This window comes from Chenopodium album, chromosome 18, assembly GCF_948465745.1.
Source record: "Chenopodium album chromosome 18, dcCheAlbu1.1, whole genome shotgun sequence".
NCBI lineage: Eukaryota > Viridiplantae > Streptophyta > Magnoliopsida > Caryophyllales > Amaranthaceae > Chenopodium > Chenopodium album.
In genome coordinates this window covers 10,000,709-10,072,797 of record NC_137851.1, presented here as the reverse complement: position 1 = coordinate 10,072,797, position 72,089 = coordinate 10,000,709, and the positions used below count along the sequence as shown (strand labels likewise).

General features: G+C 34.2%; 3 protein-coding genes and 1 pseudogene across 3 annotated transcripts; all 4 read left to right on the top strand.

Moving 5' to 3' along the window:
• Window positions 1-23,135: 23,135 nt before the first annotated feature.
• LOC145591449 (glycine dehydrogenase (decarboxylating), mitochondrial-like) lies at window positions 23,136-30,172 on the top strand. The gene is made up of 15 exons (XM_081647905.1): window positions 23,136-24,545; window positions 25,032-25,277; window positions 25,367-25,444; window positions 25,552-25,652; window positions 25,740-25,935; window positions 26,050-26,175; window positions 26,560-26,745; window positions 26,850-26,963; window positions 27,615-27,767; window positions 28,461-28,649; window positions 28,826-28,903; window positions 28,986-29,111; window positions 29,205-29,303; window positions 29,626-29,743; window positions 29,841-30,172. Exons 1-15 carry the CDS (start codon window positions 23,310-23,312, stop codon window positions 29,930-29,932), a joined length of 3,138 nt encoding a protein of 1,045 aa, XP_081504031.1. The 5' UTR covers window positions 23,136-23,309; the 3' UTR covers window positions 29,933-30,172.
• Window positions 30,173-36,108: 5,936 nt separating this feature from the next.
• LOC145591448 (putative serine/threonine-protein kinase SIS8) lies at window positions 36,109-49,575 on the top strand. The gene is made up of 14 exons (XM_081647904.1): window positions 36,109-36,786; window positions 37,190-37,630; window positions 38,689-38,792; window positions 38,995-39,791; window positions 39,879-40,130; window positions 43,544-43,584; window positions 45,304-45,372; window positions 45,481-45,581; window positions 46,348-46,426; window positions 46,537-46,635; window positions 46,892-46,960; window positions 48,637-48,686; window positions 48,773-48,949; window positions 49,081-49,575. The coding sequence occupies exons 1-14, from the start codon at window positions 36,322-36,324 to the stop codon at window positions 49,160-49,162; spliced, it is 2,826 nt and encodes a 941-aa protein (XP_081504030.1). The 5' UTR covers window positions 36,109-36,321; the 3' UTR covers window positions 49,163-49,575.
• A 2,646-nt stretch (window positions 49,576-52,221) lies between these two features.
• Window positions 52,222-57,006, top strand: LOC145591447 (uncharacterized protein ycf36-like). Its single transcript, XM_081647903.1, has 4 exons — window positions 52,222-52,755; window positions 52,912-52,940; window positions 55,240-55,296; window positions 56,610-57,006. Exons 1-4 carry the CDS (start codon window positions 52,257-52,259, stop codon window positions 56,832-56,834), a joined length of 810 nt encoding a protein of 269 aa, XP_081504029.1. The 5' UTR covers window positions 52,222-52,256; the 3' UTR covers window positions 56,835-57,006.
• A 15,038-nt stretch (window positions 57,007-72,044) lies between these two features.
• LOC145591774 (splicing factor Cactin pseudogene) overlaps window positions 72,045-72,089 on the top strand; it is a 1,772-nt pseudogene continuing 1,727 nt past the window's right edge.

Sequence of the window (72,089 nt, the reverse complement as noted above, 5' to 3'; positions counted from 1 at the left end):
GTCGCTGAGCCGGGGCACCCGCCCAGGGCCCACGGACAGAGATGGCCTCATTTTCTGCTTTAAGTTCAAGAGTTAGCTATATTAATTTTATATAAGCAATAATTAAAATGAGTATCTCGCTAGCTTGGTGGTTAGGATAGGTTGATATAGTTAAATGTTCTCTATGGTCAGAGGTTCTCCAATGTTCTTTATTTTTTTTTTTCCTTTCCTGTTTTAAAAATTACCATTTCATAGTATATATGCAAATAATAATTTTAAAATGCTTCATTTAATTTATAAATTCTTTTTTTACTACCATATAGTTGTAGTAGTATATAGTCATAGAAGTATTATTGTTACATTGAGTTTAACTTCCTATACTACCTCCGTTAAATATTATGTGTAACTTTGAAATATTTTATATCTCAATAATATTGCCCCAAAATTGCACATAACATTTAACGGAGGTAGTAAGTTTTTTTCAACAATAATTAAAACTAGATTATTTGGTCAAAACTTTTTAAAAAAAATGATTATATGTTCATATTAAAGTGTGTATTATATATATATGAACCAAGGTGAATAATAGGCATTTTCGTAATTTTGCGAATTTTTAAACTTTTTTCCAATTTTTTAACTTTTAAGGCAATTTCATTTACTTTATGACTGATTTCATTTACTTTTACTAACTTTTCATTTACTTTTTAGAAATAAATCTGGAAATCACTTTGTAAAGTTGAAATATTACGAAAATGTCATTAATGATACGGGAAGCATGTTGACCGTCCGATTAACATGATCTAAGGGCCTAGATTAGTTCCTAGTTCTTATTATAGTCTTGGTTCTCATTATAACCTGGTCCTATATATATGTTGACCGTCCGATTAACATGATCTAAGGGCCTAGATCAGTTCCTAGTTCTTATTATAGCCTTGGTTCTCATTATAACCTGGTCCTATATATATATATATATAGGGTCAAATGAGAAGGGTCTTATAATGAGAAGGATGAGAAGTGATCTAGTGCGTACAAATAAAATGATCTAATGGCTCATATTGTATGTTTCATTAATGACATATCTGTAAATAACATAAAATTTTCTTTTCTCCAATTCCCTTCTCTTTCCCTCTCCTTCTTCCATATTCATCAATCTTCCCTTTTTATTTCTCTGCACAGAAGATCTAAAAAATAAATTCCCCCAATTTTTCTCTCAATCTCTCATACCTGATCCTCTCTTTTCCCCATCATTTCTCCCTCTCTCCTCCATGATCATCTCATTTCAACACCTTTGTTCTCATATTTCAAAAAAAAAAAAATGCATCTATGGCTTCAATTTGTGAGTCGTGGACAGTAAGTTAGAATATAAGACAATGAAGCAAAGAGTAAAATTTAATTGTGCAAAATTTTTAAGCTATATGTGCATTATCTTGTAAAAAATGTGCATATTTTAAATGTTATGTGCATAATTGTTGAAAAATGCAGATCGAGCTTTTTACATAAGGATACATATTTAATTACGTACTAGATTTGTAGCTCATAACCACAATCACTTCTTCATCTCTGGAATTAGAAATTAGAACTTCAACAAAATAAGTTTTAATGGAGGAGAGATAAAGAGTTTTGCGGTGAAGAGGGAAAATAAAAGTAAAAATGAATGTGGATTATTTTTTAATTAAATGTGCATATTTTTTGCACTGAATGTGCATGTTACAAAATTCCTTCTCATCCTTCTCATTTTAAGATCCTTCTCATTGAATATCAATAAAATATATATAGGATCCCAACCTCATATTATATATATATATATATATATATATATATATATATATATATATATATATATATATATATATAAATATATATTAACTATTACTAAAATAGAAGTTGATGACATCATCATTGCCCACGTGTCGCTTTCTCAATAAAAAATTTCCCGCCTAAATGCAATAATGATGTCATTTTTTTTTGTAGAGCTATCATATTTAACATTTTTGAAATTTAAATATTAGAAGCTTCCATATTACAACTAAAACCTATCAATCTATCGTAGGAAATTGAAACAATTTTAAATAACACACTAATAAATGACCTCTTACATTGAACTATGAATTAGACAACATTGAACAGACACTATATCATAATTTTGATGAAAATAAAATATTTTAAAATTACAAAATATACGTAATTCTTATTTATATTCATGTATAATAACGATTTATTTTTAAAATGTACAAATTATAAAATATGTTTTATAAAAACCATGCATCGCACGGGTTCTAACCCTCAAAGTTCAGATAATAATCCAAAGTTGGGATTATTAAAAGAAAATCAGATATAGTTGATATTATTAAAACCAAATTTTCCAATAGAATATACTCCCTCCGTTTTTTCTAAATGCATCACTTTGATTTTTGCACTATTCACATACCATGGTTGACTTAATTTTTTCACCTTTATAAAATAAATAATTGTTATTAATATATCATTAGATTCGTCATAATGTTTAGTTTCATAATATAATTTTGTTATAATTTTTAATAAGTTTAAATATATTAATAGTCAAAATTGCGTATCGACAAATGTATTGGTCAAACTGATGAAATAAAAAAAATAGAGGGAGTAGGTGTTATGAATACACCAGATAACTACTTTGTATTAGATTAATTTGGCTCACTGGTTGAAGCATGCGTTGATTATAGCTCTTTCCTCCTTTTACTTTGATATGAGCAAGTTTAGCACAAGTCTTGGATGTGCGCATGACATCATTTTTAGTGGTCCCCATTAAAAATGATGTCATCAAATTCTTGTTAAGACTCACTATGACTTGCACAAAGTTATCGCTTTAGCCCTAAGACTCAAATATATGACATATTATATGTAAAAAAAGTGTAAAAAAAAAAAAAAAAGTGCGATGGGTCCCAATCTCAACTCTTAAGTTGAGTTTTGGAATTTTAAGACTCAACTCATAAGTCTTAAGATTCAAGATGATGATGTCACCCCCTCTTTAAGTCCTTCAGTCTCTAGTGTACTTTTTTCCTTATTTTATTTTTGTTTTTATTTTTAACTGGAGTGTATCCGTGCTAAGGTACGGTATATACATAGCATGTATATTTAGAAAGAAAAAAAAGGAGATATGAAAGTTGTAAGAAAAAAAAACCTAAAATGCATGACATTTGAGAATTAGGCTTTTGAAGAGTTGTGGTTAAGCGACGCTGCAATTATATAAAAGATTTTTAAAAAATTGGTTATTATTGTTTAATTTTTGTAAAAATAAATAAATTAAAATACACAATGGCTAGAATTGCAAGGATGGAACTTTAGCGGGCTGTGAATCCTGTGATTAAAGGTTGAAAAATGATTGTTAAATTATACTCCACATAAAAGATTTTAAATAAATGGTTATTTGATAAATTAATTAATAAACTGCCTTCATGCATCAATGTACTTTTTGCTTGCAGACATAAATTATTACTCTTTGTAAAAGTATTATACTTTGTATTTTATTTCAGAATCTAATATATATATATATATCCAATGAGAAGGATCTTATAATGAGAAGGGTGAGAAGGAATCTTGACCGTACAAATAAATCCAACGATTCACATTTCACATGTGCAAATGCACATTTAGTACAATTATTATGCACATTTAATTTCAAAATTATGCACGTTTAACTCAAAAAATATGCACATTTATTTTTCACTTTCATTTCCTTGTTGTTTATCGCAGACGAACTCTCTTTAACTCTCTTCTTAATTAAAACATATTTAGAGTTCTAACTTTTGATTTAGAGATGATTGAGAAAGCAATTACGACCATGAAAGACGTACTTGCAACCCCAATAATAAGGATTCACTGACCTTAGTTTAGATCATGAATTGATTCGTCCGAAGTATATTATTGAACAATATGCACATTTAACCTAAAAGATATGCCCCTTTAGTACAAAATACTTGCACATTTAACTCAATAAATATGCACATACCATCAATATATAAATGCACAATCTTTACAAGAATAATGCATGTTTAGTTTTAAAATTATGCAATTGAGATATGTTTGGTTCGTTGACAGGAACATGCTAATTTGAGTCAGTCAATCAAACACATGCTTATAGATTCGACTGAGTTTACCAACTTGTATTTATTTTTTTTGTTCAAAAATACTTGCATTAATCAAATAATAATTTACTCAGAAGTTCAAAGATTTGAGGGAAGGGATTGAATGTTAGATGGGAGTAAGAAAGAAGAGAGAGAGAGAGAGAAAAGGTAGGGAAAAAGATGACCAGGTAGGAGAGAGATTGGATTTTTCTTAAACAAAAATGGGGAAGATTGATGAACATGGAAGAAAGAGAGGGAGAAGTACACGGGAAAGAAAGAAAATTGGGGAAAAGAATTTTTATTATTATTTACAGTTTTGCCATTAATGAGACATGTGATTAGAGCCATTAGATCATTTAATTTGAATGGATGAGATTCCATCTCATTCTTCTCATTATAAGAACTTTCTCATTTGACTCTAAATATATATATATATATATATATATATATATATATATATATATATATATATATATATATATATATATATATATATCCCCAGGTTTTTAGAGCACCACGTAGAATTTAACTTTCTTAGCACGCCATGTAGGATTATAAAGTTTAGTTGTAGCCAATTAAATAAGAGATTATTAATTTTTTTTACAATTAAATAATTTAAATGCCACGTAAGCAAAATTGACGAATGAGATTTTAAAGTTTAAATTAATTAAATACAAAATATTATCTTTTGAGATTAGGAATTTTATCTAATATTTTAAAACTAATATAATAACGATTTTAATCACATAAATATAAAAAAAATATTTTTTTAAAAAATACTAACAAACCGTACACGGGCTTCATCTAATTTACTAATATGGAATAAGTTGTACTCCGTAATACTTTAATTTGTTTTTTTTTTCTTATAAAATAATTTGATTAGTTAGAAGTTGTGCATTTTTGCAATTTCTTTTTCTAGTGTTATACAAACCTTTTCAATATCTTCTATGATAAGTTGTTTAATGGTCAACTATTTGACCGCATGATTTAAAAATTGTTTCATATATTAGTCATTTTGTAGATTACATAACAAGAAATTTGGGTTTTACAAATAAGACTTTAGTTCTTTGTTAGATAATTTGCTAAAAAAATCAACCAAACTTTTGTACAATTATTCTCTTGGTACATATTGCAATAAGTCTAACCAAGTTAAGCTTGGTCGATCTAGTGGTAAGGATTTTCACCTTTTAACTATTCTTAAAGTGTCTGACCCGCAAATATCGGATCAAAAAAATCGCAAGGGTTGAGGTACGGACAGGGGTCTTGGTAAGGCGGGTGTAAGTTAATTTTATTGTAAGATGGTCAATATAAAAAAATAACTTTAACTATTTTTATGGTAACTTTAACCCCTTAAAGGTTAACTTTTAATTTGTCGTTGATTTGAATTTTATGTTAATGTGTAATTTTCTATAAATTTATGATTATATACTTCAAAGGCTAATATGATTAATTTGATATCTTATAAGTTTTTTGTAAGATAAAATTTATTTTTTAAAAAATAATAACTGTTTTATATGTTCTTACAAATCCCTACCTTATAAAAAGTAGAAAATTACTCTTATGAATAGTGTAATGCCAATTATACCCTTTAAATTGTGTATTTACATATATACCCTCATTAATATGTATAATTTTTTTAGTGAATAGTGTTTGGACAATTATACCCTCTAAAATATTTAATTATGTACTTATTTGCTCTCATGCATTAATGTTAGTTGTATTAGACATTTATACCCATAAACATAGTTGTTTACATATTTTAATTCTGCCAACAACTAAATTAGTGATTTTAAAACAAGCCGAAAGAGGTTCTAGATATGACTAGCTATGCGCGCGCATCGCGCGCGTTAGCTGCCCTAGTATAAATAAGGGTTTATAAGTTTAATGTAGGGATACACAACTCACAAGTCACAACTAAGCACAAGTGCATACTCCGTATTAAGGGATGCACTAAAGGTAGGATGAAATTAAATATGAACCACCTTGATAATTCTTGTTCGTTTAACTACGAACAAAGGCCCGTAGAAAATATTATGGATATGGAGCCCAAATATAAGATATCATTTGGGTTTTTTTGGTGACCTTCAATTAGTTTAGGGCCCAAACAAGCACTCAAACCAAAATGGGATGGCTAACTTGGCTTGAGAGCTTTGTATATAAGTGAAGCAATTTGAAAATGTATGGTCAAAACTCAAAACTCACAATATGTAATTTTGCGAAGAAGGTTTGTTTGGGCCCATGGCATTAAACAATTTGAAAATGTAGTCCTTGTCTCCCAAAATATAGTTCATGTTTATGATATTTTACGGGAATTAAGGAGGGAGTGCGTGTAATGCATAAAAATCAAAACAAGTACAAAAAGTAATTGGGGGCACAAATCTAAATATATATAAATAAAGTAAGCATTTTTGAAGAGCATTCGGAGCGCCACATAAGAAAAGGTATTATTTTGACCAATAAAAAATTTGATTAATAATTTATTTTAGATATAAAAAATTCACTCGCCACCTAATCAAAAGTTACGAATTTTGTCACATAGATAAAAACAACTAATAGTGAATAATTAGAATTTAACTTATTTATAAAACTAATAATTATCTTTTTTTTACATATATGATGGAAATCTTTGATCGCAATTATTTTTAATCTTTCCCTAGCAAATATTATAAAAATTAGATATTAATAATGTACTCATCGAGACGAATAAAACTAATCTCATATGACTATGGTTGTCCTTATATACAGAGAGCTTTAGAATATTCTCCCTAATTTAATTTTTAATAGTTAAAATATTTTAAATGGGACTAACATTTTGAAACAGAACAAGTAAATGAAAAAAAAAAAAAAACGCATGTGCAAAGGACTTATTTTAACCAATAAAAAAAATTGTCATTTATTTTTGAATTAAAATTTAAATTGTCACCTAAGCAAAATTAATGAATAAGATTTGGGATTTTATATTCAAGCGCCACGTAAAATAAATGAAACAACGAAAAATAATTTTAGTGCTAAAATTTTTTTTTTAAAAAAAAAATTATCTTATATCTAATGACTTCATAACTATACAAAATCTTGAATTAAATAAAATGATTTACTAGAAAGTTTTCAAAAAAAAAATGATTTACTAGAACCGTGCATCGCACAGGCTTACAACTAGTGATGTATTGAGATAGGAACATATATTGTGATATGATATTATATGAGATATAATTGTGAAAAGGTATATGTGAGATATTGTGAATAGATTTAGGAAGTTAAGATATTTAGGAAGGGTTAGATATTCCTATTGTCTATATATATTGTAATATGGCCGAATATTTTTCATAGGAAAATACAATGAGAAAATATAGAGAGAACTATTAAACACGAGAGTTCGTCTGAGAGGAGAGAATGAAAAAACCCTTAATCACGAGAATTCGTGTGAGAGGAGAGGATGAAAAACACGAGGGATCGTGTGAGAGAATAAGAAAAACCTTAAACATGGGAGATCGTGTGAGAGGAGAAGAAAAAAAATATGACGTGTTCAAAAAGAAAAACGTTCTCGTTGTATTATTGATGAGTTCGAAAATAATGACGTTCTCATCAAGTGAGATAATAAAATAATCTTAAACACGAGAATTCGTGTAAGATGAGTGATTAATTGCACTCGTTATTCATTATTTGTGTCCAATATAGTGAGATTGTGAGAGTTCACAATTTTTTATAATACGTTATTTTCATAATTAACGTATAATAATAGCGTGAGAATTATTGTGAGAGTTCACAATATAATTTTTTATGAGAAATCGATTTGGTGACTATATTGATCATGGTGAAATTTGATGAAGAGGAAGAACGTGGTTTGGTCCAGTATTGTCCAAGATGCAGATTTTGTGGCTTGATGCTGACAACAAGATGCAGGTTTTATTTTATTGTCCAAGTCGGACGTTCGAGATCTACACCTCCGACTTGAGGGAGGGTATTGAGATAGGAACATATATTGTGATATGATATTGTATGAGATATAATTGTGAAAAGATATATGTGAGATATTGTGAATAGATTTAGGAAGTTAAGATATTTAGGAATATTAGGGTTAGACATTCCTATTGTCTATATATATTGTAATGTGGCCGAATATTTTGGATAGGAAAATACAATGAGAAAATATAGAGAGAACTATTTTCCCCAATATTTAACATGATGAGAAGAAAGTTGAGGGTATTTTTGGAAGTTTAGTGAGAAAAAGTATAGAGGGTATTTTTAGGGATGTCAATGGGGCGGGGCGGGGCGGATGTTGGCCTTCCCATCCCCATCCCCATCCCCACCTAATATTTTTATCCCCATTCCCATCCCCGCGGCGGGTCCAATTTTCATCCCCATCCCCGCCCCACCGGGTACAACTCCAAAACCATCCCCGCCCCACCCCCCACTTGGATATCCATCCCCACCTTATCCCCAACAAAGACCCGCCTAATCCCCACCAAAGATCCACCTAATCTCCGTATCTCAAATAAACAATCTTACATAATTAATACGAATTATAAAATAAAACATTTTACACACATTTTTGTGTTATAATATAAGTGTCATAAGTATTATAATTTATATTGTATTTCATGTAATTATTTTATAAATAGTATAAAAGTATGTAATTTTGCTTTAAAAGATATATAGATGTCGGTATGAGGTGGGGATGGAACGGGTATGGGGATGGGGCGGGTACAACTTAAAATCCACCCCGCCCCATCACCCATGGCGGGTATGGTTTTTATCCCCATCCCCGCCCCACCACCCGCCAAACCGAGACCCATCCCCGCCCCACTGACATCCCTAGGTATTTTAGTTACGTACTAACACTACTAGAAAACAGCTCATTTTCGACGGATTACGTCCGACGGACACCTAAACCCGTCGGAAACACTAAATTTTCCGACGGATTTTCATTCCGTCGGATATTTCCGACAAACTCATTAAATCCGTCGGAAAATAGGTACTTTACGACAGATTTAAAATTCCTCGGAAATTTCCAACGGAAAAATCCGTCGGAAAGTAATTAAATTTCCGACGGAATTGTAATCATCCGTCGGAACATTAATGCTTTCCTACGGATTTTTCCATCGGAACCATTAAAATATTATTATTTTTTTTATAACACCCTTAATCCTAAAGGGCATAAGGGGCGCCGCTTCTTCTTTCCTCCTTCCCCTCTCTTTCGTCCTTCTGGTTTTCTCTTTCCTCCTTCTCCTCTCCTTCGTCTTTCTCTTTCCTCTTTCTCCTCCTTCGTCTTTCTCTTTCCTCTTACTCCTCCTTCGTCTTTCCTCTTTCTCCTCTTTCGTCTTTCTCTTTCCCTCCTTCTCCTTCGTCTTTTCTATCTCTTCTTCTCTTTCCCTTTGTTTTTTCGTTATTTTTCGCGCAATATTGGTGATTTCATGGTCAAATTGGTGGTTTTCGTCACAACATTCGCATAATTCCGTCAAAAACGATGGTTTCTATGGTGAAATCGAAGGTTTTGAGGTCAAATTCGACCCTGAAAACTCTAGATCTAGAGTTTTCAAGGTCGAATTTGGCCTTGTAAACCTAATTTTGAGGTTTTATGCGGTTGAATCAAGGTATGTATCTCCTTTTTTTTTAATTTTGTTTGTTGTTTTTTTCTGATTTTTTTGGATATTAATGGTGGTGGTGGGTTGTTGTGATGGTGGTGGTGGTGGATAGGGGTTAGTAGATGGGGTTCGGTTAGAGTGGTGGTGATTTTAATCTGTTTTTTTTTTTTTGGTTAATTTTTGGGTTAAGTTTTGTATTGGCAGCGGTGGTGGATTAAGGTGGGTGGTGGGGGTGGTTTGCTTAGGTGGGGTGGTAGATCTAGGCTCGTTTAGGTGTGGGCTAGTGGTGTGGGCTGGTGGTGTGGGCTGGTGGCGTGAGTTAAGGGGGCTGGTGGTTGGGGCTGGTGGTGGGGGATGGTAGCTGGTGGTCTTGGCTGGTTGTGGGGGGTGGACAGGAGGTGGGAGGCTTTTTTTTTGTTATTTTCCGACTGAATTTCCCTCACAAATTTTGGAGATTTACGACGGAAAGCGCCGGTGCCGGAAAATCTTTTCCGACGAATATATTCCGTCGGAACAGTGTTTCCAACGGAATTTTCCGTCGGAAGAGTCTTTTTTCCTAAAACCATTTTCCGACAACCACTTCTGACGGAATTCCATCGGAAACACCCTTTTCCGACGGATTTCAGGGTGTTTCCAACGGAAAATTTCCGTCGGAAATGATCTGTTTTCTAATAGTGTAAATTACATTCCTACTTTCCTCTATTATGTGAGGAATAAATGCTAGAAATAGGAATGTAATTTAGGGACGGGGGGAGTATTTCATAATGTTTGATAAGGAAAAAAATAAATTATGAAAAACATTTCGAAACACTCGAAAAAGAAAACAAAAAACTATAGTACTTTGCAACGGAGGAAATACAAAATTTTTGGGTATTTCAGTATTTGTGCTCTAAGTTACCCAAGCATGCATTAATTTTATATAATTTAATCACAACTCAAATACCATTAATCTCATTAATATGTATTCCGTCTTATAAATCACACTCCATACTCGGTAAGAAATGAATAAAATGAAGTACTTAGGGATAAACTAAAATTAATAATTATTATGAGTATCAAATTATCAATAATATGACAAACAAGTACAAAGAAATAAAGTACTTTAGTGAGGATTTTTTTTATCAAATTTTAAAGTTTTAACATTTTAACCCAAAGAAATAAAACGGGGCAAACAAAAGGATGGAGGGAGTATGATCAAGTACAGTTGCCACACTCAATCGCTATTACGAGTATAGTACATTTGCCTCAAATCCAGTGTCTAGTTCCTTAATTTTACCAGTCTTTGGTGTAATATTGGTGAGGAATTCATCTTATAGGTTCAGTCCTCCTAGGTAATACGGTACTTAGGTATAGGGAATGTCCTCTCAGGGCTCTCACTACTAAGAGTCTAATTGCGCATACTGAACCAAGAAAACCGTGATGGTTGAGGTATATTCAGGATCCTTCTTATGATAAGAAAACAAAACGTATGTAGTTAATAGAATTTGTTATATACACCCGGGTGTACCGTACACCTCGGTCATTTGCTCATTTAATCAACAAATGAGCAAATAAAACTTAAACTCATTTATTAATTGAATGAACAAATGACCCCGAGTGTATGATATACCCGAGTGTACATAACAGGCTCTCTCTAGTTCATTTATACCGTATGGAGTTATTTGCAAGGGATTAATTAGAGCCTTTAGAGGGGAAATTACCCTTTAGAAGATGGTCCAAATCTAAAGGGTATCTTAATTACGAGTTCCTCCACTAATTAATGGGCAACTACCCTTATCAAACTTGGCTAAATCAAGTTAATTAATTCTCACTTTCTTAATATCATACTCTATCCTCAGCTCCCCTAATTTATCTTGGGAATGGTATTAGAAGGACGACCATCCAAGAAGATGCTGGGATTTAAACCTTCAATTCGATGCCGGGATTTAAACCTTCAATTCCTTTCAAAAATCGATAATTATCCATTGCGATCAATTTGTTTTTGTTTTTGTTTTTTTCATTTCTTTATCTGTAATCTATTATATATATATATATATATATATATATATATATATATATATATATATATATATATATATATATATATATATATATATATTTAAAGAGAGTATTCCATTGTATTAAATTTTGAATTATTTGCCGCGATCCAAAATGTAAATTTATATACCTTGTATTAAATTTTTAATTACCCGGAAATATTTCTTCATTTTTTTTCCCTTACAATTTCACTCTTCGGAATTATTGATACACCATAGAACTAATTAAATTCATAAATAACCTTATCGTCATACACAAAATTGTTAATTATAGTTCCCCGTATATTAGGAACATACAAAAAGAGTGGAGATAAAACTTTTTTTTTTTTTAATTATACGAGTAAACATTTATTATTCAACAAACCTTTCTTTTTCAATGGTGGAGTTATTTTCGATGCTCATGAAAATCTCATTGTAAACTGAAACATCAAAGCAACTAACGTTGGCTCGAACATATCTTTGTACGTAATGCATGCATGGTCACATTTACTATTGTCCATTCACAACTAACATAAAAATCTACCATAATTATATGAAAGAATCACATTCATTCTTCTTACACTTAGATATTAATTTTGAAGGTATGCAGGACTAAACTACAAAATCCAGCAAAACAAATTGTAGGACATACGCCCAAAATTTTGGGATTTCATGTCTTCCACAAAAATAAGAAGAAAAAAAGTGAATTTTCATCTTCAATAATGAGATTAAATATTCCCTACATGAAATAATCTTAACCATTCTCCAAAAATCTATTCTTTAAATTAAAACAAAGTGAAGAACACTTGTACGTTGGAAATAACAAACTACTACAGACATTCAATCGACTTTGTAAGCAACCCTCACTGACCTTAAATTTCTCGATGTGAAGAGAATAGTTGTGTGAATAAAAGGGAAATTTGGCTAACATTCTCGTACTCAACCTAATATCAATTGATTTTTGGTAAGGAGTGATATAGTTGGTTGGATTTTGTCATGTACGAATGTTTTTATTTTATTTTATTTTTCAAAAAAAGTAGGAGATTGTAAATTAATGGTGATAGAAAGAAAAAAAAAATAGAATAAAAATCTATTAGTCTCTCATTTCCTTTCTATTTCATATCCTTGCTAACTCTAATTATAAGCACATGTTTATAATTATTACATCAATTACTATTAATTATTATTATTATTATTATTATTATTATTATTATTATTATTATTATTATTATTATTACAACACATCCCACACTCTTTGATGAATTTATTGATGAATTATTTATTATTGATGAATTTGCTCTCTTAAAATAAGTTAAATAATAATAATAATAATAATAATAATAATAATAATAATGTTGTGTGAAGGCAACCACTTCAACAATTCACTTGTGATGGTAGTCAGACTAGCGCGAAAGTTTGGTTACAAAAAAGCAATCTTTGAATCCGATAATCTGTCAATCGTTTCTCGTCTTACCAAAGCAACAATTCACTTGACGGAGCTTGATGCAATTCTAGAGGACATTCTTTCTCTTTCGCTTTATTTTGATTATGTTTCTTAGTCTCATGTCAAAAGGGATGGCAACATGGTTGCCCATCACCTTACCAAGTTTATTCCGTTTGGAGTCGAAAATGTTTGGGTTAATCACAGTCCTTGTGAGATTGCCCCGTATGTTTTGATGGACACTTTAGCTTTAATATAATTTGACTCCGACGGTTTTCTCAAAAAAAAAAAAAAAAAAAAAAAAAAAAAAAAAAGGCAACCACCTCAACATATTTAAAAAAAAAAAAGTGTGAAGGCAAGTATGCTACTTTATAAACATATCCAACAATCTAATTACACTGAAATCATACAGAGTATTGATTTATAATTACCTACAAAGCAAGTTAAAAGTTACTCAAAATTGGTTATATATTACCTTAAAAAATTGATATTTTGATAATGTACACAAGTACACATAAGTCATCAAATACTATGTACATGATGTGTGTGACTTCTACACCGTAATATAAACATATTTAAACTGATACCGTAATATAAACAGATTTGTAAACCGTTAAAAGAAATCTTGATTTTTATTTCTTTAACACTTTAGGAAATCTAAAGTATATTCATTGGTGGTCATTTTTGTGAGGCACAAAATTGTGATAAGCCAAATGTGTAACAAAATCTGCCAACACATAATTCCACAGACAAAGAAACTTTTTTAAAATATCAATTGTCTTTTAAATCATGTATCCCTCCCTCTATTCATAAAAAATCTTTTTATTAGATTTTGACACGCATATTATAGATTTTACTATAATAATTTAATAAGGTAACAGTGTGTGAGAATAAAAGGGTCTGCCGGTCTGCTTTACTTTGATTAAGAAATAATATTTTTAATTTGAAATAACTAGATTTTTTTTCAACATCCTGAGAACCGATATAAGAAAATTATTTATGAATGAAAAGAGTATTTGTGATATTTAAAATAAAATTTTAAAAAATATTAGTATTTTATAAGGTGATCCTCTCCTTAGCAAATAGAGTGAAATTTCATGGGTGTTGTTATTTGTCGCTCCCATTTTACCGGGTAACGCTCCCTTTTTTTCTTGAAATTTCAATTTTACCCCTAATATACAAATACGGTTTTTTCCTTCCCGACCAACATTTCTCACTTCTTTACTTCTCTCTCTAACTCTCTTACTCTCAAACTCTCTAAAACAATTTTTTTTTTTTTTTTTTTTAAAAATTCAAAAATTGTTCTTCATTTTTTAAAAAAACAACAATCATCATAAACACAAAAGAAAATGGGTGATTCGAGGCGGATTAGGCTGAGATTCGGAGGGAGGACCTTCAGCGGCGCTGGTGGCAGCGGCGGAGGCGGCGGCGGCCGCGGCGATGGTGGAGACGAGGTATTTTGTTTTTTTTTTTAATTTCGGATGACATCCGCCCAAAATTTCCGGATGTTCCATGGAGGATCCGGAAATTCCAGGCGGATCCTCCATGGAACTTCCGGAAATTTTGGGCGGAAGTTCCATTATTTTTTTTTTTTTGGCCCATTAATAAAATTGTTAATTTTATTTTTATTTTTTCGGATTTTGTTTTTTTTTGTTATTTTGAAGTGTTATGGTGATTATTGTTGATATTATTATTGTTGTTGTTGTTATTATTGTGCTTATTATATTTTGTAATGTAATTATTTTAAAAAATATGATAATTTTTATTATTTTGTTGATATTAGGTTTTTATTATTAATGTTAAGGTTATTGTTGTTGTTGTTAATTTGTTTTTTTTTTTTTTTGGATTTTGTTATTTTTGTTGTTATTTTGAAGTGTTATGGTTAGTATTATTATTATTATTATTATTATTATTATTATTATTGTTATTATTATTGTTGATATTATTATTATTATTATTATTGTTATTATTGTTATTATTATTATTATATCTCAAAAACAAAAGTCATACAACCTACAATAAATTAGTGGGAAGCCGAGATACAATCTGGGCCCCCACTCCTCTAGCTATAGCAAAACCTACCCTGGTGAAGATATGAGCTGCAGCACGAGCCCCAATGTCTTGCGTCGTCGAGAACCTCTGAATCCGCTTCAGTAACGCAACAGCCTCCTTCTCTAATTCCCCAAGCGAAGAAAAGGAGAAGGGTATGAAACCATATCCAATAGCCTGACATCGAGCTTCATACTTAACCCGCTTCCGATGAGCAGCATCAGCCACAACCCGCCCAGGAATAAAGTCAGATAGCCCTGACTGTGTCAAAGGAGAAGACCCTGTCAAATCAACACAGACATCGCGACCACGATCCCATGAATAAAGTAACACATCCGCAGGTCTGAGGGCCTCGTCGTTCCCTCCAGCCAACCCAATGTCAACCTCTTTTCTCGCTGAAATCCCAGAACGATAACAAACATCAACAAGGGTATCCCGAACAACATTATGCCGATGTTTAATACCCACAATACCAGCACAAGACACCGCGTGATCACCGAAAATATCTCCAGCAAAAACCCTCGAACAAGCAGAGCACGACGTGGAGATAGAGAACAATGGAACACCCAACCGATAGGACAACACACATCGATAAGTCTTGGCGTTCATCGTCTGACCCAACCCCGAAATAGGAACCGCCCGAAGCCAAGCAGAGGTGTGATCACCCTGCTGAGATTTCCACAATGCTGATTGTCGAGGAGTTAAAGAATAAGCAGATTCTGCAGAAGCGGTAATCTTTGTGAAATACATATCTGCCAATTTCTTCATGAGTTTAGGGGCAGCGACCTCACTCGGATTACTCAAAATGTCAGACTCCACTGTTCCATTAAACAGACACAACGCATCCTCAAAGGCTCGTCCAAGACCAACAATGCCAGAATGCCGAAGAAGTTGTGTCTGCAACCCAGCAGACTGCAACCGAGAAGCAAGAAAAGCATAGTGACGAACATCACCTGCAGAATAAACACCAAGCCCTCCAAACGCAAATGGTAAGGTGGCAAGCCGCCACTGCCAATCACCAAACCCAGGCCCCGAAGCGGTAACAATACGCTCCAAGGAAGATCGAAGAGCTCCATCAAAAGTGCGCTGAGCTACCTCAAAAGTACTAGGAGGACAAGTACGTAATGCAAAGTAGAGTTTTGAAACTCCAGTACATGCCCTAAGTAACAACAATTCACACTGAGGATCATCTAGCATAGCGACTTTATCCATAAGGGCAATGGTCTTGGTCACCCTCTGCATCACAAGCTCACCACTGAAACCAGAATCGGAACTAGCGGGACCTCCAAGCAACCTAACACCACGCAAAGGTCGAGCAATATTAGGCGGAAAGACACCCACCAGCCAGCTTCGAGGGTCTTCCGTAGGCCAGAAAACTTCAGTTTTTTCCACGTTAAGACATAACCCAGAACGAGTTCCTTCCTCCATAATCAACTGCAGAACTTGCCCCACCACCAAAGTGTCTCCAATAATCGTGCCGTCATCTAAATACCAAGCCTGAAGACATACATCAAAAGTCTCTCTAATTTTACACACTAGAGGTTGTAAAACCAAAGAAAAAAGCAAAGGACCAAGGGGATCACCCTGCTGCACCCCTTGAGATGACCATAAGGTTTGGTCCCCATAGTACAACTTATTATTATTATTATTATTATTATTATTATTATTATTATTATTATTATTAGTGTTATTATTTTTAAAAATATGATTAGTATTATTATTAAACTAATTTGATATTAGGGTTTTTATGGTTATTGTTGTTGTTTATTTTTTTTTTGTTGTTGTTGTTGTTGTTATAATAATATTATTATTAGTGTTATTAGTAGTACTATTATTAATATTTTTAATTATGATTAGTATTATAGTTGTTGATATTAGTGTTATTATTATTGTTATTATGGTTATTGTTGTTGTTGTTAATTTGTATTTGTTGTTGTTGTTGTTGTTAGTTATTGTTGTTGTTAAGGTTATATTTGTTGTTGTTAATTTGTATTTGTTGTTGTTGTTGTTGTTGTTATTGTTGTTATTATTATTGTTGTTATTGTTATTATGGTTATTGTTATTGTTATTACTAAAATCGGATTATTTTTTAATTTTATGTAGATCGAGGGTTTTGGTGCTCGACATGCAATATCACGACGTCTGAATGCGTCTGTTAGGAGACAGACATCTCGATCTTCACCGGTTCAGCCCGAGAAGCAGCAATACGGGTCTACTAGTGGTTGGTGGAGAGACCAACAGTCTGGTAGTAGTCGGCCCTTGTACTCTGCAAGTGGAGCACCCATATCTGACGAGGAAGACGAATGTTCGGTTAGTCATGCTGGTGACCGGGATGAAGAACAGGACCCTCAGGATTTCCATATGGTATATAGGGGTCAGTTTGGGAGATTTGTTGGTAGTGGGTCGAGTCAGCCTACTTACAGCTCTGCAGAGGCATGGTTAGTGCAGGAACCGATTTCCATATGTTCTAACTTGTTTACTTGGCGAGGCCGTCAATCTGTGGAGGACATTGCGGCGATTGATGCTAGTTGGTTGTCTCACTTGCCCGGCCTGATGTTTAAGAGACTTGATTGGCCGTTAATTTCTGCTTTTGTTGAGAGGTGGCAGCCAGATACGAACACCTTTCACATGCCATTTGGGGAGATTACGATCTTGCTGCACGACGTGTACAACATACTTGGGTTACGGGTTGCAGGCAATATGGTGTCCACTACTCCTAGCACGGACGTGTTACGGGACGAGTGCTCGGTCACCATGGATATGACTCCAGATGATCTGTCTGAGGTTTGCGGCACAAAGACCATTTGGCAGGGTAGTGGGGTGTTGACTGATAAGATTTTTGAGTCGACATTGGCGGTCGACCGGGATTTTAGTGAGCAGCTTGATGTATACTTGTGGTTAGTGCTTGGAGGTACACTGTTTGTAGACAAGAGTGGTAACCGTACGCATCCTTCCTTCCTCCACGAGCTATGTCACACGGATGTCCCTATTAACGAGTATGCTTGGGGAACAGCTGCACTGGCCTACTTGTATCGGCAACTGGGCACGGCATCACGGAAAGGTGCTGATTCGATTGCTGGTTGTCTCACGCTTCTGCAAGCGTGGATTTACGAGTACTTTCCGTGCTTTCGGCCACAGCAGGGTACCTTGACCCGGGACCTTCAAATGCCTCGTGCGTCTGCTTGGGATGTAGGAGCGGGATGTCCTAGCAAGAACCTGGAGCGCCTGTTAGCTTTTCGTACTAGGATTGATGCGCTTACTGACCGTGAGGTGAACTGGCTACCGTACGGAGCTGATCCTGCATTACGAGTGCCCCCCACTTTATTCATTGGCTGCATCCAGTACCGTAACATCATTGAGCCGTACATGCCTGATAGAGTGGTGCGCCAGCTTGGTTTCGTGCAAGGCATTCCCCGCGAGATTATCAGGCCAGAGAAGGCCAAGAGGCCGACTAACTTGAAGATGTATCGGGTAGACTTCCCGACTGAGATGACAGCTGTGATGTGGAACAGGTTTGTCCCTGGTGTATCTCAGAGTGTTGTTTTAGGTGCCCTACCCAGGCTTAGTGTTGCAGCTCCTTCGGTTGCGCCCGGTTACATGCAGTGGCTGTACAGGTTTTCTCACCCGCGGGTATCTCCAGGTCCAGGAGTTACAAGCAACCTGCCTGAGCGGACTAACACTGATTACGTAAGTATTAATGCTTATTATTATATTAACAATGACTTTTATTAATTTTTGTGTTATAATATGTTATTGTTTTATTTGCAGTGGATGGGTCGGTCCATGGAGATTCACCAAAGAGCACTAGCTGAGTATCCTGAAATGTCGAGTGAGACTCGAACAATGACTGAGCAACTTGTATTTGATTGGAAGTCAAAAATGGGACTTTAGATTATTTTGATTAGATGTTCTGTTAGTGATGGTTTTAATTATGTTATGAACTTATTTGTATTTTATTTTTTAAAATGTAATGTATAAACTGGACACTTATTTTATTTTATATTTGATGTTTTGTTGCATATCATGTTAGATTAAAAGCAAATACATATAAAATTAATTTCATAAATCTAATTTTCTTACAAATGTTCAAAGTTAGTGAATGTACATTACAAACTACCTAACTAATGCATCCCACATGTCCCTTCTCAATTGATATGCTTGATCCCATCCATTGACACTATCCTCGTGGTGTTCCGTCCACCAACCGGCGATCGGCGGGAGTGGTGAATCAGGTACAAGGTCAAGACGGATAAAATGTGATCCACCAACTGTAGCAATCACAAACTCTCGAGTCGGTGACCGAACCCCGTTGCATGCCCTAAGCGGTAAGACTGTGATGCATGGGTAGTAGCAAGTTGGTACTAGGCCTACTCCGAGACAAATCACCCTTGCGTTGAACCACGTAGCAATAGGAAATAAATCTTGAATTGTAACCATCCAATGCCGCTCCCCGACAGCCCCACCATCCCATCGAATACGCTGATAAGAAATAGGAAATAGCAATAGGAAATACCTATGACATGTGGGTATGTGCGGAGTATGTTGACCATGATCGGGTGCACCATAAATGCATGTTGCAAAATGTTGTGATCATCGTTCGTGAACCAGTAAATGTATTTACTCTCTCTCGCCAGATGAAGAAATTGCTGAACAACTCCTCTTCCTTCGGACATCTCCATCCTGAAGTCATTTCGGCAATTGTAAACGTGTCGGATGTTTGGATGATCATCAGGAAATTGCTCGGCAATAGTGGACATGATGTTACGGGGAGCAACCTTGGACTTTGTCATGTCCCGCACAACCTGTTTTGCACCCGGACTCAATCCGCTCACTTTACGGTGACCCTCTGGGTACACAATCATTGGGTGGTTATGTGTCCCGGTGTGATCATTTTTTCGCAATGATCTTCCAACTTTCGGTGCTGACATCATAATATATCTTGATGTAGAATGGACAACCATTAGCTTTGGTTTTGGTGTCCTTCCGTATCGCGTTCTCCAAATCTCTCGGCTTGCTCCTTCGTGACCGATCACATCGCAAATACCGATACGGCCGACCATATCTGGTTTTGTTATAAGACGATTTCACCAATATAAATCCCAATTTTATGGAAACACCATCAGCCCATGTAACAGCATCGTCAAATGTAGGAAAAAAACGTATCGGTGACAAAATTCCCACTATAATTCACACCGTCACCGCCTTCCTCAGATTCCATATCCTATACAAATTAAACAAAACATGCTTTATGTCAAATTAATAATAATAAAAACAATAATAATAATAATAATTATAATTAAAATAATAAAAATAATAAAAATAATAAAAACAATACTAATAATAATAATAATAATACTAATAACAATACTAATAATAATAACAATAAATACAAAACAATAACAATATTAATGATAATAAAAAATTATAACAACAACTACAAAACAATTTATAAGACCATAACATTAATTAATAAATAAATAATAATAATAATAATATTAATATTAATATTAAAATTATATTTCTACTAATTAATAATAACAATATCAACAACAACAACAACAATAAAAATAACAGCAACAACAACAATAATAATATCAACTACAACAACAACAATAATATCAACATATTACTAATAATAATAATAATAATAATAATAATAATAATAATAATAATAATAATAATAATAATAATAATAATAATAATAATAATAATATAAATAATAATAATAATAATGAAACAAAAAATAAACATATTACTAATAATCATATTAATACAACAAAATTACATTAATTATCAAATACTAAATCACAACAATAATCACAAGACCATGAAAAAAAATACATAAAAAAAAAACTTAATAAACGTACTTAACATTTAAAAAAAAAAAAATTAATAGGGACATCCGCCTAAAATTTCCGGATGTCCCTAGGTACATCCGCCTGAAATTTCCGGATGTACCATGGAACATCCGGATTTTTTAGGCGGATCCCATCTTCCGCTTGAAATTTCCGGATGTTCCATGGTACATCCGGAAATTTTAGGCGGATGTACCTAGGACATCCGGAAATTTTAGGCGGATGTCCTAATTACCGAAAATAAAAAAAAAAACTTACAGAATGATCCGACGCATTCTCCGGCGTACGTATGTTCCACTCGCCGTCCATGACCCAAGACCCGTCGGAAAATTTAACGATTTTTGAAAATAGAAAATTTAGGTGGTCGTGGGGACCGATTTGGTTGCAAGGTCGTGGGGACCGATTTTGGGAAGCTCGGGACAACAATGTCGTGAAGTAAGGGGACCGTTTCATGTATTGTGTCCAAATGGGGAACAAAGTCCTTTTTATAACCCAAATTGCATAAAGGGTATAGTGGTCCATTCAAGTCAAAAAGGGAGCGTTACCTGGTAATTTGGTAGCGAAAAATAGCAGTTGAGAATATGATCCATTGAAATTCAGTCTTTTGTTGCACAATCCTCTCCAATCACTCAATCCCATTGTGATAGTGGGTTTTGCCTCCTTTTTTTGTCCAGTCACAGTTTCCCAAAGTTTCTGAGTATTCTGACAAAATCTCATTAATTAAATAAGAATTATTTTGTGACTAAAAAAATTGAAAAATTCTGTGCTATGCACGTTGACGTTGGCAATCAGTGTCCTTTTCTGGCTTAGGTGAATCTAACTTACTTTCTCTCTCTTCTAGTCCCATCATCACCAACCATCTCCCTCTTGAACACTTCGACCTTTTATTTTCAACAAATTTTTTTTTTTTTTTTTTGAGACAACAAAATTAATTATTATTCTTCTACAACGTCTTTTTCCCGGATCTTTAAAATTAATTAGTTTTAATTTCTTGCTTCAAAAATTAGTTTTAATTTATGTTTGTTTAACGCATTATTTAAAATAATACTATTGTTAATTACTCCTTCCGTTTTTAAATAGTTGCTTCATTTCTTTTGGGCATGGATGCCGAATCTAATCTTTGATCAATTATATCTTTAATTATCAATAAGTATAGATTCTAACAATTAAAAATTATTAATCTATTCATTGAGACGATTTCAATAAGTTTCCATAAGACTATATTTTTTCTTATTTATAAATCACAAATATTAGTCAAAATAGGACAAATGAATAGTGCAGAAATAGAAACTGAGCAAGTATTTAAAAACGGAGGAAGTATCTATTTAAATTAACAAAAACTCTATGACATTTTTAATCGAGTGAATTTTGTGATTCATGCAAAAATTAAGAGAAGATTACATCCTCATTAGAGATAACTAGATAAGTATTAGTATATACGAATTACTTTTTTTGAAGAAAGTATATGCGAAGTATTTAATTTGTCATGAGTTCATGACAATTAAGAAAGTCGATATAATGTGATAAGGTTTACACAAATCATGTGAATTGCCCCAAAACTTAAGTAGAAAAGGAACTAAGAAATGTCAATAAACTATAAAAGCACTTTGAATATTTGAGATTTATTTTATCCGAAATTTGTGAAATTTTATAAAAAGAGATAGGATCCTGCTAACAAACGCCCCCGGGGCGTTGAATAACATTTAAAATATCACCTAAAGTGGTATTAATTTGGGAAAGCATGACAAAATCACGCGTCGATCGGTGTAATTAATGTTAATTTTTAATTTAATTTTTCTACTTTTAGTTAGCTTATCCAACGCCCTGGGAGCGTTCGTTAGCTTTTGTGAAAGAAATATTTCACCGTACAATATTTTAGGAGCGGGATAATTGTAATCAAAATAATACATTGATTTGAGTTGTTGAGCTAATTTCTTTTCTAATAAAAAAAAACATTAATTATTCCATTTTTGTAATTTCTCAATTTCATTTATCTTTTTGGGACTTTTGGCCCACATTAATTTCCAAATAGGTGGCATCACACAATAATAATAAATGAAATATTTTTTGTATTTACAAATATAAATAAACAAAGCATCCAATATAGTATCCACCAACCCACTAGTATCCTTCTAGCCCACTCTCTCCTCCTACTCTAATGGAATCCATATATTTCTGAACTTTCTGCTACACAAAAAAAAATCACTGCCCATTTCTCATTTGGGCAAAACAAATTCACCCATCTTTCTAATTCTCTCTGTTTTTGCAAAAAGATCAAATCTTAATCAATGGAGCGCGCAAGAAAGGTTGCTGGCAGAGCACTTTTGCGGCGGTTGCACCACCATCACCGCCCCAACAACCACCACAACAAGGTGGTTGATTCAATCTCCTCTGCAAGGTATGTTTCAACAATGGCTCCACCACCTCCTCCTTCATCTTCTTCTAGATTCTTCTCGAAGAACAATGAATTAGGAAATGTGGGGTTTGGAAGATTGCCTCAAACTCGATCTATTTCTGTAGAAGCATTGAAACCCAGTGATAGTTTTGCTAGGAGACATAATTCAATAACCCCAGATGAAGAAATTAAAATGGCTAAATTTTGTGGGTTTGATAATACTGATGCTTTAATTGATGCAACTGTGCCTAAATCAATAAGGATCCAATCAATGAAGTATTCAAAATTTGATGAGGGTTTAACTGAGTCTCAAATGATTGATCATATGAAGGAATTGGCATCAAAGAATAAGATTTTTAAGTCATTTATTGGGATGGGGTATTATGATACATTTGTACCACCTGTGATTTTGAGGAATATAATGGAAAATCCTGCTTGGTATACTCAGTATACACCTTATCAAGCTGAGATTTCTCAGGGTCGGTTAGAGTCATTGTTGAACTATCAAACTATGGTTACTGATCTTACTGGTTTGCCTATGTCGAATGCCTCATTGCTTGATGAGGGTACGGCTGCAGCTGAGGCGATGGCTATGTGTAACAATATATTGAAAGGGAAGAGGAAAACATTTATCACTGCTAATAACTGTCATCCACAGACTATTGATATCTGTAAGACTCGAGCTGATGGTTTTGAGCTTAAGGTCGTGACAGCGGATCTTAAGGATATTGATTACTCGTCTGGGGATGTTTGTGGTGTGCTTGTGCAGTATCCTGGTACTGAGGGGGAGGTTTTGGACTATGGAGAGTTTATTAAGAAGGCGCATGCTAGTGGGGTTAAGGTGGTTATGGCTACTGATCTTTTGGCTTTGACAATGTTGAAGCCACCAGGTGAATTGGGGGCTGATATTGTTGTTGGGTCAGCTCAGAGATTTGGAGTGCCTATGGGTTATGGAGGTCCTCATGCTGCTTTCTTGGCCACCTCTCAAGAGTACAAGAGGTTGATGCCAGGAAGAATTATCGGTGTTAGTGTTGATTCGTCTGGCAAGTCTGCTCTTCGTATGGCAATGCAGACAAGGGAGCAACACATTAGGAGAGACAAGGCTACTAGCAACATCTGTACTGCTCAGGTATAGAGCTTCTCTTACATAGTTTGTAGAGTTGGATAAATTATGTTGTCTGTCCTGAATTGTGAAGCAGTTTGTTTATTTATTTATTTTTAAATATTTGTGTGTTTGTGTGTGTGTGTGTGTTTTGACAGGTTATTTATCTGTGCTCAATTCAACTTAAATATCACAGTTGGGCTGCTTGTGTTGAGCTATTATATTTTTCTTGTGTTATATTCTCTCTTGCTTGCCTGACTGTACTGTGTTGATAGTTTGAGGATGAAAATAAGGGCCTGCTCCCCTTTTATTCCTGCTTTGAGGAGGATGTTCTAGGGGAATCAAGAAGTTTTGTTTTGCAACTCTTGAGATGTGCTATGTTTCTTTCTTATTTTTTCTGGCTGTTTTTGTTTTAGTGATCTTCACAATCATAAGACATGTTTATGTAATTATATATCTGTTGATTTTATTGGTTCTGCTGTGGTTAAATGAGCTTTATTTCCTATTATGAAGGCTTTGCTGGCCAACATGGCTGCTATGTATTGTGTCTATCATGGACCTGAAGGTCTTAAAACCATTGCCCAAAGGGTGCATGGTCTTGCTGGCACATTAGCAGCTGGGTTGAAAAAACTTGGGACAGTAGAAGTTCAGGGACTGCCTTTCTTTGACACAGTAAAGATCAAGTGTGCTGATGCCAAAGCACTTGCTGATGAAGCTTGTAAGCATGAGATGAATTTGCGTGTTGTGGACAACAACACGGTGAGTTTGATTTCTTATAAAAACTACGCCACAGTATTGTATATGAATCATGTTCCTTCTTATATTGAATGTTGCCTTTTGACTCTCAGGTCACTGTTGCTTTTGATGAAACAACAACTTTGGAAGACGTTGATAAACTGTTCAAAGTTTTTGCTGGTGGCAAGGCTGTGAGTTTCTCTAATTTACACTGATAGATTGATGAAATTCACAATAACACACAATACTTGAAAGTGTGATGAATTTATTTTTCATCATAATCTTGATTATCTGTCAGGTACCTTTTACTGCTGCATCTATTGCTCCAGAAGTGGAGAATGCCATCCCTGCTAACCTTGTGAGGGAGAGCCCATATTTGACTCACCCAATCTTTAACTCGTATGGAATCTCTTCACTAAGTTCACTATGAAATAGTTATGTGTTTGATGTTGTATTCTGATTTCTGAATGCAATTATTTGTATTAGATACCACACGGAGCATGAGCTACTGAGATACCTTTATAAATTACAGTCAAAGGATCTGTCACTATGCCACAGTATGATTCCACTGGGATCTTGTACAATGAAGTTGAATGCCACAACTGAAATGATGCCAGTTACATGGCCTGAATTCGCAAGTATGCATCCTTTTGCCCCAACAGAACAGGCTCAAGGATATCAGGTACAAGAAATAACATCTGTTGCTAGTATTCATTATTTAGACTTTATTAACTTATTATTCTGGAAATGCGCCTTACACTTTCTATTGGGTCTATCTGCTCTTTATTATATATAGGAAATGTTCCAAAATTTGGGTGATTTACTGTGCACCATTACTGGATTCGACTCTTTCTCTCTGCAACCTAATGCTGGTGCGTCTGGAGAGTATGCAGGGTTGATGGTTATCCGAGCTTACCATATGGTATGATAATTATAGACTAGCTCATTTGGTATGTATTTCACATGTAATATTGAGATGACTTACTCGAATGGATAGAATAGGGGATATGACCATGCAAGGCTGTTGGTTTTAGGAGGACTGCAATGTAAACATATGTCACCTTTACTCTTTGAGGGTTTTTGCAAGTGTGTAGAGCTTTCCATTTCCACTATTCCACTACAGTATATGTATATCTTAGGCATAACTTTTTTAGTTAGCTGGAACATATTGTTTTGCTGTCATGTAGTCTGGGAACTTAAATTTAACTTACTTTTTCTGTTTTTCCAAATTATCATCCATAACTTGCTATTACAACACCCACTTAAGTATTTTGATTGATATGTAAAATTTTGTTTTTCATTTTAGTCCAGGGGAGATCATCATCGTAATGTGTGCATCATACCTGTCTCTGCTCATGGAACAAATCCTGCAAGTGCAGCTATGTGTGGTATGAAAATTGTCTCTATTGGAACTGATGCTAAGGGAAATATTAACATTGAAGAAGTGAGAAAGGCTGCTGAAAAACACAAGGACAATTTGTCTGCCCTTATGGTATGATCCACTGTGACCTACATCACTAATGGTCATATTATAGTAACATTTTGAATATATATATGATATGCCTTTCGGTGGTTGAATTTTCTTCTGTCATGCAGGTTACATATCCTTCAACTCATGGTGTCTACGAAGAAGGAATTGATGAGATCTGCAAGATAATTCACGACAATGGAGGTCAAGTATACATGGATGGTGCCAACATGAATGCACAGGTAAATTGATTAATTGATTGCCTTTGACTTCTTAGGTCTAGTTGCTAATTTGATTGTTACTGATAATATAATTTGCTGACCTCAATCATGGATTTGATGCCTTTTGGGATTAAAATTAAAGCTTGTCTTCTGTATCTTACACTTTGATAATTTTATGTGTTTTTCTGCCAGCATTGTCAGAGACTTAAACAGCTATAACATGGGTGTGTTTCGTAGAAAGTAAATAACAGGGTTTCCGTTAAAAAAGTTTAAATGAGTAAAAACCAGTAAGTTATCACAAAATTATATGCGAATCAGTAAGAATGAGATGTAAAAAAAAAACAAGGCCTTAGTGTAAAATGGAACACTTGTGCCAAAAAAATTAAGCTATCATTAGTTTTTCCTTTTCTCTACTACCTCACTTTGTCATTTGCTTATACCAAATGTAACTGATAGGAAGAGAGAATGATTTTAATTATGCAGGTATATGGTAATCAGTTAGTTATGGCTGTTCATTCACAGGCATTGATTGTTTTTGTGATACGTTGTAGTTTTAATAAGTTTGCTTTCTTTGACGTTTTTTTTAGCATGTTCTGCTTTCTATCTGGAATTATGTTTGCAACTATATCAGTATAAGACTCGATAATTGATGACATGTATCACTTTTCCCAGGTTGGTCTCACAAGCCCAGGATTCATTGGAGCAGATGTTTGTCATCTCAACCTACACAAAACATTTTGCATTCCTCATGGTGGAGGTGGTCCTGGTATGGGCCCCATTGGTGTAAAGAAACACTTGGCACCATTTTTGCCATCGCACCCTGTGGTATGAACTCTCATTTGAACTTAATGCATGATTATTGTGCTTATATTAACCTCCCCTTTTGCATAAGTATATAATACAGTTGTATAAACGGTAAATGTTACCATGAGAAATTATTTTTACCTACTGATTCTATAGTGTGATGGCCATGTTTGACTCGAACTGATGTTATCATTTTTCTTAGATGTAAATTTTATTTCAGAAAAAGGCAAAACATCAGTGCATGCAGTAAGCCATTAGCTAATTCTCCCATAGAATCAAATAATCAAAGGATCAGCTATTTAACTCTGATAGCACCTCAAGAGTCAAGACCCATTGTCCAATGCCCACCATCCCATCTTACTTTGCATCATTTTTAGCCCATAAATCAGAAAATTTATTTGATTTGATTACATTGAGCGAATCTTACATCTTAAAAATCGAAGCCAAGTTTCTTAGCTTTAGACGCGTAATTCCCAAAGGAACTTGTGCTATATGGCAGGCAATATATGCTGAACAGAAATTTTTAACGTTAATACATCACCTAAAATCTCCTCTTCATTTGAGTCCTTTATCTCCACCATATAGCTGATGTAATAGATGCTGTCCATTATAAAGTTGTAAATTTGAGATATGTTCATGTTATAATGGTCCCAAATTTTTGTATTCAAACTATGCAGCAAAACTTCTGAAGTTCTGATATTTGTTTTGTTGAAGGTTGGCACTGGTGGAATTCCTGCCCCAGAGAAATTAGAGCCGCTAGGTACCATCTCTGCTGCACCCTGGGGATCTGCTCTAATTTTACCAATTTCATACACATATATTGCTATGATGGGATCAAATGGCATAACTGAAGCATCTAAGCAAGCTATCCTGAATGCGAACTACATGGCAAAGCGTTTGGAGGTATGTGTTCTTGACGTCCTTTGTTTTTCATAAATTCTAAGCTAACAATGCAATGACCATTAAATCTGACATTCATGTAAATTTGTTTGAACCCTTTTGTTAAAGATAGCATGAAAGCTGTATAACAATATTAGAATATGTAATTATGATATTGCTAACTTTATTGGTCTCTACAGAACCATTATCCAGTCCTTTTCCGTGGTGTCAATGGAACATGCGCTCACGAATTTATCATTGATTTGAGAGGCTTCAAGGTAATTCTTCTGATGTAATTACTCTAGTTATCACTTTGGTTAAACTCCATGCTTCTATGGTTAAATGTTACTTCCATTGCAGAACACTGCTGGTATAGAGGCTGAGGATGTTGCCAAGCGTCTAATTGACTATGGATTCCATGGTCCTACAATGTCGTGGCCAGTTCCTGGCACACTCATGATTGAACCCACTGAAAGTGAAAGCAAGGTATTTGCCTTAATTGATTTAATCCTGCTAGTCACTCTTTTCTCTGATATTCTCACGTATGTGATTAATGTTTTTGTATTATTGCTTCAACAGGCAGAATTAGACAGGTTCTGTGATGCACTAATTTCCATTAGAGAAGAAATTGCTGAGATTGAGAATGGAAAAGCCGATGTCCACAACAATGTCCTCAAGGTAAAACATTAATCTTTCTTCTGATCAAAATATGTTTGTCCTTTTGATGTTCACTTATATCAGTTTCTTGTAAAACCATTTCTAGCATTTTAGCCTATACTGCAGATTTACAGCTTTGACTAGCATAGTAGATTTATAAGTTTCAGGGAATATAAGTTCCAGTAAGGCTATCTAGGTTCAATTCACTGTAATAATTAATTTTAACAAGTTCAGATGAATTCCAACCAGTTTAGAAAGTTCCAAATCAGATCGATAAGAGTCTTTCAGGTGGAAGAGTGAAGCTTGCCTATGTGAGATAATGAATTGGCTACTATTTATGCAGGGAGCACCACACCCACCCTCCATGCTCATGGCAGACTCGTGGACCAAGCCATACACTCGGGATTATGCTGCATACCCTGCTGAATGGCTGCGCGCTGCCAAGTTTTGGCCAACTACTGGTATGCTTCCAATATCCCATCTCTGGTATCTAAAAATGTACCTAACCATTTCTATCTCTCATTATTAAACTGGAACTTTTCTTGTGGTTGGTTTCAGCGCGTGTGGACAATGTGTATGGTGATCGGAACTTGGTCTGCACTCTTCTCCCAGCAAATCACTATGAAGAAGAGAAGGCTGCTACTGCTTAAACCCTTCAACCTTCTGGCTTAGTTGCCGAAGATTTCATTCTTACATAGTGTTGTTGTATATACAATACATTCTCCCATTCGAAATGTGAGGTGGTTAGCCTTCTTATAGGCGCTCTCATATACTCATTTCATCTGCAGGGATACATTCCCTCCCTCCCTCCCTCCCTCTCTCTCCCCCTCTCTTCTTAAAGAAAATGAAGAAAAAAGGAACGTCTTTCTTATATTCTTCTTTATAGTTCAGTAACTTCTTACATTTTCTCTTTTTCGCTTTCTCCCAAGGTCCATGTATACATATAGAATTATGAAAATGGTGAGGACATGATAAATTGAAAATGGAGGAAGTTTTACTACTCAATTTCTCAAAAAATGTTCATAATTTAGAAGTTTAGAGCTTATATTATGATGCCATATTTCAGATCTTTACTTCAAAGCTCAAACTGTGGGAGTAATGGTCACCTTAATAGGTTGTAGTAATTCTTAATAAGACCATAACCCTGCAGTTTTGTGCCCGGTTTTCGCTGTGTGGGATATGAGCCTATGTCATCCTTTAACCTGTCCTCTGCTCAGCTAGACAGTGATCTTGCCTACTGCAACTACGGAATTCTTTTTGTATCTAAAATTAGAAGTTGTTCTCTTCAACTTTTACACTTGTTACATAGTACATATCCTTACCATAATAATTAAATCAATCGGTGCTCAAAAAAAAAAAAAAAAAAAAAAAAACAAAACGATAGATTGATACTAAAATCAAAATTTTTAATGCTTGTTTACTTAATGTTAAATATTTTTTAATTGCATGTCAATACAAATCATGAAAATTACATATTTCACAAGTATAAATCAAGACAAATACAACAAAAACTAAATTGATAGTTTCTATTTTTTTACATAAGTGTAAAGCTACGGTCAAAATTAAGCCTTATGTGTATCATACTAGTTTAGAAAAATTCAAACTAGATTACACTAAATAAAATCATACCAGTTTTCAAAAAAAAAAAAAAAAAAAAAAAAAAAAAATACCAATACATCTTATTTTAGGCGTAAAGAAATGTTCAAAATACTCCGTAGTTACTGAATGACATATAATACCTTCATTTCTATATACTGTAATAAGATGTATTTCTATATGAGTTTGTTGGACAAAGTATATCATTTTCCATATTGGTTAATTAAACTTTAAGCTTTGAATTACGTAGTGGTTTTGCACCTATTAATAAATTTCAAAAACAGACTGCATTGAAGTAGTAAAGAGATGAAAATTCCATTACTGGAGGATAGTTGTGAGCTTGTGATATGTTTTAATGTAGTTCGATTAAAGTGACTCCAACAGGGAGGGGACTGGAACATAATGTCCCCATTCAAAACTGATCTTCGAATTCGGATTATCCCAAAGGGTGAACCGGGTGGACCAAAAAAAAAAAAAAAAAAAAAAATTCCTCCAATAAATGTGGCCTTGTAATAAGGAAATAACATCAGGCCCAGCCTTGTAAGCATGCAAATATGCAATAGCCCAAGTAGCAGTTTTGATTTTAACATTGTAGTGTCCACACTGTACAAGTCTACAGTATATAACTATATAAAATATAGAAATAGTCAAATAGATAGATAGATAGATGAAGAATTTTTAAGATTTCAGAAAGAAAAAAGAAAAAAAAAACATTTTCCAAATATATCACTTTATAGTGGTTTAATGATTAATGTTTGGGTATAATAAGCATTCACTTAAATTATTAGGTTTTCAGAAAACAAAAAATTAAACATTTTCCTAAAATATATTACTTTATAATGATTTAGTGATTAATGTTTGGGTATAATAAGCATTCACTTAATTAAGTGATGGAGAGTAAAACGTAACACAATAATTAAAATCGACTTTTATGCAACAATGAGTATTTGTTAGTTTGTTATGTGTAGGTATTGTTTGGTTCGTCTCAATGAGTATCAATATAGAAAAATCAAATTAATACTCGTTATAATTACTTATACAGTAATACATAATTAGCTATATTTATGGTTATAATTTTGTATTGACAAATGTGCAGAATGAAAACGGAAACACTTTTTAGAAACAAAGGGAGCATAAGTGTTTAGTTAGTAGTTTAGTACCAACCAGGTCTATAAATAAATTTATAATTACATTAAATATTATATTAATAAAATCATTTTAGTTATCTTAATATTACAATGCCAGCATCAAAAAATATATATACTCGCCTACTTGGTAAATATTTTAATGTGTCTCCTAAGGTAACAATTAACCCGTGATTTTTCATCCTTTCTCAATCCCCATCCTATTATGTTTTTTTCTCACATCGGTATCGACATTCTCACACCACGCTGGTAGTTATAATAATACAGTGAAAACTAGTGGTAGGGACAATCAATCTCAGTGTAGGTGAGGTGGGTTGTGGCTGGGGTTATTTTTGAGATTATGGTGTGGTGTACTGGTGTGGGTGGCTAGGCCAGGTTGGGTAAAAATGATATTATTTACTTATATTTCAGACCTCAACTTAAATTAAATTAAATTACCCTTACACCTTATAATATTAACCTTATCTAGGCACGGCCTTAAGGGTCTGTTCTCTTCAGCTTATTTTCACTTCACTTCAGCTCTAATAAGTTCAGTTCATTTCTTAATTTCCTTCTCTCATAAAATATTCAGTTCAGTTCGATTCAACTCAGTTCCAATAAGTTCAGTTCAATTCAGTAAATCAGAACAGGTCCTAAATTAACTTAAGATTTATTATTATATATTCTTATAGTTTATACAATCTACAAATCTAAGGTGACAAGCATGCAAAGTAACAAAAACCCTGAAATATCCCTCAAATAGAGGGAGGCCTAACCGCCTATGGCAAACAATTAACATGCAAAACCACCTTGCACCACATGAAGTAGACTAGCTACCCCAAAATCAGGCTGCAATTGGCAGTGATGGCAGCAAATAAAAATCAGCATATTCAACAATGTACTCAACTGAACACGCAGAATAATACGCTGAAACACGGTTTGTTACTTACTATTCTTAGATTTAACAATTGGGATGTTTCCAAAAATAGACATATATACATAATCGTATGTAATTGGTTGATAACGTTACTTCTTGTTGCCATAAAAGAAAGCTAAGTTAACCACATGCATGCTACAGTTTAAATTTGACAACTTGGCTAGTACGTTTTTGATAGCAACTTTACCTTGAGCTTCACATTACAGCCAAGAATTATATAGGAAAGTCAATATTTGCCAACTCAACCACAACTTGTATCATCAACTTCTAGTGTTAAGTTGTATTGTATATATTCATACGGTTTGTCAAAAAATAGTTGTATTCATACGGGTATTTCGTATGCTTTATTTTAATCCACACCCTTCGTATTTGAAATGTAATACAAAAAGTAATTTTACATATTATATAATTAATAAATTACACTAATTTGAGAAGAATTACTAAAAAAATCGAGAATAAGTAATTTTTTGGTTGTTGGGTAAAAAAAAATGAGTCTAATTTCTTCGGAAATAATATTTCAATCTTTTTTAATTCTTTGTTTTATTCTCATAAGATAATTATATAATTATTGAAAATTGATTAATAATAACCCGGTTTTACTGTAAACAATTTGTGCATTGTACGAACCAAAAAAACTAGTTTTTAACATGAATAATAAAACCAAACAAATTAAAAATGCAATGCATTTATATCATATTGTAAAATATCTACTATATTTCATGATGCATTTAGTTAGATCATTATATTTTAAAATTATATTATACTAATTTATTTTTTGATGCATAATAAAACCAAACAAATTAAAAATAAAATACTAATTATATTATACTAATAATTATATATTATGTTATATTCGAATTATTCAATAACCAGATTTACTAATACTATTTTTTATAACTAGTACAGTAGTATTTTGATGGAAGTTGAAAGTTTAAAACTTCACCAATTATTGTAATAAAAATATATGCATATAGATCTATCATATCTTGAATAAAACTATTTTTTAGGTATGAAGATAACTTTTTCTTTTTGGAGGGCACGAAGAAACCCTTCTAAATTAAGAATAAATTAACATCAAGTGTGACCAAATCCTTTGGGAGGGAAAATAATCGACATCGTCAATAAACAATTGATGAAGACTGCCCCGCCACCATGGTACATAATTCGGTCACCAAATTTGAAAAATATAATATAATACTTGTACATAATAATACTATACAAATATTCCAACGTATTTATAATAATAATAATAATAATAATAATAATAATAATATATTATTATTATTATTATTATTAATAAAAAAGATAATTAATAAATTAAACAATGAGTATTAAATACGATCACAAGCTTCTCATTTCCATGTATTTCCCACTTGGGTGGCTGAGCTTTAGAATAGGCCAATTGTGGAAAATAATCTCTTTTTTTTATCTTTTTTTTTTTTTTTTTTTTTTTTTTTTTTTTTTTTTTTTTTGCAAGATGATGGTATTGCTATATTAACATATTCTATACTTTTATTTGTCTGCCTCTTTATTATGAATCTATGTTCCCTCCCTTAGAAATTAATTATTACGAAGTACTTGTGTGTATTTTCTTGTTTATTTAAACACTTTGCTAACTTTTAAAATAGGGATGACAGGTGAGTATAATTTGTGAATGTCGTATGGTATCCGTTTAAGTTGAAGTAGGTAATAAAGTATGAGTTTATTGGGTAATAGATATAAAGGTTAAATTCATAGTCACTATGGGTGATGCCAATATGTGGTACAATTACAAGTTGTCAATAGATTTTTTTTTTTACATGGTCTCTTCTCATATCTTTAATCTCATTTCTTGCAAAAAAAGAAACGTTATTATTATTATTATTAAATCCTTGCTTCACCCTATTTTCAAGAAGGAGAAAAAAGTTTGTAATGTAAGATTCTTCAAAAAAAAAAAAAAAAACGGTATAACATGCAGATTATACTAAAACATGATTTTCATGCACCATATAAAATTAAAGCTAAAGAACAAAAGTCTTCCACAAAACCTTTCTCTATACATTTTTTGTTATTGAATTAACTATCACATGGATCTTGCTAACGATGGAATCCTAATCACAATGAGCTAGAAGCATAAAATGCACAAATAGAGTCATTATGGATCGATTAATTTAAAAACAACTATTACCCTTTTATAAATATGCGATGATGTCACTCAAACATTGCATTTGGTTAATGTTTATCAAATCTTAGAACAATCCTATTAAGAGCTAGTAAATTCGTGCTGCAAAAATTTTACAAAACAGACATCACGTACACATTAAGAGATTCAACCCCACATTTCAGCAAATCCTTCTACCCATAGAAGAAGAGAAGTATAGACAAGTATGTTACTAATGTGAAGAGAAAGTTAATGTCATCATCTTTGATCTTGTTACACTACTATTATTAAGTCCTGCTTTACCCTGATTTTAGGAAACAATAATTGTAATTTACAATTTTTGAAAAAAAAAATACTTATAAATGCAGATTTTGTTGAAACACAAATTCCACACATTATAAAGCTAAGGAACAAAAGTTTTCCACAAAACCTTTTCTGTAGAATTTTGTGTTTTTGAAACAACTATCCATGAATCTTGTCATTAATGAAACCAATCACAATGAGCTAGAGGTGTAAAATGCGCAAAAGAAGTTATTATGGATTACTAATGACAATAGCTAATTTAAAATAATTAGTTACCTTTTTATGATATCTGATGATGTCACTCTGTCATCAAATACGGTTAATAATTATCTCTATTTCAAGGAAATGCATGAAACGGTCCTATTAAGAGTCAACAAACTCACTTTACAAAAATTACACGGAACATACATCATGTTTCACACATTCACAAAACCCTTAATCGTAATCGCTGGATCCCTGCAGCGTCAACTCAGAATAATAATCGGCGGATCGTAAAGTGAACCGACCTTCTCATTTTTTATTTTTTATTTAGTGTTTAGAGAGCCACAAGGACAGGGATGAGAATCGATCGACCCTCTTATTTGACTTAGACTAGAAAACCCATGTTCTTTTTATGGTTAGTTTTTGAAACTTCGGAGAAATGAAAGGTTAAAGTGAGTGGTAGTGGTATTGGAGGGAAGCAAGATAAGAAGAAAGAAAGTGAAGGGTTAAAAACCAAGTAAATTCGAACACTTTAGCTAAAAACTTGAACAACCAAAACCAAAAAAAGAAAAAAAAAAAAGAAAAAAAAAGTGAGAATCTCAGAAAACAAAAAAACCAGAAGAAGAAGAAGAAGAGGAGAGAGAAAATTGAACCCCCAAAAGTTGAACAGCAAAAACCTTTCCCTCTTTCTCTCTCTTCAATCGCCATTAATGTAAAGCTCGAGCAACAACAACAACCATGTCGAAGATGAAGCATCTACTACGGAAGCTACACATCGGTAACGACCATCACAATCGCCATCACTCGGCGGCTCGTCGGATACCTAATAATCGGACTCAGGAATCGGAGACTTCAACGGCGACTGCGACGACTCCGCCGTCGTCTTCGTCAACGTCGTCATCGCCGCCGTCGGTATCTTCGAGTGATCGGACAGTAAGGGAATCGACGGCTACGACGCCGGCGACGGAGAATGTTGGTGGAAATGTCAATAGAAGAAATCCTGCTGATTTTAATTTGATTGAGGAGGATTTTCAGCTTCAATTAGCAATGGCGATCAGCGCTTCGGGATCCGAAACTCGAAAAAACCGAAACGATGATGAATCCGACCAGCAGATCATGGCTGCTAAGCAATTGAGTCTCGCGTGTTCGCCATCGGTGCCGGATAATGAACGATTGAGTGAATTTGTGTCGCTTAAGTATTGGGTTAGTCTTGCTTTTCCTAATTTTAGGTCATCAATTTTGAATTTTTTTGATATACAGTGCTTTATGAATGAATTGAGCTGAATTGATGGTATTTTACTGGTAATTTAGGTATTAATGGCATGTATATTTGGTTTTAATTTGTATTTCAAAGAAGTAAGTATATGGTTTCTCCATTTCAAGTGTGAAATTTAAGCAAAGTAAAGGTTTGTTGCTGGTTTTTGGGTTTTACTTGGGGTTATGTTAATTGCTGTGATGTTTGTGGCATTCGTGTATTGAAAATCTCGATTAGGTTCATTTCAACTATAGATAGCAAGTGGTAAATGGTAATGGGACAAGCTAATGCTATTTATGAAATATACTCTGTGCAGTTAGTGAATGTATTCGAATTTGTTGCTCTTTGCAGAACTACAATGTTGTTCAATACGATGAAAAGGTAGTAGATGGGTTTTATGATGTTTATGCTGTCACTTCGCATTCAGTTGCACAAGGGGAAATGCCGTTGCTTGTGGATCTCCAAGCTGTTTCAATTTCGAGTAATGTTGAATATGAAGTTGTCTTGGTGAACCGGTCTATTGATGCTCAGTTGCAGCAGCTTGAGAATAAAGTGTATGCTATATCAGTAGAATGTAAGGTTCTGGGACATGGGATGTCTTTGAATGATTTGATTCAGAGATTGGCTAATCTTGTTGTTGATAGAATGGGTGGTCCTGTTGCTAATGCCGAAGAAATCACAAAGAGGTGGCGAGTGAGAAGTAATCAGTTGAAAGCTTCTCTCAACACCATTGTTCTTCCTCTTGGTTGTCTTGATGTTGGGCTATCACGACATCGCGCTTTGCTATTTAAGGTTTGTGGGCTTGTACCTTTGTTCTAGAGTCTCAATTTTCTTATAATTTTATGACATTTTGTTGCAAAATCTCTCTTTTATCTTTATTATAAAATCATAACAAAGAGTCTTGATGTTTGAAATATACACAACTTTGATGATGGGATTACTAATGTCACAAAGAGTCTTGTGGCAAGCTGTGGACTGGTTTTTGCCTAGATGTGAATAACTAATTGGTTATCTTGTGAAAATTTTAATTGTTTTACATGCCATGTAATTTTAGTTAACTTAATTCGGTTGGCTGATGTTGATGCTGATAGTAACTACATAAGCTGTTAAAGTTTTATGTATCTTATGGATTCTACATTCAGACTAATTTCTCAGTGTAAAGCCTTAATTTGAAATGTTGACTTGATACTTGTGTATCTAATCAGATGAGATATTAAGAAATCTACTATGTAGCTACCACTTCTTCGTTCCTCTATGGATAAATATTCTGTGATTTTACATTTTTACATAATTATACGTGAAATGCTATATTGAAATGAACCTTTTTACTAAATTTGTGACAGAAAGTTAGAGATGAATATTTGGATAAGTTTAACTCTTGCAAAGTTGGAAAATATGTTATGGAGGGAAAAATCCTAGCCGGTGGATATTCTTGCCTTTCAACATTTTTGGCTATCCTTGTTTGCAAGGCATGGTTAGCATGATTACTAAGAAATATTTTTAAACTTAATTTTTGATGCCTAGGATGACTTTTAGGTTAAAAAAAAATTGTGTACTTACTTCCTTTATTGTTTTGCATAGTATATGTGAGATGTGGTTTTATTTTTTTATTTTTTTCTTTTAGTGGTTTAAGAGGGCTGACTACTGTTATTGGGCTCCCTTCCTGTTTTGGTTTGTTTTCTGCTATCTTGCATTGTATAATTTGCAGTATCACATAATCACCTGTTTTGCTAGCCTGCTAGGGACTCATTTGCTAACATTGATCACACTTATTCATTTGTATGTTCTGTAATATGCTTTGTTCCTGTATATACTTACACCAGAAAGAAATTCAACAATTTTTGTACCAGGTCCTGGCTGATAAGTTAAATCTTCCATGTATGCTTGTGAAAGGGAGTTTGTATACTGGCACTGATGAGGGAGCAGTGAACTTAATTAAATATGATGATGGAAGGTAAGGTTTATTGCTTTTGTTTTTGGAAGTCTGTAAAATTGTGGGGTGAATTTTCAATCAATTTGCCTTTTCAAATGCTTTTTGTGTGTCCTTCACTCCTTGAACCCTGAGTGCTATCTTCCTTTATATGCAATCTTGCTTGGTTGGGAACAAGTGCTTTCCTTTTATCTTGATGTTCAATTTTTATTGTGTTATATTGCAGTGAGTACATAATTGATTTGATGGGTGCTCCGGGGGCACTAATTCCTTCTGAGGTACCTAGTAGCCTTCTTTTGGACACTGCTCTGGAAGCAAGGGGCTTGTCTGATAGCACTGCTGCTGTCAACAACTTAAGTTTGGTTTTGGACAAAGTGGTTCGGTTGGATGGAGATTTACGTAATATTGTCGAGGTTCCTGAAGTGTTTGGCTCCAATTTGAAAGAAGCAGCTTCCTTAATCCCACAAGCAAAACAAGTAAATGAGATTGCTGTTAGATCAGATTTGAGTGAGAAATCTGATTACACTTTTGAGCAGTCTTTTAGGCCGGAATACAATTTGTACGATTGCTCACCAAGTTCTGTTGAAGAAGCATCGCTGGCACAAGAAAAGAAAGTCAAGGATGTTTCAAAATATGTAATTAGTGCGGCAAAAGATCCTGAATTTGCACAGAAACTGCATGCAGTTTTGTTAGAGAGTGGTGCTTCGCCTCCAGCGGATTTGTTTATGGATATGAGTCCTAGTATTTTACGTGACAAAAGATTGCTTGAACTAATTCAACCGGTACGACGAGAATTACTCTGTTACAACCCAGAGGGTCAACCTAGTTACGAGATGCCAATCGTATGCAACTCTGGGGTGCAGACCTTTAATGACTGTGAGAAGCGTGAACAGAATGTTGATGATGCAACACAGCAGCATTATCAACAGGATGCAGATGCTCCTTTTTCTCCTAAGCCTAATGCTGAGAATACCGTTCTTGCTGCAACCGAATCCAACAAAATGACCACTAGTGGCGCTACAGGTGTTGCTTTGTTTTCTAAGTTATTAGTGAGTAGACAGAGGATTTTAGTATAAGGGTGTATTACTTATTAATGTTCTTTTACTGCAGGTGACTCTTCCAGTGGGTTAGCTGGTCATGATGAACTGCCTTCTCGGAATTCCAGAGGAAAGATTTTGAACCAAACTGGATCAAATGAAGAGCCCAGTTCTCAGTTGGAGACTGCCAAGAGACTTCCTTCTGATAACCAGAATGAGGGCCTTAGCCCCGTCTCTAGTGAAGGAGTCTGCCCTATGCTTGGTGAATTTGCAGAATGGGAGATACGATGGGAGGATCTGCAGATTGGAGAACGAATTGGAATAGGTCAGCTTCTCTACATCCTCATTCAGCTAAAATCTGATGTAATTTAGGGTTAAATACTTAATTTTAAAATAACAAACTAGTGTGTGGCCTAGGCGATGCCCCGGGTTGCCAATTTGTACTTGTTTAATTTGCTAATCAAATTCGACTGTTTAGATAGTAAGACTTGTTGGTTTTGAGTTTAAGTCTTGCTATAAACATTTTTTTAGTTGTCGAACTCAATCATTACATAATGGAAACAAATAGTATAATAAGACACAAATTAACTTATCTAAGTTAATTATAATTTTGTTTGATAAAAAAACACAATTAATAAATGGCTAAGATGGTAAGACTCTTAATTTAAGACTTGTTGGTCTTGAGTTCAAGTCTTGTTATAAGCATTTTTTTAGATGCAAACCTAATATATGTGAAAGTGACATGTCATGTTTATAATCACATGTGGCGCATATTGTTGACATGTCGAACTTGAAAAAGGTGACACGTGAAACATATTCTGTTTTAGGAATGCTTTTTAATGTATAAGTATAGATGTGTGTTATGGCCTCTCCCATCTTTTTGTTGTTTATTTATGATGGATTGATTTTGACTTGACTCGGTTGTTTATTTATCGAAAAACTAAGATCATAGGATATTATTTTATTGAAAGGGTAGGTGTGATCAGAAATAGTGAAGCTTTTTTGAGAGAGAGAGAGAGAGAGAGAGAGAGAGAGAGATGAAAACGAAAATATAGAAACTTTAATGAGACGATGAATTTATCATAAACCTTAAGCATTTGCTTAGGCCTTCATATCCTATTATGTGATATTCAAGTTAATGTATAGAATGCAAGACTCCAAGTGTAATTTCATAGATAAGCATATAACTTGAAAGTTTTCTAAGATATACCGAGCTGACTAATGTACTTAATTCACATCCTTATGTCTCCTATATGATGTGATGCGGGAGCTAAATGCTGATCCAACTATAAATATTTCATTGATATCCTTGGTTAATGGAGCTGACTTGTATTTCAAGTTTAAAAACCTTGTGTATTAATATTTGGGTAGATTGGATGATTATTGGCTTGGCAGATATGATTCATGATACAACATACAAGTTTGAGTTTTTTCTCATTGTATGTCATTTGTGGTTGGGTTTTAATGCATGTTGATGTACACCATTATTTTGGGGTTAGATCTCTCTTTGCTCCTAACTAAGATGTGCTAGGAGAGTAGCAAATGAAGTAGAATAGTTATAGTTTAATTAATATTAGGAATAAGTAAGTTTAGAATTTAAGTTCGATTAAGGGTAGCAAGAATGCTTATGTTGAGATGGAAGTGTGGGAACATCTTGAGTGATAAAATTAGGAATTTATGTATTTGAAGTAAAGATGGAGTGACAGATATTGAGGTTTTGGGAGAATCGACTACATTGGTTTGGGCATGTGAGACGTCAACTAGATGATGCCTAGTTAAGGAAGTTGAATAGTTGGGATAATGGAGATTTCAAAAGGAGTCTAAGAGGCCTGAGATGACTTTGATAAAAGGCTTTAAGAATGACATGAAGAAGGCAGGTTTGTGGGTGCATTTAGCAATTAGCATTAGATAAGAACAAATTGAGAAAAGGGATCTATGTGGATCATCACAAGAAATTAATTCTTGGTTAATGCAGCTGGCCCCATACATTTGAGAATTTAGCTATGCAATTTTTTTTTTTTTTTTTGTTATTTTTTTGTTTAGAGATGCCTAAATAGTGTTCCACTTAACATTAAAAGTGTTATTTTCTAGTATTATTTTAAAGAATATTCAAGAACCTCTGGTGACGCTTTCATCTTTTTCATCACACATCTTTGGCAACAATATCTTAAATGTGTGTAATAAAAAAATTATAAAAGTTAATAATTTGACAGTATTCATTGAGACAAATTTAACAAGATATACTTCGCTTTCTAGATGAAACACTCCTAAATTAACACTATTCACACACTCTACAATCTTTTTGTTTTTAATGATTCTTTCGTAAGAAAACACGTAATCATTTGGGGTTTTGATAGATTTATCTTAGTATATATTTTCAATATTATTTTTTAAAAATATTATATGCATTGGTAAGCTTGAAAGATGAAGAATTTTATCTAATAAAACGGAGGAAGTATATGTATATGTATAGGAAGATAGAAAGTTAGAATTCTTTTGGTAATCCCACGGTTTTGATTAAAATCCTTTGTTGTTGGCCTTGCTGCCTTGATAATTAGCAACAAATTAAGTGTTGCAATTATTTTCCAATTTCTTAAATATATAATTTTTTTGATTCATATTGTGATGACATATTAGGATTAGGGATTGAATTTCTAGACTTTTGGGGTGTCGGGGCTCCTTTTATTTTTTATTTTTTTTTTTTGGGGGAGGGGGGGGGGGACTTAAAAATAAAGAAATGGCAATAAGATCATTAGCAGGTGGTTTATGAGATTAGGTGATGCAGGAGCTAAAAGATGAATCCGACATAATCATTAGCTATTGGATTATTTAATAGGTTAATTAGTATTTTAGTGGCATGATAGATATGATCATTGGAACAACTTGCATTCTAAAGTCTTTCCATGTCATCTGCTGTGGGTTTTACTACATGTTGATGCAACATTTTTTTTTGGTTGGACATGGTTTGTTCCTAACGAAAAAATGGCTTTGGCATTATATCTTATCAGGGAGTAGCATATTCATTTACTCCCTCTATGCTCTATCCTCAATTTTAATTGTCACGCTAACTTTTATGGCTTGAACCGAATATATTTTATTACTCTCTTCCCACTACCAAAAGTAAGGGTCCTACACCCATCACATTTACTTTTCTTCTAAAATTTTATAGGTAAGTCAACAAAACAACTTCACCTAAAACTTTATGCAAACCTTTCTGAGACGATTAATTTGGGACGGAAGAAGTATTTATTTATAGTTTGCTTGATCTTAGACATCTTTCAGAGTTACAGTGGACAATGTTCCATGAAACATTATGAGGGTGTAATTTCATTTATTATTTTCATTTTGAATTTCAATAAAACTAGTTTATTTGGCTGTTTCCGGCTACATTAATCCATATGATGTGTGATATTTCTTGAAAGATGGAGATATATGGGAATACGAGTTTAGCTTCTATGCTTATATTGAGTAAGTGAATACTTGAAAAGAATTTGAACAGATTGCTAATCTGAATATATGTGTTTATCATATTAAAATCAAAGATCAGAATCTTTCTTAAGAGACTGTCCTATTTTCATCGTAAACCACTTATTCCTTCCATCCATTTGAAGTTCTGTATAGAGTCATCAAGATCCATAGCATAATGATTAATAATTAATTATTTTGACTTGTATGCATTTATATATTTTTTTGATCGGTGAAAATAATATGAGTTTTCTGGTCTTATCGTCATCACAGGTTCCTATGGTGAAGTTTACCGTGCAGATTGGAATGGCACTGTAAGTACTTTTTTCGACGCAATACATATTTTGCTGTGACTTCTGTAGTTTTCCATGGATTTGCATGCTTGTAATTTATGTATTGTTGAATTTTCTGCCCCTTTTATCTTTAAATTCTTGTTTGTGCTGTTAAGGCTCATACATTAGGGGTTTGTTGGAGGAGTTTGACAGCAACTTTTAACAATTAGATTAGATTTTGGTCACGTGTTGAATATGTATTGCTTGAAAAAAAAAAAAAAACCAAATTTCCATTTAATAGCATTGAAATTTTATTTTATTTATGAGTGTCGGAACTTTATAGTAGGAATTATCACTTTTGAATGGAAACCAATTAATCACCTAGGAATCACATAAACACTCAGTGGCTAACATTTTGTTTTCCTTGAAACGTTTTGAATATCAATGAAATGATGCAGAGGTGCCCTCAGGAATACCTGTGTTGGTTGCCCAAAATTTTGTGTTCTAAGAGATCATAACTTTAGTTTGAACTTTGAAGTGTTCCTAAATAGTGTGATTCACATGCTGTTCCCGATAAGATAACAGAATTAAAATTTTATTTATGGTGGACATACGTGTTTGAAACTCCACAAGGCTCGGAAGCAGACCCATAATTTATTGTCCCTCATTTTGTCTCTCTTCCTCAGTTTATATCAGCTCCTCAAACTAGCCAGAAATCTGGTTGTTACTGGCAGTTTCCATGGATCTTGACCAGCCAACCTCTTTAGAACTTCTTTGCATATATTTCGTTGTGTACGCCATTCGGCACCCAATCTTCTTGGTTTTAAAGTTTTCATCTGTACTCTATCCTCTCCCCAACATGCGGCTGCCTTTATCAGTTGACATCCTTTTCTTGCTCCTCTAGTCCTCTGATTTCTGTACATCTCCCTCTTCATTGTACTTGCCATGTCTCTCTTTGTATTGTGATTTCTCTGTTGGGTTTCATTTAATGGGCTTGTGTTTCTGTGGTAACCAAATTAAAGCTCATTAATGCAAGGAGAAAGGAGTTTTAATATCTAATAGGTTAGAAGAGTGTTTATTCTAGTGTAATAATTGAAGGTCTAATACATATCCATGCTCTTTCTGCTCATTTATATATTCTTGTTAATACAGTTGATGAAAAACCTGAGGGTGCTAACTCAGGAAACTTATGATCAGATGCAAGTCTTATTTTGCTTTTCAATCAGTGATGGTTTCTTAGTTCACATCAATTTGGGTGTCACCAGCAACAATGGAGAATTTTTGCTGATGTAAATTATTTACCATGACTATATTTGTATGACTATATTTTTTTTTGGAGAGTTCTAAGTTTAGGTTCTTTTCTCATTATAGAAATTTTGCAGGTTATTGCACTCTTAATTTGGGTGCAGTCAATTTAGGACTATTGAAGTGGGACAGGAGTAATTATATTATGGGATTGATGATTGCATTCCTGATATGAATTATTTTGATGTAAACATGTGATTCATCCTATCCGAAAGATATATGTAGTGCAGGAGTTCAATTTGGAATGAGATATCAATCTGTAATCTTAGTTACGCATTTACCTTGTGCTAATTTTAGCTATGCCCATATGTTGTTGATGTCAAATTGTAAATTCCCTTTTTATTCCTTTTTCTGTTTGTGCCTACATATGTTGTTCATGACTGTTATTCACGATGGGTAACGTTTAGTTGCGCTGCTACTTTTTACTAATGTAATTAATTATTCTGTCTCTTCCAGGAGGTTGCTGTTAAGAAGTTCTTAGTCCAAGACTTAACTGGCGATGTGCTTGTTCAATTTAAGTGTGAAGTAAGTGTTGCTGCTGCCTTTTCCCTTGGTTTCTATTTTTCTTGTTAATTGTTGTTATTTCTTCATTGATTTATTTGCTTATTGACTTTATGTTGGTTGTTTCTGTAGGCAGAAATGATGATAAGGCTGAGGCATCCTAATGTTGTTCTCTTTATGGGTGCGGTTACCCGGTCCCCAAATCTTTCAATCTTAACGGAGTTTATTCCCCGGTTAGTACTGCATCTATCCATAGCAGAATCATTCTAGTTGTCAGATTTAGTTGCACGTAAACTATTAGTTAATTTTTGGTCATGGATTTTGCATATCATCTATTCTGAAATGTCTTTTTTATTTAAACAAAAATGTGGTCATATTAGGGATTCTCTTTGGTGTTTATTGTATTTATTATGGTTCTTTAGATTCTGCTCTATGTTACCAGTGATCATTTAGAGGCTTTATGCAGTTTGAGTGTATGTTAGGTTAAGGTGGTGGTTAGCAGCCTAGCTGCTTTTAATATATACAGATACTTATGAGAAGACACAATTTGATGTTGGATTTTAAAGGGCACAGCAGGAGTGTAGTTTTATTGCAGTACAGTATTATGAAGAAATAATTGGGTATCTAGCAAGGAATTCACAATTGTTTTCGTAAATGAACAACACATGTGGGAGTTGCAGGGCTGTAGGGATTTTAGGAGTCTTCTAGAAGACTAGAACACAATTCTGTCAAATACCCAGTGAATTTCTAAGCATACATTGATGAATCACAACAAAGTTATTGTATAGGTGTTCACAACACATAGATAATGAACCCACCATTTCCAATGTAACCTGAATTCATTAGACATGTACTTTACATGATACTGCAAAGCTTAAATTTTATGAAGCTCCCTGTATGACAATTGACAGGAAAAAAGTATTGTTATCATTTTTTGAGCTATTTGATTTAGTTTCATCTGCTGTGCTGCACTTCTGAACATGTATTGTTGTTATGCAGGGGCAGTTTGTACAGATTATTGCATCGATCTGGCGCTCAAATTAATGAATCAAAACGAATGAAAATGGCTCTTGATGTGGTATCATTTCATTTCTATTTCATTAGGTTTTTTTTTTTTTTTTTTTTTTTTTTTTTTCCTTCTCTTTATATGCTTTGCAAATGTTAATAGTTTCATTTACATATTTGTAGGCTAGGGGAATGAATTATCTGCACACGAGTCATCCTACTGTTGTCCATCGAGATTTGAAGTCTCCCAATCTTCTTGTCGATAAAAACTGGGTCGTGAAGGTTAGTTCTTGTGCACCTTGTATTAAGTCCAATTTATACAACATGGATGCTATGTTTTTGTGTCAAATGGAACCATTCAAGCGTTAGTAAAAGGCTCTTAACTTGAAGTAACATCTTATTTAACTTTATCTTGCATTCCATTTTGAAATTAAAAATATTTCAGAAGATGCATGTGTGCTAGCTCACCTATGTCTCGTGAATTTAGACTTTGTATATTTCGGCAGAACTCTTACACAATTGTTAATGTCGTCAACAGGTCTGTGATTTTGGTCTGTCACGCTTGAAGTACCACACTTACTTATCTTCTAACTCTACTGCTGGAACGGTAATCCCTTTGATCATCTATGCATTCTTGCATTTTATAAAATGTGGTATAGGAACTAGAGTATTAAATCTAGCCTGTTTGATGGTTTGTGTCATTGTTCTTTTATTGCTCATCAATTTCTCTCTGCGTTCTGTGCATGGCATAGTTCTGTCAGTGTTATTGACCGAGAACTTAAACTACACAACTCTTTTGCTCTCTTAAACCAAATTCTGGATAATATAGCCTTATGTAGGTGACCATATGTAAATGTATTAGATCTTCTCGTCTTTCCTATTTTAAAAAAGAAAACAGTACAGCAAATGATGCAGATAAAACTGCTTCAGATTGCTTAGCTAGAGAGGCTATGCACTTGCAATAATGCATTTGAAACCCAATTAGCCTAGAATAGCGAACTAAGGGGTAATGCAGTCTTAGTGGGATGCATTTGAATCCACATGCTTTCAGTTGAACCAACTCTTAAAATAGCAAACTAGGTTGGGGAGGGGGGGTTCTAAGGCAGTCTTAGTGGTATGAATTTCGGGAAAGCAGCATGCATATTGGTAGGAGCACCATGTGCATGGTGCTTCTAGGTGTAAAATATAATTTGCATATTGTGAGTGCAGATAGCTATATTTTCTAACACCAACACCCCCCCCCCCCCCCCCCAAAAAAAAAAAAAAGAAAAAGGAGCTGTACTCTCTGATCTTAAAAATTAAAACAGTTATTGTCCGAGATTGGCTATGGGCAACCAGCCAACCACTAATATTTTAAACTCTGTATCATCCATCTAGCTGAACAAGTGTTATGCGTAGCTAAATTGGTTTTGGTTTTAGCTTTCCTCTTTGAATTTTAGTGGAAGAACCTCTTTTTTTATATTTTTGGGTGGGGGAGGGGGGAGGGTGGGGGGGGGGGGGGGGGGGAGGACAGTGAAGGGAACGGAATGCTAAAGAAAGTTTCTGTGTTTCAATGTAATTCATTTCTGATACTAGTTTACTGAAGCCTTCGTCTCCTTATCAGAGATTTTCAAAGTCTGTTGGAACAGTTTTATGATAACTTACTGTCCATTTGCCACCCGCAAAACTGAGTGCAAATTCTCTATTGTTATTTTGCTGATTTGTGTTATACCTTCTACATTTGATTGGATCCTAGCATCGAATAAGGTTTGTGCTGACCATTTCAAAACATTGTACCCCAAGTTTTGTATTCATGTCGAAGTGTCTCAAGTCTTCTGAAGAGTTGTAGCTAAAATCAGAGTGCATGTGACAGTATTTCTCTCCTTGTATACAAAATATGTCATAAATCTATTCACCCTTAAAAAAAGAAGAGAACAGGGGCGGGGGGAAGGGGGCGATTGGTAGGATGTATAATGAGAATGCGGCCAAAGATTTTTCTATCAATTAAACAAATGAATTTTGAGGCTATATTACTAAGACTGGGATACTCATGTCGAACACAGGTATGTCTGAGTGTTTGACTTGTCTATTTATGAATTTTGTATAATTTGGCCCTTAAAGAATTTTGCTGAGTGTCCATACTCCAGTCAGTCTCGAGGTTCCGGCATGGGTACTTAAGGTCAAATGAATTGTCTGATTTCAATAGCTTTGAGGAATAAAATTGAGTCTGGAATTTTGATTTAGTATTGAAGCTTTGAGAAGTGTCTAATTATGCTGACCACTATTATTGCTAACTGATTGCAGCCTGAATGGATGGCACCTGAAGTTCTAAGAAATGAGCCATCCAATGAAAAGTAAGTTTAGTTGATTCAAAGCGTGATGTGTTTATGACTATGGGATATGCATTATGCAATCTTCCTAATGAAACTGCACTCTTCAGGTGTGATGTTTACAGCTTTGGTGTAATATTGTGGGAATTGGTTACATTAAGTGTACCATGGACTGGGTTAAACCCCATGCAAGTTGTTGGAGCTGTTGGTTTCCAGAATAGACGCCTTGTAATCCCTGAAGAGGTAGATCCAGTGGTCGCCCAGATAATTCGGGACTGTTGGGAAAAGTAAGTCATCAATTCACTTTTTGGTCCAGCAGCAGCGTAATTCTTTTCATTGGAAGTCTTGGCGAATGTTTTTTTGTTGTTGCTGATATTTTTTCTATTTCCTTGGAAATTTTCTTGATCTCCTTTCACAGTGATCCTCGATTGAGGCCCTCTTTCTCACAGATTATCTCTCGCCTTAAAGGTCTTCATCGCTTGGTTGTACAAAAAGATTAAACAAGTGTGATATATCCATTGTGTTCATAGTTAGGATTTTTTGCTATGCTCGAAGAGCTGGAGTAACAGGAGCAGCTGAACTGTAGCTGTGTAAACTGGTATTTTTGTTGCAAAGAAACACAGAACTCTGGATTGTCTGGTGTTGGTTCATTCGAAGCGGGGACTCAGCACTACCACTTCAGAAGTTCAATTGTGAGAGCTGTGGTTATCCTCAAAAATTGATCGGCTGTGCAAAGCGCAGTGGAGGTTGCCATGGAGGGTTAGCTGTTGTAGGATTGCAAGTGTTAATATTATTTAAATATGTGCAAGAAAATACTGACAAAAGAAAATTCCAAAGTGTATAAGTTTCAGTTGGGAAAAAAAAAGGTGAAAATAAAGTGAATAAAACCACAGTTTTGTGTTTTTTTTTTTAATTTTATTTTTTTTTATTTTTTATTTTTTGGCAGTATTGTTTTCTACAAGCAATTGAAATTGTAAACACTTGGTTTATATATTTACTATTGTGGAATGTAAAGATGAAAATGGGGGGAAAGCAAGATAGTTCATTCCTTATTGTGTTTGTTTTACTTTGGGGGTGGGGAGGTTGATAAGGGCTATAAGGTAGAAATACATTGCGGTTTTTTGCACTTTGGTGCCCTGCAGTTGCATCGATTGTCGTCGTTTTGGATTGTTTTCTTACATTTAGCATAGGCATTAATGATAAAATTGGATTTTGGATTTGTAACTTGTATAGTTTATGGAGTTTTCTTATGATATAGTTAGGGACTAAACTTTGTTCTTTTTCAGGTCTTTTGGGGCTTAAATTTTGAAAATTTTGGGTTTGGGGAACGGGACAACAACTGGATGGAAGTTAGAAAAAAGTGAGTACATCTGATCTATTTCCGCATTTTGAATTCTGATACTAGTATATATATTCATGGGTATCTGTTGCTCATTTAGAAGAGCTTCAAATGAGTTTTCAAAAAAAAAAAAAAAAAATACCATTGTCAGTGAACGTGTATTCTATACAAGAAAAATTATTTATATTTCTTGTGCACATTTTTATGGATAAAACATGCACATAGAAGAAATTGATGTGATAAAATAAGCTACAATATTATAATTCGTATATTATTGGAACAGACCAAATGGGTTATACTAAGAATTTTACATGGTAAAAAAAAATAATTTGAAGACCCTAAGTTATTTAACAAAATCCATTAAATAACCTAAATAATTAGTTAAAAATAAAAAATAGCTACTGAAAATAAAAATATGTTGCTTTTGTCCTTCTAATCCCCCAACCCTATGTTGCCTAATGTCTAATCATTCCAATTGGTTAACCGCATTATCCATATTTTTGTTATCCAATCAATACAATTATTACCTCTGTTAAATGTTATATGTTATGTGCAACTTTGGAATATTTTATATCTCACAAATAATATCCCAAAGTTGCACATAACATTTAACGGAGGTAGTACTTTTTTTGTGTCGCTAAAATTGTATTTGAGACTATAATGTAGGCAACAAGAGAGAAAAAAGGGTAGCAAATTATGTAAGTTGTTAACTCGAGGTTATACAAAAAAGAAAGAATATTTAAGGAAAATAACAAGGTGGGGCTAGGTATTTGGAATCTGGAAACATTTTGGAAAAACAAGTTCAAATAATTTGGATTTAGGAAAAATAGTTTCTTATAAGTCTAGTTTAGCTAAAGTTTAACCTAATTTAATTTAATGTGTGCCTAAACTAGTTAAAATAACTCTAATTAAGAAAATTAGTTTATGATAAGTGAAAGTTAGGTGAATAAAAAGCCCCTTAAATATTCTCTTTGATAATTTTGCTCTCCGATTTTCACTTACTTGCCTCATTGTAACTTGCCACATTCCGCAAATTAAAAGAATAATTGGGTGAGGGAGTTTAGGGCTCAACCCAAGACATATAGGAGAGAAAAATATTTTGAATGAAAAATAAGAAATCGAGGCATCCCAAAAAAGAAATTTGGGCAAGTAATAAAGGAACCAATTCCCTCAAAATTAAAATAGTTTCCTATTTGCTTTGGTTTTAAAACTAATTCCCACCGTATTGTCCACATAGGATTGGTGGTAGCTTCCTTCCTTTATTTATTTATTTTTTTTTATTTTTTTATTTTTAAATAAAAAAAAATTGGTTGAGTGAAGAACCGCTAACGGTGATAGCGGTTCTATACAATAAAACCGCTATCACCATTAGCGGTTCTTCTAATTAAAATATGTCACACTTATATTCTTCTTTCCACTTCCTTAATTAGAAGAACTGTTAACAGTGATAACGGTTCTATACAATAAAACTGTATCACCATTAGCGGTTCTTCTAATTAAATTATATCATACTTACAATCTTCTTTCCACTTCCTTAATTGGAAGAACCGCTAATGGTGATAGCGAATCTATACAATAAAACCGCTATCATTGTTATCGGTTCTTCACAGAATCAGAATTTTTTTTTTAAAAAATAACGAAGCTACCTCCAATCCTACGTGGACAATATGGTGGGAATTAGTTTTAAACCAAATCAAATAGGGAATTATTTTATCTTTAAGCAATTTTGAGGGAAATCGTTCAGTAATAAAGTGAAAGTTTCGGACACATATATTTGCGTATAATGAGTGATTAATCATCTTGGACATGATTCTTCAAATGTTCCAAGTATAACATTTTCTTCATCGCACATAAGTAGTTTATGTGGGAAAAGTGTTAATCAATAACCAGGGCGTGTTCTATTCAGCTTAATTTCAGTTCAGTTCAACTCAACTCAGTTTAGTAAATGAGAACAGACCCTATGCTTTATGAACAATGAGAAATGTGAACAAGACTTTTTTTAACCTCCTACAAATCAATGAAATCATAGCTTAGTTGGTTAAAGTGTTGAGATATTATTCAAATCTCATTAAATCATGGTTTTTACCAATCTCTAATAATGACCCGACCAACTACTCGTACTCGTACTCGAAATGTAAACGTAGCCATGTAGGAGCTTCTTCCTAGAATACAAAATGTACTTCTGAATGACTATATATACCTATTGCAAAATTCAGGCAGAAATTTCTGCTTCTCAGATAAGGGCTTTTTAAGCCATGGCCAAAACCTTCTTAAACTCACCAAAACTTTCACTTTCACCCCCAACCTTCTTCATCTTCTCCACCCCTTTCTCTCTCCTACCTTCATCCAAACCCCTCAATTTTCCCCCAAAAAGATCAATCAATCTTCCCTTAAACCCTAACCCTTCAAAATTCTTCAGAAATTACAGCACCCCACCAGGAACAGAGTGTCCTGTTCCTTTAGATCAACAACCCATTAATGAATATCAAAATCTATCAAATTCCTTCCCTTTTTCATGGGCATCAGGCGATGTTGTTGAATATGCTTCTAGATTGTTTGCCACTGGTCTTTCCTTTGGTCTTCTTGTAGGATTACCCGTTTCTTGGTTTGGGTCAGTCGGGTTTGATCATGACCCGGTTAAAGTGGTTTTGGGTTCGGTTTCGAGTGGTTTGTTTGTTGTTACTTTGGCTGTTTTGAGGATGTACTTGGGTTGGGCTTATGTGGGCAATCGCTTACTCAGTGCCACTGTTGAATGTAATGTGATTTTTTTACTAGTGTTTTTTTGAATTTGAATTGGATGTTCATTCGAGAGCATGATGTGCATTATTGCTTAATTGGCTGTGGGGAGGTTGGGGGATGTATTGATTTGTGGGTATGTGTCTGATGAATGTGTTTTCTGTTTGATTTCAGATGAGGAGACGGGATGGTATGATGGTCAGGTATATTTTTTGCTTACACATTGCTTATTTCTATTGGTTCTAGTTGAATTTTCTCAAAGATTAATGTTTGGAAGAGATAATGAGAATTTAGGAAAGTTGATTGAAATATTGAAATAAAAAGTAGGAACTTTTTTTGAATGAAACTGAGTAATTAATGCTTCGAGTTTTTTATTTATTTTATTTTAATAATATTATTATGAATTGCATTGGATTATGTTAATTTGCAAAAATAATTTAGTCTTGTTGAGCCCTTGTAAACTTTGGAATTATACTTGGAAAATTGTAATGGCAAAATGTAGTGAGTTTATGGGTGAAGGTGTACTTTGTGAATGGTGAACATGGGTCTTTTTGATTTCTAGGGATCATTGAGAGAAATTGAGGTGCTAGTTTCTTTTGAGGTTTGAAAATTTTGAAAGCAGCATCCATCACTCATCTCAATTCCTTAGTGTTAGAGCAATTATTGCCAATTTATCATCGTTGAACCCAGGAGAAAAAAGTTGTTTGAATATCAGGACAATGATCGAGTTATCCCGAGGTTGCTACACTGTGATGAGCAAGCTCAGTTGGTATCTTTTATTTGATGCAGAAGCTTAGGCCTTTCTGTCGCGGGTAAAAGGAGTAGCTGAACCCTAGGCTCTTTGGTAAAAATCCTAACATAGAGTCCCATGATCATTGTACTTCCATCTAAATAGATAAAAGCAACATGTTTTTCTCCTTCTACTCTTCTTTGTTGTGCCTTGAATTCATAAGGTTGCTATCTATCAAAAAAGAGGTTTCTAGTATAAGATGTGTTGTGTTTTTTGAGTTAATGCATGAATTTATGTCTTAGGGATTTAGTATCCTCTTCAGTCTATGAAATTGGTGGGAAGTATCTCAAATTTTGAGTTGGATGTTCATATCTTTGTAAAGGTTTAAGTGTGACATTATAGGTTAAATGGTATGCCCAAGTCACCTCAACTTGTTTAATGGATTGGGATTAATTTTGAGGATTGAGTCATTAAGCTCATTAAGGCAAGAGATAAGAAGAGTAAGGAAGAGATAATACAAAGATTTATGACGCCTTGCCTAAATGGACCGGTTTCCTTGAAGATGGTGAAGTTGTAATCATTTAGTTCGTTAAGGCACAATCAATGTCATGGGAGGAATTGAGTTTGAATGGCTTAGGATGCTGGCCTAGTTATCAAATTTGCTGTATAAAAATCTGTTATTCAGAAAGAAAGTTACTGGCTTACTGCGGTTTGGGATTGGAGTATTAGCTGTAGTACCATTTATGGTGCTAGACCATATAGCACTGCCTCATGAATAGAAATTGTTTTTATTTCTTTGCTATTTGCTAAATTAGTTGTTGGTGATGTATATAGACAACTTGATCATGATTTTGTAATATAAATTTTGAGCTTTAACCACTCCTGGGATATCTTGAACTTAATTTGTTAATAGAAGTTTCTCAAAATGAGATACTTGTCTGTGTATAAATTTTTTTTAGTAAGATTAGCTTTCTCTATTCAGTTTTATGATCTGACCCTAAAGACCCTACTAATGAATCCAAACCTCCAAAGTAGGATCCAAATTTGACCATTTCTGGTAGTATCAAAATTCTATTTAATTTAATTACTTACAGTCATGAATCTGTTTAAAGAAGCAGAGGAAGGCTGAACCTTTCAAAATACAGAAAGTTTTGAATGTCCAGGCTTGAACTAATGCCATTTGGTAGAGGACAATATATAATTTCTGATCAACCCAGGGAGTTCTATTCTACAAGAATATGCTGTGAACATTTAAAGAGCTGAATGCAGTGCTTACTCTTAGTGAAGCCACCCTGCTGTTTAGAGCTATCAATGAGAAGACAGTAGGGGAAATGTTGTTCTTCGCCTTCTTCCAACTTCTGATTTAACTAAAGGATGATGTTGGGTTGTTTTATTGGGTAGCAGAAATGAAGTTGCCTGCATTAGTAGGCTGGAACCTCTATTTAAGTTTGGGCATGAATTATGTAGGAGCCATAACTGGAACAGGGAGTAGTGAAACTATAGGGATGGGCACCATTTATTATGGTAATGACTTCAAGAAAATATGTTACGTTTTTTTTATTTTTTTTTATAATAATTTCATTATTAAGTAATTTTTTGTCTATTAAATTAGGAATTCTCTGTTTGACTGCTTGCTTTTGCTTTGTTGAACTCACTAATTGCTTATTTTTATCCCCTCATCAAAACATAAAGTATAACAAATTTTTGACTGAGTGCAAATATTTGTTGAATCAAATATTACAAAGTTCAAAATTTTTTCTGTGTCATTGCAGATATGGGTCAAGACTGCTGAGATTCTGGCACGTGATCGCCTCTTAGGCTCATTTCAGGTTTGTTATTTCATTTTATATTGCACATATTGTTTTGATCGAGCTTAATGTTGATAATTCTTATGGGGTGAGGAGAGAGAAGTGCTGGTTAAAGAAGCTATAAATGATGGAGTCCAAGAAGGGTTTTAGGTCACATCCCTAGAGGTATTTTTTAGGTCTGCTTCAATTTTCCCCTTATATTTTTAAGGGAGGTGAAGCCATGAAGGTGTAGGAGTGAGTGACACATCACATGTGTGGCGCAATGGTTTGTTGAAGTTATTAGTATAGATATGCTTTGCAGGGTTGTTGAGGTTGTATGACTATAATTTCATGTTCAATGATATGTTCATTTGATTAGAAGTTAGAAAAAAAAAAACTGTATTATATTCTGAAAGAAGTATGGAATACAATGGTGGAACTTGATATGCATAAATTACCATTGGAGAGCAAAAGATAAAGCGAAAGAAAATGAAAAAAGACTCTCCAGACCTAAACTCCCATCCTCTGAAGATCAAGGTCTGCAACAGTAGAATCTTGTTATTTGATATAATTACATGTGAGGCTTTTGTCACTTTCATGGCAGCTCATTTGTTTTACGCTGAATTGTCTTTGTTCATTAATTTTTGACTTACTGGCTATTTTGAAGTGTCCGCAAACATAATTGTCATTTTTCAAAGTATTGTAACAAATTTAAATCATAGACCTTGGCTCTTATATGCTCCATACTCATATTTTTTGGGGAAAATATTGCCCACGAGAAACTGTGGCATTTGCTTTTGAAAGAAGTACAGCAGAATTTTGCTGTCATACCTCGTCTTAATTTTCTGATAAATGATTGCTTCTTGAAACTGCTTACTTAACTGTCTACAATATCACTAAATAAAGCTTGTTAGACTCTTCTGCATGCCAAAATATAAAATGAATAGAAAATTTTAAAAATTAGCAAAAAGTCGTGGATATGTTCTTTTGTAAATTTGTTCAGGATATTAGAATGAAAAAACAATTTAGACGTTTTTGTAGGAAAGTCAAGTTGTAACTACACTGTTTTTAATGCCCACGTTATATGCTAGATGAATGTTCTTAAGCATGCTTAACTTCCACTTGTGTATGTGAACAATCTGAAAATGTACTCTTTGCTTATACAATATGTGGAATGGAGTCTTTTTTCAATATAGTAGGCATTGGAACTGTTTCTGTCAACACCTAACTGAAAAATTGGGCCTGAGACTCTGAGACTGAGTCTTCATTTTGCCTTTTTTTCTTTCTTCACTCTTTATCTGGGGCCAGGGGGAGTTGCACTCTTATCATTATCTACATCCGTGTCTGATTTCCAGGTGAAGCCGGTTCTAATCAGGTTGAAAAACTCACTGGTTGCACTCGCAATATCTTTATTTATAAGTGTTGCTCTCTTAATAAATTATGAAGGGAGCCAGAAGGAACTCCGGAAATTTTCTAATGAAGCTGGAGATCGGGTTGTAGCTGGAGTTTACAATGATGCTTCTGCTAGATCATTTGAGCCTGATGCTTTCTGTGGTGAACCTAGTCTGGTTGCTGAATGACTCCGTGTCTGGTAGTGTGTAACACATACTGTCTGTATATCTGTAGTGTACATGCCATATAGTATAATTCTTGTATATCAATCATCATAGACTTCTGTATAGCATTATTATACTCTAAGGTTGGCTAATTAGCCTCTTTTCTATCAGATTATAAAAGGTAGAATTGTTCCGATGATTGGAGTATTATTATATATGTCATGCATCCGAAAAGATGATGTTCCTGCTCACTTTTTGAATAAATTGGTACAACTAGTAAACAAAAAGTTCAAATATTGTTCCATTCAAGTCCATTACTATTGGATAAGTATATAAAATAGATTTCAGAAGAAACTTACAAGCATGGCAATAGGTAGGATTGGCTCATGGCATGACATAACGCGGTCCATCACGATAACAATTTTAGAAGATGCATGCGTACTGGCTCACCTATGCCTCAAGAATTTAGAGACTGTATATTTCAGCAGAACTTAAACACAATTGTTAATGTTGTCGACAGGTATCGTCTGTGATTTTGGTCTGTCACGCTTGAAGTACGGCACTTACTTATCTTCAAACTCTACTGCTGGAACGGTAATCCCTTGGATGCTTTTGGCATTTTTGCATTTTATAAAATGTGGTATAGGAACTAGAGTATTAAATCCAGCCTGTTTGATAGTTTGTGTCATTGTTCTTTTATTGCTCATCAATATTCTCTCTGCTTTGAGGGTAAAATGTAAACATTATAGGTTAAGTGGTACACCCAAGTCACCTCATTTTTTTTTTAATGGATTCAGTTAGTGTCTAGCGCCCGATACCTCATGGGTTTGATGTTTAGGATTGAGTCATTAAGCTCATTAAGGTTAGAGATTGGAAGAGGAAGGAAGAGATGATACAACATTTGCGAGGCCTTCCCCAAATGGATCGGTTTCCGGTGAAGCACTAGGCACAATCAAAATCATGATTTTTTTTTTTTTTTTTTTTTTTTTTTTTTTTTTTTTTTTTTTGAGGATTGAGTTTGAATGGCTTAGGATGCTAGCCTATTTATCAATTTTGTTGTATAAAATTCTATGAATCAGAAATAAAATTACTAGGCTTGGGATTGGAGTAATACCATTTACGGTGCTAGATCATATAGCATTGTCTCATGAATAGAAATCATTTTTATCTCTTTGCTATCTGCTATGAATAGTATTTGTTAGTGATGTATATTAGCAACTTGATCTATGACTTCGTAATATAAAGTTTGAGCGTGTTGTAATCACTCCTGTAATGTCTTGAACTAAATTTGTTTATAAAGAAGTTTGTCAAAATGAAATAATTGTTTATCTATAAACTGTTTTTTTTTTTGTTTTTTTTGTGTGTGTGTAAGATTTAGCCTTTTCTATTCATTATTTAATCTGACCCTAAGCACCCTTCTAATGAATCCAAACCTTCGAAATAAGATCCATTTGTTGCATGTAAAATTGCCTCCTTCATCGCGTTGTAAGCACTAAACAAAGATGTATTGTTTTTTTAATTATTACCCCCATCCAATTCTTGTTTTATTTACTTCCATTTTTTGAGTCTCATGCTTGGTTACGTCTTAAGTACTATTGAGGCTTTTCAGCTTTTGGTTTTGATGTCTGAATCAATGTCTGTTTTCTTTTTTGAATGAGATCTGAAAATGAGATCATCTAATGACCTTGAATTATTTAATATGAGAAAAGATATATAAAATTATGATTAATTTATCAATATCAATAACTATATATATATATATATATATATATATATATATATATATACAGTTTCATGTAATTTGTTAATTTATAAATAATTATAATATAATTTATTTAATTTTGATTTAATTTGAATCCACTAGTATAAAATGCAAGATTCGCCACTATCTAAGCTCTTATATTTGGTTGGTCATTTAATCCTATCTACTAATTTTTTATGACATACTTCTATGATTATCGGTGAAATCATTGCTTAGATTCAAATCTGTTTGCAAAATTTGTTTGAGGTCAAAATAATTCTGTTGATTTAAAAGTTCTTGATAAATTGAGTTTTTGCAATACATTTGATAAAGTTGTAAATTTGGGTAATTATGATGATTTAACGGGTTCATGTAATGGATTGTTATGTCTGTTTTTTTCATCATCTAATGAGGAATGATGCAATTATTATGTTGTGTATAACCCTTGTATTGGATCTTACCTTGAGATCAAAGACCACCTGTGAATTTGAAGAGAAATAACAAAACTATGGTTTTGGTTATGTTACAAAGCTGGATGAGATCAATTATCTATTAGATTTCTTTTTGAATAGATTACATGAAATTGTTGCATGTAAAATTACCTAATGTATTATTCTCTGATTAATACCCCCATCCAATGCTTGCTGCAGTTACTCCCAATTTTTGAGTCTCATGCTTGGTTACGACTTGAGTAATGTTGAGTCTTTTGGCGTTGATGTCAGAATCATGCCTGTTTTCGTTCTTATAATTGGTTGATCATGTAATCCTATCTATTTTTTCTTAAGGTGAGATCTATTATTTGGATGGAGCACACAAGAGGGGGGGTTGAATTGTGTAGGAACTAGTGTTCTCAAATTTTGCGGAAATTAAAACGTTTAGTGCTATGGAACGTATAAAAGTGCAAGAGAGTTTTTTACGTGGAAACTTCTTGTGCCCAACAAGAAGGAAAACCATGACCACTTGGGATTTTCTAAATTGACTTCACTATATAGGCAACACTATTACAACCTATTGGAACTCGATAAGAATTTAAGTTCCTTAGAACCTAAATCTACCCCAAATGCTCTTTGCAACTTCAACCCCGAAGCTTTAAAACTCAAGACTCATTTCTAAGTCTTTACAAAAGATAACTCAACCTTTTTATGAAATTACGTACACGCTCAATAATAGATTAAACTCTAGTACGTAGAAACTCAATAATAATTAGGAACTTGGAACTCTTAGAACTTATAACTTGTGGTACTAACTTAATTACGTGAAAACAAAATATATTATATGAAAATCACTTTCACTTAAGTTAGACCTATTTGGAATGATTCACTAAAGCCAGACCTATTTGGAAAAACTCTCTAAAGTCAGACAATTCAAAAGTATAACTTAAGTCTCCTTTATAGGGTTCCAAACCACCCACTTTCACGCACCACTTTCTCCACTACTTGATGTGGTGTTCCTAAAAATTAGGAACTAACTCAAATGATAGAGAGAAATCAGGAAGAGTCGTTCAAATAGAACGTGGGTGTAGTGTTTGAATAAATCTTTTTCTTGGAGAGAAGATAGAGGAAGCAGTTTAAAAGTTTGTTTTGATGAAAAAAGATATTTTTGTAAAATAACATTTAAGATATATTTTCCAAAAAATAATAATTATCTTTTTACCAAAACTAATTTTATTACTTTTAAAAACTTTATCTTTTTAAAGAAAAATAACTAAATAAATATTTCATTCATTAAACTGGACGTTATTTATTTTTCTTTAAACCAAGTTATGTTCATTTTCACTAAATGTTCCTTTTAGTACCATGAGTTCTAATACCTTTCAAGTTTCTACATACGTACATGAATCCTAGAAAATAAACTCATATCTTCTGTCTTCATGCTCCATGCTATTCCGCATATTGATTTGTTCCGTTTATGGAACTTCTAGTGATTCTCATAGGATCTTGTATATAGACTCCTAAAGGAACACTTGACTAGAACTTCTCTATTTTCTTCCTTCGATTAGTCTGCAGTGCATTTCATGTAGAGATCAAGGACTTCCATTTGTTCCAACTCTGGAACTTGTTCCTGTCTCAAGAACGTGCCTAAAAACCTGTACACTTAACACACTTTCATCAAACCTAAGTGAAGTATATAAATGAAGTTCTTAAACTAATATAATTAAATAATAATAATAATAAATATAGCAATAATAAAACTTTAAATACTTGTTCCATATTTATTAGGAACTTCTTCTTAGAAGTACCCTCATGGGAACTTCACTAATTGTTGCTCTAACCATCTTCAATCATGATATACAAGGATCAATCTCCATAGCTTGTTTAATATGCACATCAACACACAAGTTAGTTAATAAGCATCATTTGTTTATGATCATCAAAACCATATTATCTCAACAAGATCATTACTGCTTTTTCAGACCAATGGATCCATGTCATTTCATCTTGGCTTATGGGTTTCAGACTATTAGAGGATGTGACACATACAATGATTGTGCTTAGTGTAAGAAATGTATGGACCTAAATACAATAATAATGTATGTGGACTATACGGTGATGATTGTCTTTATACGCTGTCATGTAGTTTAGTCAAAATTCAAGTGATCCATTTAAGTAATTATTATTATTGGGCTTGTTACGTCTTTTATTGAGTATGGGTTTAGCTTTATGTGTAGAGACTGTTGGACCTTTTCTAATGCATGATGGGCGGATTAGGGAAGGGGGTCTATATATAAATAGACATCTAGGGATATGGTCCCTAGTAGTATACACAATAGACTCTCAGTTATATCCCATCAATAGAGAGAAACCCTAGAGTGTGTATCTGCTAGAAGACACATAATCAAGAAGGGGTTCGATCAATTGACATGGAATCAGGTACGCTTCCGCAATTATGTTTTACCGATTAATTTGATATGAAAGATTAAGTATATTGTAGGAATTAATCCTAACAAGTGGTATCAAGAGCCTCCTTCATATTAGATTAGTCGGTTAATTTAAATCTGATAGTTTTGGTTTAATCGCATGATGTTATGCGATTTATATTGAAATCTGTTGCGACTTGTTTAACTATTAAATTCATGTTGCATGTTATCTTATTCTTGAATTTTCGAAGTATGATAATTGAATATGGTTTCATTTCGGTTAATTCGTCCTATATGAAATATGATTTTGATGAATGATGGCTGATCGTAATACTTGATTATGCGATCTTTGGTTTTCCAGCTATTTTGTCTCATATGTTGATTGATTTCGTTTGAAAGAGTAATTGTTAGTGTTTATTTTCTTACACTTAGATTATTCATCAAAGCTTTTATAATCATGTATGTTTTACAAGCTCCTGCTTCCATGACTTGTCATATATATTGTAGTATCAAATTGTATTCTTAAATTGAATGCTAGTACTTGTCGCAACTTTCTTGCTTTCGATATTGATCATGAGTTAATCAAGAATATCAATATAATTGCATGATTAATATGTATTGAGGTTAAATCTGATTATAATATTTGACAATAAGGTAATAAAAATAATAATGTGTCTCATATTTTGGGCTTATTAATTGAAACAATATGTTACCAAAGTAACCTCTTTTGTGTAGATTAATTTATTTGAAATATTGAGATATGTGTGTGTTTGATTTTCATGCGATTAATGGTCGGCCCAAAGGAAGGCTATTATTTGGCCGGAAATGAAACATGCTTGTGGTAATAAATATGTAACAATTATAAGGTTTTCCATGTGAATGTTGAGTCGGTCCAAAGAAAGGCTTAATATTTGACAGGATTTTATTGTTAATATTTGATTACTACACCAAGAGGACCACTTACAAGTTAATTTTTCTGTCCAAAGACTAAAAAATTAATGTTGTGCTAGGTCTCTTATGATGGGATATGTTGTCAATATTTTAATCTGATTATTAAAGTTGAATTTTGGAATCAATTGTGAGCTTGTTTAGTTTGTTTGTGTTCTTTTCAGTGAATAATTCTGCTAATGTGATATCTGCCAACATTAATACTATACATATGCTTGATGGGACAAACTTTAAGAGTTTGAAAGAGAACGTTATGATCGTTCTTAGTTGCATGGATCTAGACCTTGCTCTTCGGGATGAGCGTCCCGCTGCTCTTACGGATTCTAGTTCCTCTATTGAAAAGGGGAATATGGAGAAGTGGGAACGCTCAAATCGCATGAGTCTTATGATCATGAAACATGCAATTCCGGAATCATTCAGGGGCACGATGTCCGAAGAGGATAATGCCAAATCGTTCCTTACAGAACTTGAAAAACGTTTTGCTAAAAACGAAAAGGCGGAAATAAGCACTCTCTTGAGTAGTCTTGTTTCCCAAAAGTATAAAGAAACAGGGAACATAAGGGAGTATATAATGGAAATGTCTCATATTGCTTCAAAATTAAAGGCACTAAAGTTAGAGTTGTCTGATGACTTGCTCGTGCATTTGGTTTTGATATCTCTTCCTAAACAGTTCAGTCAGTTTAAAGTCAGTTATAATTGTTAAAAGGAGAAATGGGCTCTAAACATTGTGTTCAAGAGGAAGAGAGATTGAAGCAGGAAAAGACAGAAAGTGCTCACTTGGCATCTTCCTCTAAGGATGGCAAGAAAAGGAAGAAGGGTAAGGATGCGGTTTTGCAACCACAAAAGAAGCAACATAAGGAAGAGAAGGCTGAATCAAAAGCATCTGGATGCTTCTTCTGTGGTGGGATGACTCACAAGAAGAAATAATGCACTAAGTACCACGCATGGCGTGCGAAAAAGGGTATGTTTCTTTCTTTTGTCTATTCAAAGGTTAATTTAATTTCGGTACCTAAACACACTTGGTGGCTAGATTCTGGTGCTACTACTCACATAAGTGTGTCCATGCAGGGTTGCCTGAATTACTGAAAACCGAGTGATGGTGAAAGATACATCTATGTAGGTGATGGCAAGGCAATTAAAGTTGAAGCTATAGGCACTTTTAGGTTGTCATTAAAGACTGGATATTATTTGGATTTAAAAGAGACTTTTGTTGTACCGTCTTTTAGGCGGAATTTAATTTCTGTTTCTACATTGGACAAATCTGGTTATTTTTGTTCTTTTGGAAACAATAAAGTTAGTCTTTTTTATAATTCAAAGTTAGTTGGATCTGGTTCTTTATCTGGATTTGACAACCTATATTTGTTGGATACTATTACTTCATCTAATGAAAGTTTGCATGTCAGTTCTAAGTGGTACCAAAAGAAATTTAGCAAATGAGAATTCTTCATCACTTTGGCACAAACGTTTAGGACATATTTCTAAACAAAGAATTCAAAAACTTGTGTCAGATGGAATTCTTGATTCCCTTGATTTTCAGATTTTGATATATACATTAATTGTATCAAAGGGAAACAAATAGACAAAAGGAAATTAGGAGCTGAACGAGCTTTAGATGTCTTAGAACTAATACATACGGACATTTGTGGACCATTTCCTACAGCTTCTTGGAATGGTCAACAATACTTTATTACGTTCATAGACGATTATTCTCGTTATGGCTACCTATATTTGATTCATGAGAAATCCCAAGCATTGGATGTGTTCAAATCTTATAAAGCTGAAGTTGAAAATCAACTTGGGAAAACAATTAAGAAAATCAGATATGACCGTGGTGGTGAATACTATGGCAGAAATGACGGATCTGGTGAACAACGTCCAGGGCCATTTGCCAAATTCCTAGAGGAATGTGGAATTGTCCCTCAATACACTATGCCAGGATCACCTCAAATGAATGGTGTAACTGAGAGGCGCAATAAAACATTACAGGAGATGGTAAAGAATATGGTTAGTCACTCTACCTTACCAGAATCCCTCTGGGGAGAGACAATTAAGACCGCAACTTATATTCTCAATAGAGTACCAACTAAGGCAGCTTCTAAAACCCCTTATGAACTATGGACTGGTAAGAAACCCTGTATAAAAAATCTACACATTTGGGGTTGTCCAGTTGAGGCAAGACCTTATAGGCCAAATGAAAAGAAACTGGACTTTAGAACTGTCAGTTGTTACTTTGTTGGGTATCCTGAAAGGTCTAAGGGGTATAAATTTTATGACCCCACAACTAGATCAATTTTTGAGATGAAAAATGCCAGATTTTTTGAAGATGTTAAGTTTGGAGGGGAAGATAAGGTTAAAGAGTTTATTTTCGAAGAGGAACAAGTTTCTCTTCCTTCAGTTGTTATCAATCATGATCAGACATTAATTCCTGGCATGATTGAAGGTACAACTCAAGAAACTCAAAATGATTTCCCCATTTAGAATCAACAGGAAATTCATGATGAACAAACTCAACAACTTCAAGAACCAGTGCCATTAAGGAGATCCACTAGAGAAAGAAGAAGTGCAATTTCAGATGACTACATTGTTTTTCTCCAAGAACAGGAGGATAACAATGAAATTAGCGAAGAATTTGTTGCACTACTTCAAGAATAAGAGTTGGATAATGAAATGGTGGATGATGACCCAATCACCGTTAGACAAGCCATTGAAGGCCCTAACTCTCAAGAGTGGATTGATGCCATGAATGAGGAAATTAAGTCCATAATGGACAATGACGTTTGGGACCTTGTTTCATTGCCAGAAGGTGTGAAACTCATTGGTTGTAAATGGATTTTTAAGACCAAAAGGGATTCAAATGGCAATGTGATAAGGCGTAAGGCTCGTCTTGTCGCTAAGGGCTATACTCATAAGGAAGGCATTGATTATAAGGAGACTTATTCACCAGTTTCTTCTAAAGACTCCTTTAGGATTATGATGGCACTTGTAGCATATTATGATCTTGAGTTACATTAGATGGATGTTAAGACAGCATTTCTCAATGGTGACATTGAGGAAACCATCTATATGCAGCAACCAGAAAGCTTTGTTTCGGGAGATTCAAAGAAAATGGTTTGCAAATTAAAGAAATCCATCTATGGACTCAAACAAGCTTCTCGTCAATGGTACTTTAAGTTTCATCAAGTTGTTATGTCTCATGGTTTTGAGACAAATGCAGTTGATGATTGTGTGTGCCATAAGTTCAGTGGGAGTAAGCATGTTTTCCTGGTTTTATATGTTGATGACATATTGCTTGCCAGCAACGATATAGGCTATTTGCACGAAACCAAGAGATTTCTATCAAATCACTTTGAGATGAAAGATCTTGGGGATGCCTCTTTTGTGTTAGGGATACAAATCCATCAAGATCGTCATTTAGGCACTCTTGGATTGTCACAAAAGGGTTATATCGAAAAAGTTTTGAAAAGGTTTGGCATGCAAGACTGTAAACCAGGTGATACCCCTGTGGCCAAGGGAGACAAGTTCAGTCTCACTCAATACCCAAAGAATGACTTTGAGAATAAAGAAATGAAGAAGATCCCTTATGCATCAGCTGTAGGGAGCCTTATGTATGCTCAAGTTTGTACCCGTCCAGATATTGCATACATTGTTGGAATGTTGGGCAGATACCTAAGCAATCCAGGATTTGATCATTGGAAAGCAGTAAAGAGGGTTATGCGGTATTTGCAGAGCACAAAGGATTACATTCTCACTTACAGAAGGTCAAATCAACTTGACATCATTGGATACACTGATTCTGACATTGCTTGATGTCAAGATAGCCTGAAATCCACATCTGGCTACATCTTTGTTATAGCTAGAGGAGCTTTCTCTTGGAAAAGTGTCAAACAAACTCTTACAGCTACTTCCACCATGGAAGCAGAATTCATAACTTGTTATGAGGCATCCAACCATGCATTATGGTTAAGGAATTTTGTCACAGGTCTACGCATAGTGAATGGTATTGATAGACCACTCAAATTGCTATGTGACAACAGGTCAGCAGTATTGTATGCCAATAATAACAAAAGCTTGTCAAAATCAAAGCATATTGATGTCAAGTTTAGAGCTGTGAAGGAAAGAGTGGAGAGTAAACAATTTTCCTTAGAGCATATTAGCACAAACTCCATGATTGCGGATCCTCTTACTAAGGGTTTACCACCCAAAGTATTTCATGAGCACACAACTCATATGGGTGTCATGCCACCTAAGGATATATAGTTTCGGTGGGAGTTTGTTACCTTGTTGCTTGTATGACATAAACACGTTTTGAATATTGTGGTTTTAAGTATTTCTGCAGAAATAAAGTATTTAGTTTGCCTTACTCTTTTATTAGATCATATTGTGATCTTGCTAAAGTTTAAAGTGGACCGGTTGGAAATAGACATTTTGGATCACATTTATGTTATCTCCATGCTACACACCTATGCTTGATTCATGTCGTTGATTGTGTTAACATTGTGGCCATTGATGGGTCTAGTTACGTTAATTGTAGCTTAGATTTATTTGACTCTATGTTAATATAATTGATGGACCGAATTGTTTAAAGACGTTTGGAAATGATAGTATTCTAAGCTCATAAAGTTTTAAAGTATAATGCAATCATCAAAAATCACAAACATGTAATTGTATTTGGTCCAAGTGGGAGATTGTAAGAAATTTATGGACCTAAATACAATAATAATGTATGTGGACTATACGGTGATGATTGTCTTTATACGTTGTCATGTAGTTTAGCCCAAAATTCAAGTGATCCATTTAAGTAATTATTATTATTGGGCTTGTTACGTCTTATAGAGTATGGGTTTAGCTTTATGTGTAGAGACCGTTGGACCTTTTCTAATGCATGATGGGCGGATTAGGGAAGGAGGTCTATATATAAATAGACATCTAGGGTTATGGTCTCTAGTAGTACACACAATAGACTCTCAGTTATATCCCATCAATAGAGAGAAACCCTAGAGTGTGTATCTGCTAGAAGACACATAATCAAGAAAGGGTTCAATCAATTGGCATGGAATCAGGTACGCTTCCGCAATTATGTTTTACCGATTAATTTGATATGAAAGATTAAGTATATTGTAGGAATTAATCCTAACACTTAGTACCTTTTTTCAATGTGAATTCATCTGTGGACAATGAAATGGAAAGTATTATGTTAGTGCAATCTGACCCAATCCAACCCGTGATCAATTCTAAACGTTAAAAAGTCCTTGCAGTTGTGTATGCAACGCTAAATAGATAAGCCAAAGCTGGCCCTAGGTAGGATCCTTGTGAGAAGCGTTGAGGTTATATATAACATAGTACGCCAGCCCATTTCAAAGGTAGTTGCTCAGGCTGGTATGAATTTAGGATGCAAGCCTTCAGAAGTACTAAGGAGCTTCTGATTGCTGAGTGTCCTAAACAGCCACAGGGGACTCTAGGGGTCAGACTTCAGAAATTATACACACCCAAAATCGCTCATGATTAAGCTCATTTCAAAGGCATTGTGGCATCAATGAAGGTCCCTAAGAGCCACCAGGTGATAATGATCAATTTTCCCTTTCTGCCCTTTAGGGAAGTCATTATTCATAAAACATGGAACACTTCCCCCATAAACCCATTATTGCCTAATGATAAGCTACTTTAAGTAAGCTCACTATACCGAGGTCGCCCCCCCTAATTGATGTGTTCTAGTGCCATAATCTTAGGCACATGTCTAGTTACATGTAGGTTGCTGGAGGATGAAGAATGGTCTTTGACTTACTGTTTTCATCAGTTCATTGCTGATGCAATATTTATATTAAGACATGTGATGTAACAAGATTTTAATGTTAAGTAATGAACTCTAATTTGTAAACTTTAGGTGTCCTAGATGATAGTGGCCCTAAAATAGTCTAGGCGAAAAGCATTTTGGAAGGCTGGAAGTCATAAATGTAATGACCTTTTCATAGAGTTCCATGACTTGTTGTAAGTATCCAAGCTCTATTGGTGACCTTTAGTTCGATGTTTTTGTACTTGGTATCTTATTTTTAATCTCTTCATACTGTCATACAAGCTCTGCTTGTGAGAATTGTATAAATCTTTTCTTATTACTAGTTTTTTGCAAAAAATTACAAGAGATAGTGCTGCATGCCAAATTAATCTCACTGTTATATCTAAGCTCCCAAAGAGTGGATGGAATTTGGCCTTCAATTGTTAAAATTCTGAATTAACTGATTAATAAATGTGCTGATGGTGATAAAAATGGTCAATAAGCTGTTTGAAAATGTTCTTGATTGGTCTGTCAGAGTGTGTCTGTGTGCACAAGCACATGTTTCAGATGTCTGTTTGGAAGTCAATTAGGTGAAGAATAATGCTAGTGAAGCACTGTATTTGGATCACTGTTTATTTTCTCAGAATCAAAAATTAATAATTCGGACCTTAACAGCCGCCTACCAGGCCACTATTCTGTCTGCAAACTCTTTGTGATAGAGTTCTTACAGTAATTAACAAGGTTTATCTTCAATTTAAGCAGAAGATACTACACCTTTTCAGCTCAGCCTTCACTGACTTGAACATTGAATCACAGCTTGCCTTGAACACATTCTCAACCCGAAACCAGGGATAACCTGGTCTGTGAAATGTTTGAACAAAAACTGACCCGAGTTTACCAAACCCAAGACAAACCGTGTCACCTGATTTGGCATGTCTGTAACCAGTATTAATGCGAGTATATAACTGCAGTCTGTTCACCTGGTGATTATTTATAATCTTGCTGATGAAGCTGGATATATTTGTTATTTTTGAAATAAGAAGGGTTGATTATTAGGCCGGTGCAAACATATGCCCTCATGTTTTGTTGCTTATTGAGTAATCTTGTACAGAAATCTTGGTCTGTTTCTAAATTTGTTTAAACTTTCTACTGCCTTTTTGATGTTAGTTGGGAATTGATGTAACTCATGCAATACTTTGTTTCTGTATAAAGATTGATACAAACTAAGGGACTAAATACAAATAAGCTGGCTATATACAATAATATGTGTTTAGTTTCATAAAGTTTTTTATTCATTAATTTTATTCAATTTTCTCTTTTTAATTTGTACTGATGTATGGAGTTGTAATTTAATATCCGTAATGGCTCAAAATACTGCTAGGAATTAGCATGGTTTCTGACCAGATTACAGCTTAACAATGGCAGAAATTAGGGAAGAACAATGATGATTATATTGATAATAGGCGAATTACACTAATAGAAGGATAATTCCACTTTTGAGAGGTGGATTCTCTTCTAATATGAGCTTTCGAGAGGCTCACTCTCTCCCAATGACATAACCTCACAATATTCAATATGATAATTACTCCTCCTAATGAGGTCTATATATAGAAAAAGTCTCATAACTAACTCTAACTTATTCCTCAAGACACTGCTAATAGGCTATGACTAATGTGCCCCTCCCTCAAATACTGATTCCTTGCAATACCCGCCGCCCAAACATTCACCTTGTCCTCAAGGTGGTTTATAATCGGAACTAGATTCCCGGCCTTGGCAACAATGGTCACTGACCCAGCCCTTAAATAAGCCAAAGGCGAGAGAAAACTGCATTGAGAAAGGCTGCTCATTGGCCAGAGGTAGTGTTTCCTTTAATAGCTTCAGCATAGCAGAAAAGTTCAGCAACTTGTCATGGTGGAAAATCGGTTTTTGGGTGCTGTAATTGGTGTTGGTATTGAAAACTTGGGTGAGGTTGAAATACGTTTGAAAGGGAGTACTTGTGAGTTGGAGGGTGGAATAATGCGGGTTAAAGAATGTGGCAGAAAGATTGGACTTAGAAATATAGCCAAAAATCTCGGGCCCAAGCTTTTGTCCCTGATCTGTTTTCAAAAGATAAGAAGCTAGGGCTTTTAAATGTGGATTGCTGTGTGGTAAAAAGGTTAGTTGGGTAGCAATAAGAAAATTGGGCCTTATTGTAGTTGGCCTAGTACTGACCTCATAGGTCTCACATGGTCCATTTGCTCCTTTATCACCCAGATCAGCAATCTCATCGTCATCACTATTATCATTCCTTACCACATCATCAGCTATCTCATGTACAATTCCACCCCTTCTAGTATCTTCCGCACTTGGCTTCCTCTCCAAGCCAACAAGAACCCAGAATCTTCTCTCATACTCCTTTCTTTCTAGACTATTTTGGAAACCACCGAGCAGCAACCAATCCATATTTTCACCATCACTCCCGCCGCCCACTAAGGGCCCTGTACGGCTACTGACCAAGCCACCTCTGTCCAGAACACCACCGCCGGTAAACCCGCCAGAGAAATCACCATTCCTCACCCCACAACTCAAAACAACATTCATAATTTCTGGCCCACACTCACTGCTCCAACAACCTGCAACACCACCTGTCTCGCCGGCATAAAAACCAGGGCCACCACCAGACCCGCTTCCTCCAGCACCACCTCGCTCAAACACTCCTCCTAGCGATTTCCTTTTGAGACAATTACATTTCTCATTCGATCTATTGCCGGCGACACCCCCTTAAGCACTGCCATGCCGTCCTCCAAATCTTCCGGTGGCGAAACCATCTTCACCACCGCTGAGACCTCCTGGTAAAACACTCAAAAATTTTCCAGATCCATTTGTCTCAGCACCACCAGACCAAGCTTCCGGACTTATAAGTCCACCGCCTGAGTGCTCCACCATTGCGCCACCGGATAAGGTGCGAACATCGGAGTAAAAGTTCCGGTCAGATCTGGAAATTTCCAGTACCTCCTCCTTCTTGTCCTCCTGTGATGGAGGTTCCTCCTCACCACATGACCACTCGGAGCTGGCTGACTCACTATTCTGATGTTCATCTTCCTCGAAATCTTCGTAAAGTACTCCGGACCCTAATTTGATTCGAGAAATTGCATCCTCAAAAATCTTCTCTATGTTCTGGCACAATCTATCTGTAATAGCATCTATTTTTGCCTCGAGCTTTGACTGTAAGAACATGTCAGCGAACTCACTGTTCACAGGCACCTTCACCTGATTTCCAGGAAGGTCACCGGAGACCGTACCACTCTGATACCATTTGCTAGGAATTAGCATGGTTTCTGACCAGATTACAGCTTAACAATGGCAGAAATTAGGGAAGAACAATGATGATTATATTGATAATAGGCGAATTACACTAATAGAAGGATAATTCCACTTTTGAGAGGTGGATTCTCTCCTAATATGAGCTTTCGAGAGGCTCACTCTCTCCCAATGACATAACCTCACAATATTCAATATGATAATTACTCCTCCTAATGAGGTCTATATATAGAAAAAGTCTCATAACTAACTCTAACTTATTCCTCAAGACACTACTAATAGGCTATGACTAATGTGCCCCTCCCTCAAATACTGATTCCTTGCAAATACTTAATTGTTTTCTGTATGTTGCAATTGGATTCCTTATTAGAGATATTATATCCAAAATCTACAACAAATTTAAGGATACAAAATATATCCAGAATCTACCACAAATATTATCTTGCCTAATATAATATCTATCAGTTTAGCTGTTTATTAGGATTGTGGATTCTATTACAGTATCATATACATATTAGGTCGGTTTCATAATTCTATATATTGAGATAAAGTAACAAATAAATTATAAGATTAAACAAAGTCATAAAAAAAATATTAAAAAAAAAAATCAATCAAAATATGATGAGAGTGGCGAAGAAGAAGCTGAAGAAGAGTAGTAATGAT

Bases quoted from the DNA above. Each gene is read 5' to 3' on its own strand.
- LOC145591449 (XM_081647905.1), top strand. From the start codon at position 23,310: ATGGAGCGCGCAAGAAAGGTTGCTGGCAGAGCACTTTTGCGGCGGTTG. The intron at 25,278-25,366 runs GTGAGTTTGATT...TTTGACTCTCAG, and splicing joins GTGTTGTGGACAACAACACG to GTCACTGTTGCTTTTGATGA. The intron at 26,964-27,614 runs GTAAATTGATTA...CACTTTTCCCAG, and splicing joins GTGCCAACATGAATGCACAG to GTTGGTCTCACAAGCCCAGG.
- LOC145591447 (XM_081647903.1), top strand. From the start codon at position 52,257: ATGGCCAAAACCTTCTTAAACTCACCAAAACTTTCACTTTCACCCCCA. The intron at 52,756-52,911 runs GTAATGTGATTT...GTTTGATTTCAG, and splicing joins ACTCAGTGCCACTGTTGAAT to ATGAGGAGACGGGATGGTAT. The intron at 55,297-56,609 runs GTTTGTTATTTC...TCTGATTTCCAG, and splicing joins GCCTCTTAGGCTCATTTCAG to GTGAAGCCGGTTCTAATCAG.
- LOC145591448 (XM_081647904.1), top strand. From the start codon at position 36,322: ATGTCGAAGATGAAGCATCTACTACGGAAGCTACACATCGGTAACGAC. The intron at 45,373-45,480 runs GTAAGTGTTGCT...TTGTTTCTGTAG, and splicing joins TTGTTCAATTTAAGTGTGAA to GCAGAAATGATGATAAGGCT. The intron at 48,687-48,772 runs GTAAGTTTAGTT...TGCACTCTTCAG, and splicing joins AATGAGCCATCCAATGAAAA to GTGTGATGTTTACAGCTTTG.